Source organism: Loxodonta africana, chromosome 2 (assembly GCF_030014295.1).
Source record: "Loxodonta africana isolate mLoxAfr1 chromosome 2, mLoxAfr1.hap2, whole genome shotgun sequence".
NCBI classification, from domain to species: domain Eukaryota; kingdom Metazoa; phylum Chordata; class Mammalia; order Proboscidea; family Elephantidae; genus Loxodonta; species Loxodonta africana.
Genome location: NC_087343.1, coordinates 206032755 through 206104843, shown reverse-complemented (window position 1 = coordinate 206104843; position 72089 = coordinate 206032755). Strand labels below are relative to the sequence as shown.

The 72089-nt window shown below is 38.7% G+C and overlaps 2 protein-coding genes and 1 pseudogene across 2 annotated transcripts; 1 reads left to right on the top strand and 2 right to left on the bottom strand.

The window, feature by feature from the left end:
- Positions 1–3403: 3403 nt before the first annotated feature.
- LOC100672686 (olfactory receptor 2W3) lies at positions 3404–4831 on the bottom strand. Its single transcript, XM_003404976.4, has one exon. The coding sequence runs from the start codon at positions 4469–4471 to the stop codon at positions 3524–3526; it is 948 nt and encodes a 315-aa protein (XP_003405024.1). The 5' UTR covers positions 4472–4831; the 3' UTR covers positions 3404–3523.
- Positions 4832–18145: 13314 nt separating this feature from the next.
- On the bottom strand, positions 18146–36228 carry TRIM58 (tripartite motif containing 58). Its single transcript, XM_003404975.3, has 6 exons — positions 35743–36228; positions 33357–33452; positions 29885–30115; positions 27072–27094; positions 26868–26968; positions 18146–20130 (listed from the first exon to the last, which is right to left on the bottom strand). Exons 1-6 carry the CDS (start codon positions 36163–36165, stop codon positions 19544–19546), a joined length of 1461 nt encoding a protein of 486 aa, XP_003405023.1. The 5' UTR covers positions 36166–36228; the 3' UTR covers positions 18146–19543.
- A 16512-nt stretch (positions 36229–52740) lies between these two features.
- On the top strand, positions 52741–56321 carry LOC111751674 (olfactory receptor 11L1-like; annotated as a pseudogene).
- The last annotated feature ends 15768 nt before the right edge of the window (positions 56322–72089 follow it).

Genomic DNA, 72089 nt, shown 5'->3' with positions numbered 1-72089 from the left:
CACTTCTTTGTAAATTGAAGGAAAAAGGTAGATACATAAAATACATCTAGTCTGGTAGAGTGTTAATTGAATTCTTCTCTCCCAACTTCCACCCACACTCCATAACAACCAGTATTTTTTTGTTTGTTTTGTTTTTTTCTTTTTGCATTTGCAATTCATCTTAACATCCTTTTACTCCCTACATTCACTGCGACCCCAAGCGTGCAGAATAGAACTGCACTGGGTCACCATGAATTAGAATGGACTCAATGGCCGCAAACAACTGCAACAACTCCATATCCATCCATGGTGGTTTAAATTTTCTTTTACTCCAGTTATATTATCTGACTTGTTCCTTCATATCATAAGAGTAATACAAATTCTTTTTAACAAGTGCTAATTTTTATATCTGTATGAGTCATAATTTCAGTTTCGAAAATTATCTTATAATCATGTACATGGAATCGATGGCAATAATAGAAGAGGGAGCTGTAGTAGTTATAGCAAAAAAATATAGTTGCATAGACAGGAGCATCAATGGAGATTTTAAAAAGGAGAGAAAAAAAGATAAATGGCTGACAGAGAAAGAAAATGTAGTGGCTATTCAAGGAAAACACATAAAGGAAATTCTAGAGGAAGAGAGCATCTGGAAGAAAGGATATGGAAGTCACCATGAGATGGTCCTCAAGCAATGATTAGAATAGAAAAGCATTCACATAAAAGAGAAGACAATTCTATTCTGTTTCATCTTACCTTTTGACTCAATTTTAATTGTTTAACATATTTAAGGTGGTGTACGAAAAATGGATATGAAAGACAAAATGTGCCCCGCAATTAAGGAGATGATTTTGTGCCCTACTACTAACATAAGGTTGGTGGGTCCAACCTACCCAGTGGTGCTGTAGAAGAAAAGCCTGGCAATCTGCTTTCCTAAAGATTAAAGCCAAGAAAACCCTGTGGAGCAGTTGTACTCTGTAACGTACGGGATCGCCATGAGCTGGAATCAACTTGATATCAACAGGTTGTTTTGTTTTTAATAGACAGAACATTCTTTAATAAGGAATGTCCCAAAGAAAAAGAATGGGCCTGAGGAGTTACAGAACAGGTAAACAAGGGAGTCATCCGCAAGTCTTATAGGAGTCCTGAGGGGGAGTGGAGAGGGTTTATCTCAGTCATATGGTGAAGGATGGCTTTTTTCTTGCAATTAGCTGTTCCTAGAATACAAAATGGGGGAGGATTTATTAGCTGCCAAGATTTTTTTGGAGCATAGGGCAGTGGCATAGTGGTTAAGTGCTATGGCTGCTAACCAAAGAGTCAGCAGTTCAAATCCACCAGGTGCTCCTTGGAAACTCTATGGGGCATTTCTACTCTGTCCTATAGGGTCTCTATGAGTTGGAATTGACTCGACGGCACTGGGTTTGTTTTTTTCTTCTTAGGGCTCAGGTAAAGTCAATATTTTCCTGGTTTAGACAAAGGGAGTCAAGTCTCTTACACAATTCCAGAACAATAATCTTTATTGGTGACAGGGAAGAGGATGATCCAGAGAAAAAACTATAAAAATCAGTCACAACTCTGCAAACATATAACTGTCATACCTCAGAGTTAGGCAAGCCTTCTTCCCTTTGGGACATTTTTCCAGAGGCAAGGAACACTGGCAACTTCACATCCTGGGGGCTGTACCATGGTATCTACTGTGGAAGTCCCATGAGTTCTCTCCAAGTGGAGGACTGGTTGGAAGAAGTCCTGGGAGCACTTTCCAGCCTAGTATGATCCTTTATATAATCTCCCCTTAGATGGCTCTCAGTACTAGGAGCCATTTTGGAATTTAATAACTCAGGAGGAAAGCATAACTGCAACATAGTTACTGTATTTTTACACAAATAATGTCCATTATGCGTTTTATTTTTGGCCAGCCTCACAAACCCCTCACACATCATTTTCCTAGGCACCCTATTTGTGTTGTATGTGTGGGTACATTATTTATGCAGGCGTGTTATTTGAGGAAAATACAGTAACTCTTATTCACCATTAGCCCACCTACATTATTACTTCGTTAAAAGAGCAATTTTTAATGTTAAGACCAAAGTCTGACTTGAGCACAAGAGTCTTTCTTCCAGCAGGCTCTATGTCTACAAGGACCCCTACGGGACTGGCGCCCTTTGCGCCACTATTTTCCCAGAAGAGGTATAGGGATAAAAGGGTTAGGAAGGCAGGGAAAGAATACAGGACATGGGGGAAAGAAGAGACTGTGAGGTCAAGGGAACTGAGAACAGATGCGACAGCAGGGGAATGAGTACCATCTCCTCAGCCAGGCTCTTCATTCCCTCCTGCCATTATTTTCCCTTGGTTTTTGAGTGCTATCTCAGCTTTTTGCAGAATCCGCTTGCCCTCTGGATGCCCTTAAAATGTGGTCTGAGGACCAGCAGCAAGGGCATCCACTGGGAGCTTTGTAGAAATGCAGAATCTCCACCAAAGAGGGAATGAATCAGAATCTGTATTTTAACAAATTCCCTAGATAATTTGTTTGCATCAGAAGTAGAAACAGCCTGTGTTACATAAATACCAGGAGTTACACAGACTTTTTAGCCCCAAAGTGTCTTTGATACAGCTTGTCAAATGGCTGAAGATTTTTAATCTTTTAATATTTATTTAGCAAAAAACAGCAGGAGTTAGGAATCAGAATTTAGAGTTAATTTCTGGTCCAATGCACCTTGAGGAAAGGATTTAACCTCCAAACCTTATGTCCCAAGTGGGTAAAGTGAGAATAATGATAATCATGCTGACCTGAGACGGGTACTGAGAAAAGTAGATAAATCACAAACACAGGGCACATAGCAGAAACTTAATAAACATGAGGTCCTTCTCCCTAAAAAAATAAAACATACCTGAGAAATAATCATAATTTTGTATTTAAATGATCCATATATCATTATTATAAGTTAACTTCTTGGTTTATCCAGAATCTGAGAAAAGTGTATAAGGAAAATTTCAAATGTTGGTGGTGAATGGTAGGAAACAAACACACACACACACACACACACAAAAGATTTGATGAAAGGCTTTGGGTGAGAAGGCAGGAAGCAGAAAACACCAAACTTTGGTGAACTTTGATGTTGGGTGGCTGCCAGCTAAGGGAGACAGTTAGTCCATGCCGAGGTCAGTGATGGTAGGGTAATTGTGATTATTCTGACAAAACACCCAGAATACTGTGAAATGAATAAAAAACAAGCAATAAAACAAAGTCTCTGATTAAGAAACTTGTTTCCTACTTGGCACTCCGGTATACGTTGGTGGAAACTCACATTTGTAACTATTCTTTCTTTGCTCTTTGGACTTCTTTATTAATTATCTAGGGAGTGTTATGGGATGATAATGTGTTGTGCAGTTCACACATGGAGATTTACTATTTCTGAACTGTCTTTAGAGGTCCAAGAAAAGGCAAATGAGGGGAGTCACAGACCAAGACCAGGTCCGGTACTTCCAGGTACCATCAACTGCCCTCAGTGGAGAAGACAATCAGGGCTTGGTGTGCAGGCAGATGTTGTTACCCCTTTCCTACCTCTCTATTACCCAGTAGCAGCCTCCTCAGTGCCCCTTTCACCTCTTTGTTTCTGAGGGTGTAGATCAGTGGGTTCAGGAGCGGGGTGACAATGTTGTAGAAGAGGGTGAGGAATTTGCCCTGGTCTTGGGAGGATTTATTTCCTGGTTGCATATACATGTAAATGATGTTTCCATAGAAAAGTGAGACCACAGTGAGATGGGAGCCACAAGTGTTAAAGACCTTTTGCCTCCCTGATGCTGACTGAATTTGTAGCACAGCCCTCACTATGTAGCCATACGAGATCAGGATAAAAACCAAAGGTGAAAGCACTATGCCCACCGCCAGGACAAAGACAGTGCCTTCGATGGCCACGGTATTGATGCAAGCCATCCGGATTAGGGCTGGCATCTCACACAGAAAGTGGTCCACATGACGGCGCCCACAGCGGGGTAAGTGCAGGGTCACTGGAGACATGACTAAGGAGTTGGCTACCCCACAGCCCCAGGCTACCAACACCAAGCCCAGGCAGAGCCGCGGATTCATGATCACCATGTAGTATAGGGGCTTGCAGATGGCAACAAATCTGTCATACGCCATGACAGCCAGAAGCAGGCACTCTACACCACCCAGACCCAGGAATAGAAAGAGCTGGATGGCACAACCAGTGTAGCTGATGGTCTTGTCACATCCATTAAGGTTGTAGAGCAACTGGGGGATGGAGCTGGTGGTGAAACTGAGGTCCAGGAAGGAGAGGTGGGTGAGAAAGAAGTACATGGGGGTGTGGAGGTGAGGGTCCAGCTGAGACACCAGGATGATGGTGGTGTTGCCCACAAGGGTCAGGAGATAGGCAATCAAGATGACCACAAAAAGGGTTCTCTCTAGATGGGGACGGTCAGAAAACCCCAAAAGGATGAAATGGCTTTGGGAGCTGTCATTGGTGCCATCCATCATCTCTACTGTACCTGAAGACAAAAATGATAATAATAATAGTAGTAACAAAAACGATAACAATGACAGCCAACATTAAGGGAGCATTTGCTTTGAGCAAGGCAGACTTCTACATTTTTTACATTGATTTATTCATTTAACCGTAGCAACAATAGCATGGAACCAGCACTATTATTATCCTCAACTTACAAAGGAATGCTGAAGTATATGAATAAGTAAATTGCCATATCCAGGGAGGTTCAGGTGCAGAGCTGATATCTGAACCCAGGAAACCTGGTTTAGCATTGTCATTCTAACCACTAGTGGGATTGCCTCTAATTTCAAGAAAGTAAAATGTAAGTTCTGTCTTGGCAAACCGTTTATTCTCCAAGATACCCAAGTTCTTAAGCTCATACTAAAACCTCAGAAACCCAAAATGGAGCCCCCAAATAATCAATTAGTTAGAAACAATAAAACTTGCCATAGAGCTAATTCTGACTCATGGCGACCCTATATGTGTCAGAGTAGAACTTCACTCCATAGGGTTTTCAATGGCTGAGACTTTGCAGATGTAAATCACCAGGTCTTTATTCCAAGATGCCTCTGGATAGATTCGAACTGCCAAACATTTGGTTAGTAATTAACCAATTAGGCCACCTAGGGAATCCTAATCAATTAATAGTTTGTTGGAAATATCCATTATATGCAGTTTTGATTCCAAAGACATGTTTCACCACATTTAAAGCAAACCATATTTGAAGAGATAAGCTACAAATCTTAGAGACAAATATAAAGGAATAGAGTAAAACATCTTGGTCTGCAGCCTCAAACTTCTACCAATCCGTTGTCCAGTCAACACTAAACAATCGTGAAATCTTTGAAAGTTTATTTACCTTTTCATAGTTTTCTCATCTAATCAGGCCTGTCTTACTTTTTTTACAGATATGTTTTGAGATTTTTTGTTTGTTTGTTTTTGTTTTTAATATGAAAGATCTTTGTTAAGTAAGAAAAAAAGTTGCTATATAGTTTAAGTAAAGCTGTCAGGCCATACAAACAAGGAGTGGGAAAGTAAACCCATGAGACTAGGAAAAGCACTTCTGAAGGGGGTTTAAAAAAAAAGTCTAATGACAGGAAACTAGCCCTAACAAACATTCAAACGTATTTAGAAAATATAATCGAAACGTAGTTTGATAACTGTCTAGTCATTTATGGGGGAAAAAAGAAAAAAGAGTGGACCTTTACTTCATTACTTATACCAAAACCAATTATAAATTAAACATTTAAATATTGAAAAGAACACAACTACTATAAAAAAGCATGATGGGATTTTTGTGTTTTTGTTTGTTTTGTTCTGTTTTACCTCTGAAGATTTTGGATTTAGGTAGAACTCACTAGAAGAATTGCAATTCTCAAAAACCCATGAAGGATTTTTCTTAGTAGGCAATGAGTTTATGTTAATGGTGGAAGAGTGTTTTGAAAACCAATAGTAATAATGGTTGCACAACTTGAAAAAGGAAATCAATGTTACTGAATTGTACATGTAGAGACTGTTGAGAAGGTGTATGTTTTGGCATGTATATTTTCACCACAATAAAATTTAAAAAGCTATGAAGCAAAATACAAGAAAAAAAATCGATGGCATATTTAAAAAGAATTTGCATTCAAAGAAGCATTACTAACAAAGCCTAAAGATTGATAATAATAGAACATCAGTACCACAATTGAAAGGCTGCATTTACTAGTTTTTTTTTAATCAGTATAAAAACAAAGAAAAATAGGTAATAAGTTGAAGAGGCAGTTAACAGAAATACAAATGATTTAAAAAAAAAAGTGACATAAATACTGGAAATATTCTTACTGATGATTAAGAAAATAAAAATACATAAATATAAGTATATTCAATTCTTAGCTAAGTATTGAAATTCTTAATAACATACAGGACTAGGGGAAAAGAGCACATTCTCATGAACTCTTGTGGAAGTTTACTCTGGAATAGTATCTTGGAGAGACCATAAAAAAATAAAAGATCAATATTTAAAATACACATATTACCTTGCCATTGCATATGTTGTATTAACAAAAGAAATACCACCCGAAATAAAATTTAAAATTTTGACCCATTATTTCCACATCTAGAAATATGCCCTGCATTTACTGCCTCCCCCTACCCCCCACAGTACCTGACATCCTAAAGAACCTTCATTATGTCATTGTTTATAATAGAAAGTACTTAGAAACAATGCCTATGCTTATAGTTACAGAAATGGTTTAACAGCCACACCTTTATGAACTGGATTCCTATTGTTAAAAGAGAGAAACTGAGCAACAGGAATGGAAAGGTTCCTCTGAATGCACTGGAACATTCACAAATGTAATGAACCCAAGAACATATAAAAAGAAATAATGTGGAGACACAGTGACCCCAAATATAAGCAGATTCCCCTTTGTGACAAAGGAATCTATTAACCATAAACTAGCTCAGGGTTTATCTTGTGCAAAGAATTTAATTTAAGGCAAATTTCCTTACTTCCTGAGATAGAACCCTTGGGATTCCCTATCTTTATTCTTTTAAGCTCTACTAGCCCAAAGGTTAGAGATTCAAACACACCCAGAAGTACCAGGGAAGACAGGTCTGGGGATCTTCTTCCAAAATGTAACAGCCTTGAAAACCCTGAGGAAACTACTCAAGGTGACTAACAGCAACACTATTTTAAAACCTCCAGACTGCAACTGAGGATTTGTGCAAATGAATGGAGCCACAGAAATTGCCCAGTAACCTGAACTCATCTGATCTCAGAAAGAGGGGCATGATTTCAGTCAGTCGTGTTGAGACTAGCTACTGGTTAATTTTTTTTTTGTTTCCTCTTTTCCTTAAAAGCCTTGTTTTACCTAGTCTCCACTGAGCCACTAGTTTTTTTTTTAGAAGCAAAATTACCTCTCTGTATGCATACAGAGAAAACCCTGGTGGCGTAGTGCTACGCCTGCTAACCAAAGGGTTGGCAGTTCAAATCCGCCAGGTGCTTCTTGGAAACTCTATGGGCAGTTCTGTTCTGTCCTATAGGGTCGCTATGAGTCGGAATCAACTTGCAGGCACTGGGTTTGGTTTTGTTTTTTTTATGCATACAGAATAACTGCTCGAATAAACCCTACATAATTTGGTGTACTGATTATTTTTAACAGTACTAAACGGAATCGACTTGACGGCACTGGGTTTAGTTTTTTTTTTTTTTTGGTAAATAGGAATAAGTGTATGTATGTGACTTCACCTACTACAGCCACTGTAAATATTTTATATTAATTTCAAACAAGCAGAAAGCAAAATGTAATATATAGTGAGAATACATATAAGGTGACACCATTTTTTGTAAAAAAAAAAAACTATATACATATATATAAACTATTTTTTATATAGACATATATGTATGTAGATTTTTAAAACTATTTATATATATATATAGAAACGATATCTGGAAGTATGCACTGGAATCTTTCAAAAGGCTCACTTCTAGAGAATGAGATGGAGTTTAGGGGAGACTTTCAGTTTTATGTATTCCCTTCTTTATAAAATACAATAATCAATAACATGAATTAGTCTTTAAATTAAAAAAGAATAAATATATGTATGTAAATATAATGTAATATAATATAGTAATAATATAATATTTGGAAACCCTGGTGGTGTAGTGGTTAAGTTAGGAAATTTCTCTAGAAATTATTTTCTTAAGATGATTTAAATACTCTATTAACTTCAGCACTCTTCTTTCCTTTTCGGCGATCATTGCTGCATCCCCCTTTACTTATTTTTTATTAAGAAGTGTGAAAAAAAAAGAAGGAATTGTGACCCTAGTACTCCCCAGCATGTTTTCTCCTTTTTCAAAACGGGCAACTGAGAAAAAGACAAAATTAAGGCCATGATGAACCTATAGGTTTTTCTCCTTCTTCTGACTGCCCCCTCCTTCACATACTTCTGGTAAAGACTTTGTTTTGATCTAATGTTAATGACTTTGTTCTTTGTTTGAACGTGATAAAAATAACTTTGTTTTGTTCTGTCTGACCACCTGTAGGGGACAATCCCCACAGGAAAACCAGAGTCCAGGTATCTGATATGTATGTATGTAGCCTAATAAAGAAATGTCTGGCAGGTATCTTTTGTCACTATCCTGTAATGAAAAACTCCTCTTGAGAGCATACCTCCAGCCAGGCCAGGCACAAAGACACTTTTAAGATTCTATATAAGCTCTAATGTAAAATTGCCCTTTGGAACTCCATAGAGACAGCCTGTGTTGCTGCTGGGTCCCCGGTGATGCATGCATCTCCTTAATAAACTTTCTCGCTCTGACTTGGAGTATGTTTCATTGGCTCGACTGCTCCAGGGCACGAACCCTAATCAGGTAACAGAATAAAGGCAGGAAGGCAGAAAATCAGGAAGGCAGGAAGGGAAAAAGACCGAAACAAATTCCCAATCACCATGGTAACCCCGGGGTTTTGAAACAAACTGTCCCACCATTTCAGGTTCGTGAATTTGAACATATATGAAATGAGAGAAAACTAAGAGTGAACAGCTGAAAATAAGGCTGAATTCGGTGAAAGGGCATGAATTTTATTTTCAGGTTAAATTGGGTTCAAATCTCCTGAATCTTAGTGTTTTTTAGCTGCATTTTGAAGGGGGAGGGGTAAGAATGATCTCCTCATCTGAATGTGACAATTTTAAGGGAATGTTGATGCTAATGCCTCACCCCAAGTCAGATCTCAATCAAAATAATTTTCTCTCCTCTTACAACAAGTGGAGCTCTCGTATTGCCACCTTGGTCCTGGGAGGATGACACCCATAAGCCCTATATGCTGGCAAAAGTCTCCCTCCATGGAAGAAACTTATCGCTCACATGAAATACAGAAATACCTTCACTTTCTGAATGGAGTTGAAAAGATGCAGATACTTTCTCCCTAAACTCAAACTTACGGAAAGAGTAAATGAATTGTCTTTTCTCTGTGTGGAGGTCCTTTTGAGAATTATGGTCCAGCATTTACAGTACCCCAATAATTATCAGTTTACTTTTTATAAACACCCACTACAGCCACTGTAAATATCTTTATATTTAACTTTACATGTATACTTGCATGAGGGAAGCTTTACTGCAGTTTCTTTTAAATTTGTGGCCACCTTCCCAAGTTCCTATCCGCCTGATATCTAGCTTTTTATTTTACTTTACCTGGGTGAGGTTCAGTGGTAGAATTCTTGCCTTCCATTCTGGACACCTGGATTGGACTCATGGGCAGTGTAGTTCACGTGCAGCCACTACCCATATGAGAGCGGAGCTTTAGTGTTGCTATGATGCTGAACAGGTTTCCAAAATGGAAATGCCACCCTAGGATGAAGGCCTAGCAATCCACTTTTGAAAATCAGCCAATGAAAACCCTATGGAACACAAAGATCTGATCTTATTGTGCTTGAATCCAGGGCTGACTCAAGGGCAGCTAACAACAACAAATGATTAGCACAGAATAGGAGCTCAACAAAAAAATCAGCAATTAATTGATTAATTAATGTGACAGTTTACTTCTTTCTTATCTAGTGATAAAAGTTGAATTTATCAGAGCCCTTTGTTAAAGAAATTTCCCATACTTTTTTGCTCTGGATAGCAGTAGGGCTTACTGCAAGTAAGTAACCAAAACTTAAGGGTGTACCTTTTTGGAATAACTTTAGTTACCCTTCCTTATCTCCACCTCTCCTTGATCCCAGGTCTCCAAGGATCCAGGTAGCTTTATCATAAAAAAAAATAAAAGCATTCTGAGCAAACTGGCACTAATTGCAACCTCAGTACGTCACTTACCCAAACCCCCTGAGCTCCTTTTAAAAAGCTCCCAGTGTAGGTTGCAGGAAAATTGGAGCATAGACACAGTTCTGATGTCTCCCTCCCCACTGCACTGGTCTCCTCCCATTTTAGTGCTTTTTCCTTCCTTCCCTTATTATTTTCCCCTCCCTTGTAATTTCCGTTTGAATGAAAGTCTTTCTTGCTATGTTTTAACATTGTCCAGTATAATTTTTTCTTTGACAGTTTGGGAAGCATTTCCTCCTCATGATTCTTACTAAACACCAAACTGCAGAGAACAAAGTTCTCCCAATAATAAATCAGGGTTTTTTCTTCAGGAGAAATGGCACATGAAAAGGTCAAAAAATCAATTCAATGACTGATGACCTACAGTTTTTCAGACATGTTATTGAATGAAAAGGCAGAGAATACAAAGGGGACTTTTATATTGTAAAATATTTGTGTGTTTGTGTATTTGCAACTACGTGTGTGTCTACAGTGGCTCACAAGGCAAACCATATATTCTCAGTGTAGGCTCTGATTGAACAGTATGGGCATTATCACCCCCAGGTGCACAGTTCAGTACTCAAATCATAAGTCACTGACATGTTCTATTTCAGTTCCTGGAATGGGTAATGATGGGGGATTTAGATGATTACATATTTTAGTTAATTTCCAAAGCATTTTTAATCCTGGAAACTAAAAAGTCTTAAATTTTATAAAAAATGCAGCTGTAATGGCAGGATGATAGGAAACGGGATCTATGTTTTCAAAGTAAATGTTGGGTCCAGATTTTCCCAGTCACCAGATGATGGTTTCCCAACTCTCCCCATCTGAGGCTGATGAAGATACCCTTCCCAATGGTAATTATTTTTACAAAATGAAACTCACATCTTAGATTTCATTTTCTATTCTTTAAAATTGTTTCAGATATAGTAGAAGCTTCAGGAAACATCTTAAACCCTCATTGCCCTCAAGTTGAATGTCAACCCATATTGACCCTTACTTAGTAAGAAAATAAATCCATTTGGATGATCCAGAGACTCCTTTTAAAATAATATTAATGGAAATCCTACACTTTGTGGTACACACATAAAATCTGAGTTCAGTCATTAAAATCTGCATATGGTATTTCCCATTTTTATGATGTTTATTCTATTTTCTTTTTGGAGTTTAACATCATGCATGTTGTGGTTAGGTGCCATCTAGTGGTTTTGACTTACAGTGATCCTATGTACAACAGAAGAAAACACTGCCCAGTCCTGTTTCATTGTCACAATAGTTGCTATGTTTAAGCCCATTGTTGAAGACACTGTGTCAATCCATATCATTGAGGGTCTTCCTCTTTTTTACTGACCCTTAACTTTACCAAGGATAATGTCCTTCTCCAGGGACTGGTCCCTCCTGATGATATGTCCAAAGTACATGAGATGAAATCTTGCCATCCTCACTTCTAAGGAGCATTCTGGCTGTACTCCTTCCAAGACAAAATTGTTCTTCTGGGAGTCCAAGGTGTATTCAATATTCTTTGCCAACACTGTAATTCAAAGGCATCAATTCTTGTTTGATCTTCCTTATTCATTGTCCATCTTTCACATGCATATGAGGTGATCAAAAATACCATGGCTTGGTTCAGGCCCACCTTAGTCTTCAAGGTGACATCTGTGCTTTTTAATACTTTAAAGAGGTCTTTTGCACTTGGGAAGAGGAAGAGACTGGGGGTAGTGACATTCCTCAATAAGACGGTCCCTACATAGTTAAACTTTAAGCCAAGGAAATGATCTTTACAGGGGTCTTTGATTTGATAAAGTCCTTAACTTGATAAAGTCCCTAACTTGGTAAGATTCCTAACGTGGTAACTAAAACTTAAGCCAAGGAAATAGTTTTCATAGGGGTCCTGTCTTGGCTTTTAAATGTTAACAGACAGATAAGAGACAAAAAGGGTATGAAACTCTAAAAAAACGACTATCGAGTCACTCAGATTCTTTCTCTACCTGAGTAGCCCGCTTGATGCTTCCTAGTTAAGTGTACTTTTACTACCAACCCTCTGCTCGCTTGGCACTATTTCTCTCAGTGTTTGAATTCTTTCCTACACCGAAGACAAGAACCGAGGTCATTCTCTGGTAACATAACCTCATTTCACATTGGTAAATTTATTACTTTCTTATGTTTGAATAACATGAGTTGGCATGAGTGTGTTTGTGTGCACGTGTGTGCCTGTCATAATCTATACATTTTTCATCAGTCATCAACAAGGATGATGTTCCTCACTTTCTATTTTTCTGTTCCTTCAAGGAACTCAACAAGGATTTTTTAATTGAACAAACCAACTGACACATGGTGAACTCTGAATTGAGCATATAAATCCAGAAAGTGACTTACCATTTATACTTGCATGCTAAGAGGTACCATCAATGTCAGGAGGCAAAGGTGCAGATCTAGCTGGAAGACCTTAGTCACTAAGCTAATGTAATGTCTTCTCCCCTCCTGGGTATACACAGGCACTCCAGCTAGCAGTAGTTCCAGGTGTGTAGAGACTGGAGGTACCTCTCTCCAGCTTAGCCCACTCTTTTATAAACTCAGTATTTGTGCAGAGGGAGTTTGTGATAAGGACAGAAGGGATGCAGCTCTCTGGAGGAAAGATTGGGAAGGGGCCTTGAGGGCAGTCTGGGCTCATCAACAGCCCCAGGCCCCAGGGAACTCCTGAACTTCCCAAAGTGGTCATTAACATGTACACTGAGGCTTGCAGTAGGAATGCTTTACTCAAACTCTCCAATCTCCTGTCAGGTGCAGACAGAAAATGAGGACCATGAGAATTTGTCCCTTGATATAGAAAGTGTTTACTGCCTCATGTAAGTAAAATCAGGGGAAATCAAATTATTGTTGTACTTTTTTAAGAACATAAACAGTGATGACACATTTACTCCTGCAACTCCAATACTCCCCAGCATGTTTTCTCTTTTTTCAGAATGGGTGACTGAGAGCTTGACATAACTCTTCAAGTTTTCCTCCTTCCTCTGCCTGCTTCCTCCTTCACATACCTTTGCTAAAGACTTTGTTTTGACGTAACATTAATGATTTTGTCCTCTGTTTTAATCTGATGCAAATAACTTTGTTTTGTTCTGTCTGACCACCTGTGACTTACACCCCCACAGGAAAATCAGAGCCCAGGTATATGATATGTAACTCTTTAGTCTGATAAAGAGTCATTTGTCACTATCTTATAATAAATAACTCCTCTGGCCAGCCATCTGCAGACTACAAAGACACTTCTAACCCTTGTGACACTTCTAACCCTTGTGACACTTCTAACCCTTGTGACACTTCTAAGCCCTAACGTGAAATTGCTCTTTGGGACTGCACAGAGACAGCGTGTGATGCTGCCGGGTCCTCGGTGATGTCTACATCTCCTTAATAAACTTTCTCACTCTTTCTGACTTGGAGTGTGTTTCACAGCTTGGCTGTGCCAGGGCAGGGACCCTAATTGGGTAACACTCCCTTCCCGTGTTCCCAAGCATTATTATGTGGTTAGAAAACAGCTGAGGCTTAATCAGTCCCATTCTACTTGGAACAGGATCATGCAGGATCATGGGTTTTTTTTAGATTTACTGAAAATAGAGCATAAATAATTTTACATCTTTCTACTAATAGTTTTGTATATGAAAGGGAAAGAATGCATTGTCCTAAGTAGTGTAAAAATTCCACAGGTATATCGATTAATAGAAAGTTTTATTATTAAATGAAGGAACTATTTTGTTGTATTTCTTTTGTGTTTGAAAGGAGTATGACAGCATACATAGATTTATACTTTCATTGCAAAAACTAACTAGGGGGTATTAAGCAATTATGAACTCCGTGATCAATTTGATCATCAATATTCGATTATGTTATTAATATACTTGTAAGCGCAAAAATGGCATGACATGGCTGAAATTTTGTAAACAAAGTAAATAAATAAATAAAAATGGAGTCCCTATAATCAGCAAGGCAATATCAGAGAAAACTCAGACTATTTTGAGTAAATTGACTAAGAAATTTATCAAGATGGTTTCTCGGGTAGCTTTGGGTAGATCACAGAATCGGAGAGTAAAGAACATATTCTATATAGGTGAACATGTTTTAGATTTGTAGAATACATATTCTACGCATGTGCAGGCCATCTTCTTCCTTTCCTCCTCTCTGAATAACAGAAAAGAGGATCCAGGACCCAGTATGCATACAGAAAATGTGTGTAGAAGGCATAGGGTGCTTGGAGAGAAGAAGGGTTTAATAAACCCCAGTGTTCCTCACTTTTTGGTCCTTTGGAACCCTAGGAGTCTAAATCATCACTTTATATTTGCTCAATTCTTTCTTCGTGCTAATGAGGCTATTTTATTTCCCACTCACCACCATTCCGATGTATCACCTTTCTTTCAGTTTGTAAAAAACAGCTTGAAGGCGGTGTCTGATCTCCTCTAACTTCATAAGGCGGAAGGAGCGTCAGGATCAACAGCACGAGGCTGAGTCCTATGAGGCGGAGGTCAGACATGTTTCCTTTCTCTGGCATCTTTACCAAATATGACATTAATCCTCTCTCCCAGGGCACTTTTACTTCTCTGAGGGTTTGATAGTTCATTGCAAACGGCCACACGGAACTCACAGACCATACTTACAATTATGGGGTTAATTAGGGAAGTAACAGGTTACAATTCAGGCTCAGAAACACACAGGAAACAGTTCTTCAGATTATTTATGGCTTATTTTCAGTTTCTTCAAGACAGCCTCTTTTCAGCTGTGCTCACAGGGAAACCTCTCTCTTGCCTTATGTCTCTGCTCTGCTCAGGCAAGTGTTTACAAAGCTCTTTTAGTCCGTGCCAATACATGCCCAGAGGCACCCCATTCTGCTAGCAAGTCTCGGCCCCAAAATACTCAGCTTTCTTGCTTCGTGTGGTCTGTGTGCTGTGTGGTCTCCTACCAGTCTCTTCTGCTGCCATTTCTCTGCCACTGTTTCTAGCTGTCTTCAGGGTTACAGCTCACTCTCTGTCTCCTGGGTCCAGGAGCTTCTCAGTGCAGTGATCCTGGGTCCAAAGGATATGCTCTCTGATCCTGACAGTTCTTCCTTGGTGGTAGTGGAATTCTCTCTTTTTGGCCTCTGGGATATCCTCATTCCAAGCCCAGAAGAATAGCAAAACTGACCAATCCCCTTGTTAGGGTTCCTTATACCTTATGGTTCCACCCAAACATTTGGTGGGAGTTACAAGACCATGGTAAGAAGGACCATACAAAAGCATTCCATCACACTGTACAGTTTTCTCAAGTCAGAGGTTTTACAACCTGCCAGAATAATTACTTTACTCAATTGATTCATTTAATATACCAATTATTTAGGCTGAAAAAAATCGTATTAGTTGTTTGAAAAATCATTGAGTCATCTGCAAAAATATAGACATTACTGTGGAGAGTTAAGGAAACCCTGGTGGTGTAGTGGTTAAGTGCTACAGCTGGTAACCAAAAGGTCAGCAGTTCAAATCCACCAGACTCTCCTTGGAAACACAATGGGGTAGTTCTACTCTGTCCTATAGGGTTGCTATGAGTTGGAATCAACTTGAAGGCAATGAGTTTTTTTGTGTTTTTTTGGTGGAAAGTTATAGCTTAGGAAAAAACTACAGCCTAATGTTGGGGTTTGATGTTTTAATCAATTTTTACTGGGAAGAAAGAAATTTGGCAAATTGTGATGGTGTGCTTAAGGACCTGTCAGAAAGGAAATGGAAAATCATAATGATTTGGGTTGGAAAAAAGTCCAATGTATAAAAACAGATGGATGTGCAATAACAGGGCAACAGATGGGGCCTCATGTATGTAGAGAAGGTGTTTCTGCTATACAGTTCAGATGAAGAGAGGCGCATAAAATAAAGCATGGAAGAGTTGATTAAAATGAAAAGTTCTTAGCTCTTATAACTTTATAGAAATTTCCCTAAATTCCTAAAGAGTTAGAGAGTTTAGGAAACCAAGACTATAGGAAACTCAATAGGACAGCTCCTGGCTTGTCAAATTATTGTGTCATTAGACTCTATCATCTCTACGAACTTAGCTTTCTATTCAAAATATCCCCATACCTAAAAATTAATTTTACTCATTTAGCACTTGACACTAAATTTTATTGGTTGTGGTTGCTTACTTAATAAAAACAATAATACTGTAATATTTTACAATTCTCAAAACACTTTCAGGTATATCATTTAATTCTGGCCTCCAGATACTCAAACATTTATTCATTCAACAAATGGGCACTAAGTAACAGCTATGTACAAACAGGTTTTAGATGCTTGGTATATGTCAGTGGACAAATAGACAAAGATTCCTGCCTTCATGGTGGTTTCATTCTATTAAGAAAAGCAAAAAACCTAATAAATAAGAAAACTACATATTAGAAGTTGATAAGTACTATACAGAAAATAATAACCACTTCCAAGCCCTGGTGAAGAGAATTCGGAGGATGGACTCTGAGGACTCAGTGCCATCTAAATATGTAGTCCTCACTGGGAAGCTGGAATTTGAGCAGGCTTAAGGGATGGAAGGGAAAGAGTTAAGTGGAGACCTGAAAGAAGGGAATTCCCTCAGTGGACATAGCTAGAAGAACAACACTGAAGTGTTCGCAGAAGTAAATGTGGGGAGAGCAGAATGAATAGAGAAGTATGCGGAGGCAGATGGAATCAGAGAAGGGACTGGGGGCCAGATCCTCTAGCACTGTAGAGTTCATTGTGAAGATTTTGGCTTTAACACTAAGTTGAATGGAAAGTCACTGCAGGGTGTTGCACATCGGACTTGCTTATTAAAAGTATTAGCCCAGCTGCTGTGCTGAGATTGGATGGAGCAGGGATAGGAGTACAGCTGGGAGTGCTGTTAGGAAACTAATGTAGTAATCCAATAACTGTGGCTATAGCAATGAAATGGTTAGGACCAGCTGAACTTGGGACATATTTTTAAAGTAGAGCCAGCAGTGTTTGCTGATAGACTGGATATGAGCTGATGAAATTGTGAGAGAAGTCAATCACATTTATGGCCTAAACAATTGAAAGGATGGAGCTGTCACCATTGAGAGGGAGACACTTGTGTCTTTTGGCTTATTTTTGGTTTTGTTTGGAGGGATCTCAGGAAAGTTCAGGGTTAAGTTACAAGGGTATTGAGTTTAAAATGCCCATAATGAAGTCAAGCAGACAGCTGACTATATAAATCTGGTGTTCAAGAGGTTAGAGGAAAAATGTAATGAGAATATCAGGCGGCAGGTTTGGATTTAGAGGATTTTGCTGGTAATGTATCAGAATTCCAGTGAGAACAGTAGAAGGCTTTTAGGAGATGGGAAGGAGGGAAAGAGAAGGTGTCATAATAGGAGGTGCACAAAGCTTTGTGAAGCTTATAATCTACGGGATGAAGAAAGGCTTAGGTTCAGTCAGTGACTGACATAAACCATGATAAAATGCATAATGAGTTGACAGAATTTAAGGGAGAGAGAGATCCAGCTGTTAGGTTAGGTGGTACATTGTGGACATCCTGGGACTTCCTGTTCACCTCATGAACAGTAGGCATGTGTGGGCAGCCTCAGTGCCATGCCACCAGGGGAGGTGTGCTCTTAGACCAGTGACTATTTCTTCTCCTGATCTCTGAGGGAAGGGCCCTATCTCTCTGAGAATGCTCTTGGTCATGACTACTGGTAATGAAGCAGTCACCTTCCAGCAAACCAGCCCCTTACATTGAGTTGTCCGCCCTCATTTTATACCTAATTATGGAAGAGGTGAGCTGAGGCTCAGCACATGAACATGTGTCATACCTAGATCGTGGGTAGAAGAGGCATAATGCATGCATGGCCTGTGAAATATGAACAAGAGGAATATAACAATATGTTATTTTACTTCTGTTTCCAAATAAGAAACTGATGCAGAGAGAGGGATTCCTTGCTTAAAATGATGCAGTTAAAAAGCTTAGGGGAAAAAAAATTTAAGTTAATAATATGACTGAAAGGAAAATGAAAGATGTCAAAGACATCTCCCTGGAAGTAAAAAGAAAGCCCTGAACTTCATTGTAGAGTGAAACAGGAGGAAGGATTAAAGTTTTCTGACACATTATGATTATCAAGATATTCTCTGATTTTGCCGGTAATTAAAATTTGTTTCACAGCTAAGACAGTTGGAGTCCTTAATTACTTATTGGACACAGACAGAGAGATGATAGAAAAGTTAAGCTTCAACAACTTTAAGACAACTTGTTAGGAAGTTACAGAATATAATTTAAGAATAAAGCAAATCATTTCATCATCATCACCATCTTTGTAAACATTAAAATAGAAAAAGTAACTTTTAAGTTATATCTTTCATGACCTTAAATATTTACCACAATACTCTGAGGCCATTCATTGTTCCAAGCATAGGAACTTCAACTAGTAGAATTAAAAAGAGAGACAGAGATTATTTTTTTGAGGTTACATACGAGTAAATTGAACGAGTCAAAAGAACTCAGATATACTGAATCAAAATTCTGAGAAATTTCAATAATAAAAATATATCTAATGTTAAACAAACAAGTTGCAATCCCGGATAGGTATGTTCTGGGACTCAGTGATATTCGGTTCAGAGGAAAGAATTCCATAATTCTCAAAAATTGGTCCCAGAATAAAAAATAATTGAATATAGTGATAGGAAGCTTTAATTTGTAAAGAAGTAAAGCTGAATATATTAATCAAAAAGAAAATGGAATATTAAACAATGAGAGAAATAAAAAAGTAAGGAATAGGAAAAAGTAAGAGAGAGAGGGAGAGGAGAATGAGAATGATTAAGAGGCAAAGGAGAAGAAACAGATATATTACGAATCTGAAGCTGGAACAACAGAGTGAAAAATTGGAACCAAGATGCATGTCGGACTACTCCAAACCAGTTTACAAACTTCCATTTTTAATCCTTAATATACGAAAGACATGGAGTAAAAGGATTGAAAGAATGCAAAATTACGATGAATGTATAGAAATCTTTAATACAATGCCCATTAATTTTAAGAAAGACTTACGAAGAAATTCTGTGGAGCCATCTGGAAAAAGAGGTTGATGAAATTGCACCATATTTAAAATTATTATACTCCACAATGCACCTCCAAATGCAAATACATATTTCCTCTCTTATCCCTAAGGGAAAATTTCTATAGCAGCAGTGATTAAAATGCTAACCTAAATGGAGGCATCTGTTGACCCTTAGTGTATCTACATCCTCTACTCCACAACAGCCTCGCTAGGCATGGGATGTATCTTGGGAACAGAGTTTTAGAAATTATCGTCTCTAAAATCAGCAGAGTCAACATGACCACTGGATGCCCAGTTCTCTGATTCCACTTCTGTGACAGGCGGCAAAATAAGAGGATTCATATCACAGACAAAAAAATAAGGTCGGAGGACACCAGAGAACAGTTGGTTGAATGTGTAGATGTGAGACCAATTTGTCACGTTGTAAAAGGAGATTTCACCGGCTTCATAGTCCAAGAAAATCCCGATGCGGTGAGGCCGTTCCATTTGGAGGACGGGAACAGATGGAGAGGCAAGGACCATATACTCATTCCCTTTCAGCAGCCACATCGCCCAGATCCCATTCTCGGGAGATGGTGTGGTTTCCCCCTTTCTTGGCACTGTGTCTTGACAGACACCTAACCCCCACTCTGCTCTTTTTCCCACCACGACCTCCCAGTAATGTCTCCCTGATGAGAAATTCTGCAAACCCAGGATACAGGGCCACGTGTCAAAGCGCTCGGGGTTGTTAGGGACATCTCTCCACAGTTCTCCGTCCTGCACACTGCGAAGGTCAGCAGTCAAGAGGAGGCTAGGATGAGCTGTGGCAGGATCCAGCTTTACATCAACTGTGGAAAGAATTTTGTGGAACATAAGAAAGAACAGGAAAAATTGGTAAAACCTTAGGAAGCTGTGACAAGGTTACCTAGTTTTTCTACATTTTCTTTCTAATGACTCCTAAAGAAAGTAAAATGATTATTTTACCCTGTAGGTCCCTAAGCATATTCTTCATTACATTCTGGTGTATACCACTGTGATCTCTGCATTTCCCATCATCCAAGACTCATTCTGGCCCCGATAAAAAGTTAATGATTCTGAAGATGGGAGAAACCTAGTGCATGACCACTTAACAGTGCTTCCATCCTATATCCAAAGCACTGGGTAAACTTGGGATTGAGAGGGTGTTCCCCAGTTAAAATAAACTCCCTACATCCCTTGGAGACTCTTTTTTTTTTTTTTTTCTAAAACATACAGTAAAATCTCATTAATGCAAGATCCATTACATTTGAAGTTAAGAACCTGTGCTAGGGAGAATTCTAAAATGTCTTCATGACTTTTATAACCCTGGTGTTACTCAACTGACTTACATAATATGAGAAAATGGAGGTTAGCTGGGTGAACCTAACCTAATAACAGGAGCCCATTAAAATCAGGAAGTTTTCTCTGGTTGGTGGACTGGTGGCAAAATGGAAAGTCAGAGAGATTTGGATTCTATGCATGGTTGCTGGGTTTCAAGATGGGAGGGGCCATGGGAAAAGGAATAGACATGACCTCTAGGAGCTGAGAGTGGCCCCCAACTGACAAACAGCAAGGAAATAGGGATCTCATCCTACAACTAGAAGGAATTGCCTCCTGCCAATAACCTGAGAGAGCTTAGAAGTGAATTCTTCCCTAGAACCTTCAGATAAGAGCCCACACTAGTTCACACCTTGATTTTGCAGAAAACCCAGTCAATCCTGCCTGGATTTCTGATCTACAGAACTGGGAGCTACAAATGGGTGTGGTTTTAAGTAGCTAATTTTGTGATGATTTCTTACACAACAATAGAAAAATAAAATAGTTACTATGAAGTCCCTGTAAAAGTTATGTGGTATTTTACTTGTATACATAATAAATACACCTATTGATGTAGACATATATGTAATCTCTTCGGTGAATAAAAGAAGATGTAAAATATTCAGAGTTGTCTGTTGGTTAAATGTATTCAAGTGTAGCAAATTTCATTCATGTAGTTTTATTTTTACACCATAATAATAAACGCTACTACTACAATTATTTTAATTTGTCCCTAAACCATTACTAATTATTTTTTTATTGATACACAAACCCGAGTGGGTGATATAACTAGGCTTTGTGTGTATATTGTCTCTGTTAATCCTTATAACCATCCCCAAGAAGGTTATTATCACCTCACATTATAGATGAGAAGAGTTAGATTCAGAATTTAGGTGATTCTTTCAAACTCTAGAAGTAGAAAAATTCAGGCATTGAAGTCTAGGCCTCCATGGAGCTGTGGGAGGCCTGTTTAACATGCATATGTCTTTATACATCTTTCCTCTATTCCCCTTACTAAAGTCCCTGAAATGGTTTTTGATAAATACTCATCATGAAAAAACCTTGTCCCCAAACAAAATTGCTCCTGTTTATGTTACCAGAGGCCTCCATTGATGAATGGTCAGTTATCAGGGTTCACCTTAAATGACTTCTCTGTAGCACTTTACACTGTTGAGATTCCCTTCTTCAGAAAAAACTTGCTTCTCTTTTCTAAGGACACTGGCCACCATGCTTTCCCTTTCACTTTAGTTACTGCTTCATTTTGGCCTCTGTGATGGTTAAGATTGTGTGTCAGCTTGGCTGTTCCTTGATTCTCAGTTTTTTATTTGTGATCACTCCCATGATGGGATCTTCTGTGAGCAGCCAATCAGTTGAAATGGAGTTTCCTTGCGCATGTGGCCTGCAAGAAAATATAAGCAGACACTCTGGCTTTTTGCTCACTCTGGATCCTGCGGCTGCCTTCTGTTAATCTGACCTCACTTCTTGGGACTAGAGCTATCAGCTTCTCTGTCGATCTTGGGGTTCGTCAATTTTCACAGCCTGTGAGTGGGAGCCCTGCTCTCCGACCTACTAATCTTGAGTTCCCTAGCTCCTGTGGTTACATGAACCAAGAGAAACCCTATCCTGATCCATGGGCTTGGGACGTTGTAGCCTCTGAAATCACGTTAGCCGTTTCCTTGCTTTACTGGTTTTGCTTCTCTAGAAAACCCGGCCTAAGACATTTGGTACTAAGAGTGGGGTGATGCTCTAACAGATACTTAAAATGTGGAAGTGGTTTTGAAACTGTGAATGGATAGAAGGCCAGCAGCAGCAGATGACTGGCAGCAACAGTGGACCAGCAGCAGCAGAGAAGCAGCAGTGGCAGAGGATGGACCATAGCAAAGAAGTGGCAGCAGCAGAGAACCAGCATCAGAACCAGAAGACCAGCTCAAGATGGCACTGGAGCCAGCCCACAGAGTGAGAGAGCTCAGCATCTGTGAGCAGGAGGCTCCCTGGCAGAGTGGGGTGACTCTGGGCACTTATTGCTGGATCTAGGCTTGCCCACCAATGGAGCAAGAGAGCTGAGCGTCTTCCAGTTGAAGTTTACTGGTGGAGTGGGGTGCCTCCAAGCACTTTTTGGTGGGGCTACAGAGCTTTGGAACACTTGCCCCAGTAAGACAGATGTGAGCATGAGGCCCAAGGGGCTGAGAGACCAAAGAACCAAGAAGGAGAAGGTGAAGAGACAAGGAACACAGGAAGCTGAACTGCCTCAGTCTCAAAAGTTATGGCCACAACCTCTGGGATTTCAAAGGGTGGAGCCATGGTCTCTGGTGTTTCTAAGGGTGGAGTTGCCACTCAGGTGGACTAGGAGAATGGTGCACCTAAAGCTGAGGGAGCAGAGTTGCTGTCCCAGTTGGCCTGGGAGGTAGAGCTGAAGCCCAGAGCTGAGGGGCCTCCATTCAGGATCTGGAACGTGTGGCCAATACCTAGAGACTGGGGGGTAGGACCATTGTGTAAATGGTCTCAGAGAACACAGGATTATTTTCAGTCTTGAGGGCTAGTGTAATGTGTTCTGCTGATTTGCTTGGTGCCTCTTATGCCATCTTTCCCTTCAATCTCTCCCATTTGTAATATAAATGTCTACCTATTCGTTGTTCCACCATTGCAATTTGAAAGCAGATAACTCCTATTCTAGATTTCACAAATGAAGATGAATTTTTGGATTTTGGACTTGCAGTTTATTTAAGACTTTTGCTATGATATGATGTGGTGAATATGTTTTTACATGTGGCAAGGACATGAAATTTTGAGGGCCAAAAGGTGGAATGTCATGGATTAAAATGTGACCCCCAAAATATCTGTCAACTTGGCTAGGTCATGATTCCCAGTATCATATACTTGTCTACCGTTTTGTCATCTGATGTGATTTCCCTATCATCACTATGATATAATGAGGTGGATTAGTGGCAGTTATATTCATGAGATCTATAAGATTAGATAGTTTTAAGCCAATATCTTTTGAGACATAAAACAGAGAAGTGAGCAGAGAGACGTGGGAAACTCATACCACCAAGAAAGCAGTGCTGGGAGCACAGCATGTCCTTTGGACCTGACGTTCCTGTGCAGAGAAGCTCCTAGGCCAAGGGAAGATTGATGACACGGACCTTCCTCCAGAGCTGACAGAGAAGCATTCCCCTGGAGCTGACTCCCTCAATTTGAACTTGTAGACTACCAGACTGTGAGAGAATAAATTTCTCTTCGTTTAAGCTATCCACTGTGATAGTTAAGATTCTGTGTCAGCTTGGCTGGGCCATGATTCTTAGTGTTTATATGTGATCATGATGGGATCTTCTGTGAATAGCCAATCAGTTGCAAGGGAGTTTTCTTGGGCATGTGGCCTGTATCCAAATATAAGCAGATATTCTGGCTTTTTGATCACTCTGGATCCTGTGGCTGCCTCCTGCTCATGTGACCTCCAGTTCTTGGAACTTGAACTATCAGCTTATCTGCCGATCTTGGGATTCGTTGATCTTCACAGCCTATGAGCAGGAGCTCTGCTCTCTGACCAGCCAATTTTGGGTTCACTAGCCCCTGTGGTTACATGAATCAGGAGGAGCCCTATCCTGACCCACGGACTTGGGACTCTATAGCCTCTAAAATCACGTGAGTTGTTTCCTTGATATAAATCTCTCTCTATATATATTTATATGTTTTCCTGGTTTTGTTTCTCTAGAGAACCCAGCCTAAGACAGCCTCCTTTGCTGTTTTCTCTTTTTTCTTCTCTATCACTAACATGGAAACCCTGGTGGCATAGTGGTTAAGTGCTACGGCTGCTAGCCAAAGGGTCAGCAGTTCAAACATGCCAGGTGCTCCTTGGAAACTCTATGGGGCAGTTCTACTCTGTCCTGTAGGGTCGCTATGAGTCGGAATCGACTTGACGGCCCTGGGTTTGATTTGGTTTTGGTATCACTAACTTTGGAGAACTCAGTGGTCTGGGAGTTGGATCTCTTCTTTTTCGCTCAGCTCATTCCCCATGCTGACTCCAAATGCATAGATCTTTCTCCTGAAACTACCTGTCTGTAAATCCATCTGCCTACTTGTCATCAACATTTGGATATTTAACAACTATCACAACATCAGCTTGTCCAAAAGCAAACTCCTCTTCTTCTGCCTCACCCATAGCTTTACCCACCCATGTTAATGGCAACTTCATCAAGCCAGTTCTTGAGATTCAAAACCTTGGAGTCATTTGTGACTTTTCTCTTTCTCTGACACCTCATATTTAACAACAAATCCTGTGAACTCTGTTTTTAAAATAAACTGCTAATCTGTTTGTCACCACCTCCAGTTCTACCACCCTGGTCTAAGCCACAATCATCTTTCATCGAATTACCACAAAAAGCCTCCTAACTGTATTCTTCATTCAATCTTTGCCTATCTTAATTCATTCTCAACACAACACACAGTGTGATCCCTTTAAAACATTAGTCCAATCATGTTATTCCTCCGTTTGATTATACCCTGTTTTGCTCAGAGATAAAACACTGTGGTTACAGGGCCTGATTACAGGGCCCTGCACCACCAGACCCTTCCTTGACCTCTTCAACTGTCCCTGTGTTGCAGCCACCCTGGCCTCCTCATTGTCCCTGGAGCATACTTGGAATGATTCCTTCTCAGGCCTTGGCACTTGCTTCAACTGTGTAGAATGCTCTTCTCCAGAACAGATATTGGCTGAGTTATCACCTATTGAGTGAGGTCTTCCTCGATCACTCAATTTAGAATGAGACAGCCCACCACCAAAACTTCTGGGTCCCCTTACCTTTTGCTTTTTTCCCTCAGTGTTTTGTATTGTTTTCTCACATGCTGTGTTTGTTTATTATTAATTTACATAATATTTGAAACATGAAGTTAAGAGTTTCTGGGATTTTTTTTTCCAATTGTGTTTAGAAGAATGGCTGGTATAAAACAGAAGATATTAGTTGAATTAATTAACTGCTTAATCAATTAATTCAGTAAAGATAAGTAGAAATATGAGCATACTTAGTGTAAGAATGCTTTAATTACCTGTATCAAATTCTAGGGTTGCTATATATTTGTTAGAGCATGGATTAAATCATTAACAGTATTGCTAAGATGAACTTTCACATTATAGAACAAAATTGTTTCTCTGTAAGTGATACTGCCACTATCTAGCAACAGGCTGTTTTCATTAAGTGACATAATTAGATTAAAAAAAAAATAGATTGGCTGTATATTGCTTTACCAAAAAACCCCACTGCCATTGAGTCAATTCCAACTCACAGTGACCCTACAGGACAGAGTAGGACTGCCCCATAGAGTTTCCAAGGAGTGTCTGCTGGATTCGAACTGCTGACCTTTTGGTTAGCAGCCATAGCTCTTAGCCACTACGCCACTAGGGTTTCCATACTGCTTTAAGGACAATGTAATCAAACTGAACCACTTAATTTATGACATTGCAGTTAGTTCTAGGCAGAAAACCAACGGCTAAGTATTTTGTCTGGCTAATTCAAACAACTTATCAAATTGACAGGCAGTAAAATAAATCTTTTTTTTTTTAATAAACCAAAACTCTTGTTCATTTATATTTTGCAATGTTATGGATTTTGATGATTAGACACTTGGAGGATACTGATGATTTTTATGTCTTCAAATATGCATTTTTTTTATTTAATATTCCAAACAATTCTCATATTGTTTTTATAAACCAGAAAATGGAGATTTATTGGAACTAATGTTCCTAATGTCACAGCTAATGAGACATGAAAGCATGCTTTCCAATCCATTGTTCTAACTAAATGTAGCCTATATGGATGTCCGTGACAATGGCAGTCCTTAGGACTGTTCACAAATATCCTAATTCTTATCCCTCTGGGTACGTGATTCACTTCCCCATCCTTCTTTATAGTTTGGAATGGCCATGTGACTCACTGTGGCCAATGACATCTTCATGGAAGGGATGCACACCACTCCAGTGCTGATGCTGATGCTGATGCCTTTAAAAGGCAGCACGCGCTTCATTCTATCCTTGCCCTTTTCCACAGACACCACCAAAACGATCGAGGTGGAGCCAGCCTGGGTGCCAGAGTGAGATGATGTGTCCATGTATAAACAGATGACATGATCTCAAAATAAAATTTTGGTGATTTTAGCCACTACAATTTTGAGCTGTTTGTTACTGTAGCCTGATTGATACAGAAACAAACTGCTCTAACAGCCAATCCCCTGGGCACTATATAGTTTTCCAGCATACCTTGGAACTTCCTTAGCATTTCCCTCATCCCAGGGATGTGACACATTGTCCTCAGCTCCATGGGGATGGTCTCTGGTTCCAACTGTGTGACGGCATTACTTCTGAGGAGAGTACAGAGTCGGTAGAGCCCAGTGATGTCTTGGGTCACCCACCAACCTCCTCAGCCTCTCTCAACCCCTTCACTGGCCTATAAAGTAAACATACCTGCTCAAGGCTTCTCTCACACCCTGAAAGTGAAAGACAAAGACAAGCAGGCACCAATTAGACCTTTGAAGTGCTTTTGTTTTTTAATTGTGGTGAAATATATAAAACAAAACATTTGCCATTACAACCATTTTTATGTGCACAATTCAGTGACATTAATTACAATCACAGGGTTATGCAACCATCACCACTAACATTTTCATTTTTCTTTATTAGCCGTAACAGAAACTCGCTACCCCTTAAGCAATGAACCCCCATCCCCCCTTCCTCCTGCTCTTGGAAACCACTAGTAAACTTTGGTTTCTATGCATTTGACTATTCTAGATACTTCATATAAGTGAGATGATACAATATTCGTGGTTTTGTGTCTGACTTATTTCACTCGGCATAATGTTTTGAAGTTATATCCCTGTTGTAGCATATATTAGAGCTTAATTTTTCTTTATGGCTAAATAATATTCCCTGGTATGGATATAACACATTTTATTCATCCATTCTTCTGTTGATGGAAACCTTTTGGCTATGGTGTTGTTACTGCCTTTTGGTTATGGTGTATAATGCTGCAATGAATATGGTGTGCAAGTATCTATTTGAATCCCTACCTTCAATTCTTTCGAGCATACATCTGGGAGTGGAACTGCTGGGTCATATGGTATTTCTATAATTAACTTTTAGAGGAGCAGCTACACTCTTTTCCTTTGAACTGGTTTTTGCAGTCAGTTTGGGGACACTCAACATGACAGTCTCTTTGGAAACGCTTAACTAGTAAGACAGAACTATAGGGTGACAATGAATTTTTTATTATTAAAAATAGGCTCTCAATTTTCTCATGAGTTTAGAAAAATGGATCATTTCCTTTCTATTAGCATAGACCCAGACCACACAAATCTAGATTAATTCCTATTGCATCTAAGCAGTTAATATATTTTAATTGAAAATTTGTATATTTTAATAAGTGCACATAATAATATTCTATACCTAATTCAGAAGGAATAAGGATAAAAAATATATACTAAATATTTGCAGAATTTATTTGAGGAAGATATAGTGGAAGGTATAGGCATAAAATGTTATATCTCGATGTTTCTGTAAGAGAACCTCAAACCCCAAAAACCTTTGAACCAACACATCATAAACTATGGATTTCTTCATGAATCAGTTAAGAAAATAGATTAAAAAGGAAGCCATTTTATCTTAGATTATTCAATAAAGCTCTTGTGGCACATTAAAAAAAATAAATAAACACCATTCAGACAATTTATGACAGCCATAAAGGCAAGGGAAATAATTAGCCTTACCCTTTACGGGAAGGGCAGGCCTTTGTCTTGGCCATTGGGAATAAAATGTAACTTATTGGCACTGAGAAGAAAGAGGAATCAGACGATAAATTTAAATACAAATCATTTGAAATATAAATATAAATCATTTGAGAAAATGGTCTTTCCAAGATTTGTGTTATTATTTTAAACATTTATTGCCAGTAAATACTTGCTTTAAATAAGTTGTCATTTGAAATACGGGGAGCTAAGGTGATGAATGCTGTTATTGAAAATGTCTAAATTCCTGTGTTTATTTACTGTGTGACAGTTAGAAAATTAATTTCTGGCACCTACCTTGCTCATAAAAAAATAGGCACAGCAATAATCTAATAATAAAATAGTTGCATAAACTTTATTATATAAGCTATTTTGAAGACAGTGAGATAAATTAAAGAAAAATGCTTTGTAAATTCATTCGTTAATTGATTCCCCACTCTGTTCCATGTACTGTTTAGTTGCTGTCCTTATAATATACAGATGAAACATGATTATTGATATGAAGGTACTTTCAGTGTCAAGAGCTGTCAGACAAGGTAACGTCTGCGGTTCAGTTGCTAAATGAGAATATGAGTTACTTAGTTCATAATTTACTGAGTGAGCCTGCAGAAGTGAAATAGAAAGAAGCATGCCCAGATGAATTTAGTTGCAGTTGGTTCAGTCATGATAACCATATCCATCAACAACTATGGCTTTCACAAATCACTTGGGATTTAATGTCTTCATGGAGGAATAAAAGTAAGTATTTCCTTCTCCCTGTTATTTGTGTGTCTGTTCAACAATGCTGGATAGACTGCGAGCAAGGTGAAGGGGAGACCAGTTAATCCCTCCCACTGTGCCTGATAGGGGAATGTATCAGTGCAGATTATCCAATAGGCAAGGTAAGCATGGTGCTTATCTTGCTTACCAAATCATCTGTAGTGAAAATTTTCACATTTTTTCACCACATCAAAGTTTCTGCTTCTAGGTATGGCTGACATTTACCCCTCTTCCAACCCCACAGCAACTAGCTACAGAATCAAAGCATCTTTTCAAATTTAAAATCACCGACAGGGGCGAAAACCCACATCTTTGATGCGGTGAAAAACATGAAAAATTGTTCACTGCTAATTAGTAAAAGTAAGCACAAATAAGCTCATGCTACTTTGCTTATAAAGTAATCTACCCCTTGGCATGTGATATGGGCCAAGATATTAGCATTTATCTTACATTGTAACATGACAATTTCTGGTGACACAATTTAAACATTATTCAAACTTTTGGATATTCACACTGAACTCTGTTACCAAAGGAGCCTTGGTGGCTGAGTGGTGAAGAGCTTGGTTGCTAACCAAAAGCTAGGCAGTTTGAATCCTCCACCCACTCCTTGGAAACCCTATGGGGCAGTTCTATGGGATCACTATGAATCGGAATCGACTTGACAGCAATGGGTTTTTTTTGGACACCACCTCTTGACCTATAGATCTCATGTGTGCGCTCCCTCCCAACTGGCCTCACCTCCAGCAGACCCAAGGCTGGACGCTGACACCTCTCCTCCAGTTCCTCAGCCAGCTCCTTCAGGGCCTTGCTGTGCTGGGCCAGTCTGTTCTTGCTCTCCCGCAGTCTCTGCATGGTTGCTCGCTCTTCTTCCTCCAAACGCCTCAGCTGTAGTTGTTCCTCCTGGGCCAGAAAGTCACGATGCTTCTCAAACTCCAACCTGAAGCGCTGTCTCCGCACTTCCACTTTTTCCTGGAGTAACATAGTGAGTGGGTCAGATCATCAGCAATCCGGGCTTCTGTGACACTGAACAAGGGAACCGTCTCTGAGTCTCCTGTCATTGTGTAAGGAACTGTTGAGCTGGAAGACACTGGAATCTGCTCACAGCTGTCAACTGATTAGCTGCATTCTAACAACATGCAGGAACCAGAGGCCATTCTTTTGAGAAATGGCCCAATAGAGTTTGGGAACCCAGAGTTTGAGAAGGACTGCTGGATTCGGGTTCTCACAATAGGCTTGGGGGCAAGGCTCTTAAACAAGCTTCGATTCTGTATGTAAAGTGTGGGAAAAGGATGGGCAGGAATTAGAGCTAAATATCCATTAAACTATTGAGCCCAGTGACTAGCATAGAGTGTTCGTATAATAAAAGTTGCTATTTACAATTAGAACGGGCACTAGACTGAGAAATATGCAAAAGCATCTGAAAAATGAAAAGAGATAAGAAAGACATATTTGTAAAAGTGACTAAGAAAAGGCTTAGAGATTAGAAAACACGAACCCTACTTCAAAATATAGTTAAGTGTAAAGGCAAAGGCTCTGCCCCAGGTTAGAAGGAACCAAATGGTCTCCTGGCCACTTACTGCAAAGTGAACTGCAGGGAATTAATGCTGATTTCTAGCTGATTTTTAATCTCACATCTAAAGTTTATGAATAATAAACCTAAGGAACATAACATGCCTGCAGGGTGATAACATCTGAATTTTATTCTCTTGAGATTAGTATGTGGAAAACTAGCTTTAAACTGAATATGAAAGGGAAATTATTCTCCACAGTCTGTCTAAATCTCAATTGCTTGTTGTGCTATGTGGAAGCTAAACACAAAATATGGAAACTGAGACAACATGGAGACTTATTCCAAGCCCGGAGAACATGGCCAAAGCTTGGTTTCATAGGGTAAAAGTTTAAGATAATATGTAACTTAGAAGTTCTATTAGACATATGTGTCACTAACATTTCCGGTTTCTTGAGCCTTACATTCTAGACAAGCAGGGACCTAGCCATCTGGGAACTGCATCAGCAGGTGCTGAGCCCTTACAGACTTACGTCTTTGTCTTCTGAGCCATTGGAGAGGAGTAGGGTTATATTTGGGACACAAGGAATGGTGTGGTGGGAAGATGTTTGGTTGTAATTCATCTTTCTTTCACAACAACCTTTTGAGTTCTACAATCATATGTACGGATATAGAAAGGAGAAGGGTTTTATTAGAATTTAGAATTCATTTTTATCAAGACTGTGACTTCAATACCACCCAGCATGTTTTCTCCTTTTTCAAAAAGGGCAACTGAGAGTTTAATATAACTAAGGCCATGATAAACCTATAAGTCGTTCTTCCTCTGCCTGCCTCCTCACATACCTCTGTTAATGACTTTGTTTTGACCAAATGTTAATGACTTTGTTCTTTGTTTTAAACTGATGCAAATAATCTTTTGTTCTGGCGGAACTACCTGTGGCATACAAACCCCACAGGAAAGTTGGATTCCAGGTTTCAGATATGTATGTCTTTAGCCTAATAAAGAAATGTCTGGCAGGGGATTACAAAGAGACCTGTAACCCTTGTAAGATTCTGTATAAACTCTAATGTAAAACTGCTCTTTGGGACTCCATAGAGACAGCCTGTGTTATTGCTGGGTCCCTGGTGATGTATGCATCTCCTTGATAAACTTTCTCACTCTTTCTAACTTGGAGTATGTTTTGTTGGCTCGACTGCTCCAGGGCACGGACCCTGATCAGGTAAAGAGACCCATACTTGTTACATTTGGCTCATGTAGATATGTTCTCAATGGTAAAGATTACTCGAGTGTAATTAATTGGCTTATACAGGAATCTTAACCTCATCTTTACTTTAAAATAATAAATGGAGTGTTTAAAAAATACAGGAACCCAGATCTTGGATACGGAGATTCCGATTTAGTAAATCTGTCCTGAGGCCAAGATTGAAAACAGTTAATTTACAAAAGGACAAAAACTTGTCAGTGTTTAAGTTTACATATACTGAACATAAAAGCAATGGAAAAAAAGAAGACTTATCCCGGAAGAAACCTGTAACAAAAATAGTCCTGATGAAAATAACTGTGTGAGGATATAGTATAAGACAAAATTTTAAAAGGAAAGAGGATGAAAAATTAGAGAAATGTAGAAAATTATCAGAGAAGAAGGGGCATTTGGAGAAGGAGAAAGATCAAATATTCTATATAATCTACATATATAGTCAGTATTCTGTTATAAATTCTATAAACATACAAACTATATATTGTTTCTAGAAATACACACACACACACACACACATATATACATACCAAAACCAAACCAGTTGCCATCAAGCAGATCCTGACTCAGGGTGATCAAATGTGTCAGAGTAGAACTATGCTCCATAGGCTTCAAAGGCTGATTTTTCAGAAGTAGGTCACCAGGCCTTTCTTCCTAGGTGCCTCTGGGTGTACTCAGACTTGCAGCCTTTCAGTTAGCAGCCAAGCATGTTAATATACATATTTTCAACCTCAGCACTATTGACATTTTAGACTTGAGGGAGTGTCTTGTACATTGCAGGGTGTTTAGAATCCCTAGACTCTACCTAAACCCTAGTTATGACAACCAAAAATATTTCCAGGGGGCGGGGGTAAAATCACCCTTAGTTAAACTGTAGGGTTGCTATGAGTCATAAGTGACTCAACGGCAACAGGTCTGGTTGGCTTTTTAAGCTACACTGTGTGTGTGCACGTGCTACTAATGCGCGGAAGAGAAAAAAGAGTTGACAAGGGCGTAGAAAATAGGAAATGTGTATCTGCATGGCATGTTGCTAGGAAAAGTTCATATTATTCACCTGTATGTATGATGGTCACTATTAGCTCTATATTATCTGTCATAATGTTGTAAAATATTCATGATTTCATATTCCAATAAATATTTTCTAAACCAATCGTGACAGTATGAGACCCTGTTTTAGGTGTTAGGGTTACAACAGTGAATTTTACAGTAAGATCCAAACCAGTAAAGTTATCTATTTATAATTTGGATTGTGTTATGCCAATAGAGATAAAAAGAAGAGCACAGGTGCACAATGTAATTTGAGGGGACTAGGGCAAACCTGTATGACACTAAGATGTTTTTCTTGAACAACTACATAGATGGAACAATAGCTTTGGACAGGAGAAGACTAAGGAAGAATGGCATTCTTCACGTCAGTAAGACTCCTGGAGCCCCAATATCCCCTTACCTTCCAAATGACGGTCTTCTTACCCACGCTGGCCTCCTGAGTCAAGGCCTCCTCCATCTCTTTCCTCACAACCCCCAGGGCTGTTTGGAGCTTTACCTGTGTGGAAGAGATGCCAAAATCTTTACAGATGCCCTAATTTCGTTATGTAATGTCAGCTAGACATTGCTGGAAATAAAAAGGTCAGTTAAAGTAGTACCCAGAAAGCACGTAAAAATACCTGACATTAATAATTAAACATACATATATTTAAAAATTATAATACCAGGATATAACCAAAGAAATAATTACAAGTATGTTCATTCTAACATTATTTAAAATACCTAAAATGCATTTAACAAAATGCTAAATATGGGAGTGGGTGAAAAAATACTTTTCATCAACAGGACTGAATTAAAATAAGGTGCTGCAGAAGATTCAGTGACATGAAATGCCTACAACTGTAACATCAATTAAAATACATATATTGAATGTAATTGGCATGATTGTGATGCAGTGGTTAAAGTGCTGAGCTGCTAACCTAAAGGCCAGTGGTTCAAACCCACCAGCCACTCTGTGGGAGAAAGATGTGGCAGACTGCTTCCATAAAGATTTAAAGTGTGTGAAACCCTATGGGGCAGTTCTACTCTGTCCTATAGTGTCACTATAAGTTGGAATTGACTTGATGAAACTTTTTTTTTTCTTGGTGGGGAAAAAGAACTTGTAATGAGCATAAAAAATAAAGATAGAAGTCTGTGAAAATGTTTAATAGAAGAAATGTCCCTTGGTGCTAAGTTGAAGAATAACATTATTCCATATATCTCTCCTTAGATTTCAACTTCTCAAAAATATTTATTACTTTATAATAAGAAAAGAGTTTTGTATTTTTGGGGGGAGGCAGAAACAATCATGTTACTTAATATTTTTAAAAAAGAAAAATAAATACTGTTGGTAAATATTTCAAACGGTAAAAAAAATAATATAATGGAACCTAAATCTACTTTCACCCCTAGGATCTCTGCTCAAGGTAAACACATTTGTTTACAGAAGACACTCACAAAGATACACACAATCACACATTTTTAATGGGAAAAAACAAACAAACAAACAAACAAAAACACCTCTATCTTCCAAATCATTCAGTATGTCCTACACACAAACTGCTTATAAAAGGAGGCTGGTTGACGCTGTACATAATGATGCACATAAAATAACAGTAGAATTCATATAGACATTTAGCAAGATGGTGAAAGTGGCATTTTCTTTGGTGTCTGGTAGGAATAAAGCACTTTGACACTTGTGAATGGAGAAAAACCCCCTTGAATACCAGAAATTTTGCGTAAAAGCAGGTATGGTGTGTTTGGGACCAACAGTGATTAGGCTAGTTTTGCTGGAAAATAGGGTTGGTAAGGACGAAAACTGTGGAAGTGTAACTTAGGGCCTTAGGACACTCTTCAGAGTTTATCAATATTTATTTAGTATTAAAAAAAAAACTCATTACTGTGAAGTCAATTCTGACTCATAGCCAGGGATGGATTATCCAGTAAGCAAGGTAAGCACATGTTTAGGGTGTCAACAAAACAGGGGCACGAGTTGTTCAAAGCAAGGACCCATGGATGCCAGCCAAGAAGACAGAACACAAGGAAAAGCGAGGGTGCAGTGGAAAGGAAGGAGCAGGACACTAAGCAATAGATACCAGCTCTAGTGCAAGAGAATGTGCTGCCAGAAATAAAGTTCGCACAGTCACAAGGTTGCCGGCTTGCAAGATTGTTTATACATGTGTATATACAACACATATAACCTGTTCCAAGGCATGAATAAACAGAGGAGTGGGCACCACAGATTATCAGTATTTAGGGCCCTCACATGACTTAATCCAGCCCTGCTCATAGTGACCCTATAGGACTCAGCCCAACACAAAATTAAATGGGGGAGTGGGGTCTTCATGGAGGAGGTGGGCAGCCTCAAAGGATGGGTGGGTTTGAGCTCCTGAGGAAGGGTCCCAAAAGTGGAATGCCTTGGGCAAAGGCAAGAAGGCCCTTACCTGAGTGCGAGTTGGCAGGGTATTGGGAGGAGAAAGCAGAGGAGACCTGGGTGCTAGCTATCATTTGGATGTGTGTTTAGGCAGTCACACCTCTGGCTTTGCCTGCTCCTCTGTCAAAGCAGCATATGCCGATTCCTAAACGTCCTCTGGAAACCCTGGTGGCATCGTGGTTAAGTGCTATGGCTGCGAACCAAAGAGCCGGCAGTTCGAATCCACCAGGCGATCCTTGGAAACTATGGGGCAGTTCTACTCTGTCCTATAGGGTCGCTATGAGTCGGAATAGATTCGAGGGCAGTGGGTTTGGTTTTCGGTTTGGGTTAAAGGGCCTCTCCAAGTGCCTGGCTCTCAGGACACAGCGGCTCTCACCTGGTAGCCCCTGGCGGCCTCCTGCAGGGGCACCGTGAGGTGACTTCTGTGTTCAGGGGTGGTGTCACAGATCCAGCACAGCGCCGCCTGATCCTCCTCACAGAACCGGCTTAGCTCTTCGCCATGGCGCAGGCAGAGGCGCACGCCGGAAGGCCCCGCGCCCAGCCCCAGCTGTCGCACACTCTCCACCAGGCTCGCAAGCTGCCGGTTGGGTCGGAAGTTCTCTGGCCTGAAGGGACCCCGACACTGGGGACAGGCATAGACGCCGCCCTGGGCGCTATCGGACTTCTCACAGAACTCGGAGATGCACCTGAAGCAGAAGCTGTGGCCACAGTTGACACTGACTGGTTCCTGCAGGAAGTCCAGGCACACTGGGCACCTGGCCTCTTCCCGCAGACGCTCCCCCAGAGGGCCTGAGGCCATTCTGCCAGGCAGAGCCTGGCCTTGCTGATAGCAGCGCTGCCTTCCGAGGCTGCCAGCACTATCTCCCTTCGTGGTCTGGCACCAAAGGGAGGCACCCCAGAGACCAGGAGAAGCAGGCACATGATGAGTTTTATCCACTTGTTTGTGTTCAAGGGTCCAAATAAGCCACTCCCGGTGAAAAGTTACAACTGGGACGCCCTCGTTGTTGTTGTTGTTGTTAGGTGCCCTTGAGTCGGTTCCAACTCATAGCGACCCTGTAGGACAGAGTAGAACTGCCCCATAGGGTTTCCAAGGAGCGGTGGTGAATTTGAACTGCCGACCTTTTGGTTAGCAGCCAGCTCTCTAACCACTATGCCACTAGCGCTCCCTACACCCTCAACCACAAATACGAAATTAACATTCTCGCAGCCTTCACTATGGAGACGAGTATTTCTAACTGGAATCCCTTATCTAAATATATATATACCATATATATATACGGCCTTAATAGAGACCTGAAATCTCTGATTTTTACTGCCAGTGGAATTGGAGATTTGCTCTTCTCTTCCCTTCCATTATTTATTGAACTACCCCAGGACCTTACACAGCATAATCAGTTTGTGTTTTCTTTTTTAAATCTTTATTTTTTCCATCTCCAATTAATTAGCTCATGATAAAGAAATGAGATGCTGAAATGAAACATGTATGTGTATAATACATATTTGTACAATAATAATAAGACTAAACCCAAGGAATAATTTGGGGAAATTTAAAAAATACTTGGCCAACATAATGAATACACTTAAGTTGTGATTTTTGGAAAGGACATCATGGAGGTCTCAAAGCTGTACACCACACCATTATTTAAAAGAATAATTTAAACATAGGTCTACCTGTGTGATGTGGGAAGCTGAGACAGATATATAACAAACAACTTGTTGCCATCGAGTTGATTCCAACTCATAGCGACCCTATAGGACAGAGTAGAACTGCCCCAAACGGTTTCCAAGGAGCACCTGATGGTTTCAAACTATCAACCTTTTGGTTAGCAGCCATGGCTGTTAATCACTGTGCCACCAGGGTTTCAGAGACAGATACAGAGGTACAAAATGATTTGATAGAGAGGATGTGATTCCCCCTCCCCCCTAGAAAAGAAAAGAAAACAAAAACTAAAAAACAGTTGACATCAAGTCAGTTAGGGTCTTCTAGCTGTAACAATAATTTTTCCAATAGCCATTGACAGCTCTGACTCATGGCAATTCCTTGTGTGTCATAACAGAACTGTGCTCATAGGGTTTTCAGTGGTTGATCTTTTGGAAGTAGATTGCCAGACCTTTCTTCCCAGGAGCCCCTGAGTTGACTCAAATAGCTTTTGGTTTGCAGTCAAGCACATAACTGATTGTGCCACCCAGGGACTCCATGGTCCCCAAAGATCAGGCCAAATCAGGATGGCTATAGTGAGGCCATCAAGGTCATCAAGTAGGGAAGTCCAAGGGAGTGTTATCTGAGCAAAATGTAACTTCAGAATTGGTGAGTTTAAAGCGGTGTGAGGACATGCCTACGGCAGTTCATTCAATCCATCTGTGTTACCCACGAAGTCTTAGACGCTGAACCAGGTCAAAAGACATATGGCCTCATCCCTCAAGGAGCCCTTCGATCAGTTGGAAGAGGTTGACTTGGAATCATACAAATGTATAATAACAAACAACTGGGAGACGGAAACCCCTTGGTGCTGCATGAATATAACCGAGTACCCTAAATTAGTTTATGGAGCAAGGGACATGCCCTCCGTGGTCAATGAGCTAATATCTGAAGGATTAGTACAAGTTGGCAAGCAGGAAGGGGATTTCTGGCAAGGCTGTTCAGCCAGAGCACAGAATTCATAGACTGGACTGTGGCAGGAAGGAGCAGGATAGACCCAGATGACTCAGAGAATGACAGGCAAGCTAGCACGCAGGGCCAGAGGAGTGGCAGCAGATAAAGTTGCAGAAAGAGGTGGGGCCTCATGACTCAGGCCCCACAAGTCTCTGAATTTGTGAGTCCTTATGGTGTATTTAGCTACGGCTACTTTTTTTACTAACCGAAAGGTCGACAGTTCAAATCCACCAGGCACTCCTTGGAAACCGTATGGGACAGTTCTACTCTGTCCTGTAGGGTCACTATGAGTCATAATAGGCTCTACAGCAACGGGTTAGGGTTTTTTTTTTTGGTCATTTTAAAGACTGAGGTCTTGACCCAGAGCTTTGGAAGTATGCAGGGGTGTAACCAAACCAAACCAAACCCATTGCCATCGAGTCCATTCCGACTCATAGCGACCACATAGGGGTGCCTGGTGGATTTGAACTGCCCATTTTATGGTTAGTAGCCATAGTTCTTAACCACTGAGCATCTGCCTAAAGGTTAGGTGAAAAAATAAAATGGGTAGATTCTGTGAGAGCAAAGAGATGAACAAACCACCAGAGATATGACGTTAGAAAGAAAGCAAAAAGAAGTGGGCCTAGCAATAGGAAAGCAGAACCTGGCTTCAGACTGAGGCTGTCCACTAACTAGCAAGAGGCTTTAGACAAGCTATTTCACTCATTTGTGTTAGTGTCACTCATAGAGGGGCTGTTCAGAGAATCGAGGGAGGAAATAGGTATTACATGCTTAATATAAGACTTGGCATGTAGTAAACACAGTTACAGAAAAGCAAGGAAGAAATAAAAAAATGAATGGAAGTAGGATAAGTAGACAGAATATAAACTCTATCAGGACAGGGAGCATTGTCTATTTTGTTCAATACTTTGAACAATACCTGGTGCATATAGATACACAAAAACTAGTTGAATAAATAAAAAAATGGATGAATGAATAAAACCAGTACAATTTATCACAAGAGGCTGATGGAAGAGAAAGTTTCAAAGGCAACCATATTCAATTATTTCAAATTTGGCATCCGTATTTTTCTATGTTCTATATATATGACCTCGCTTTATCTCCCCATCACTTACAGAAGCCAGAGCATATTTTTACTTTACAGGTATTCTACTTGAGACACACTAAAGCAATGTGTTTGCTCAAATTTATGGGTAAATTGTCAACATAGCTAAGTCGAATGCAGAGCAGTGGCTTTGAGGAGGGCAGTGGAGTGGGTGAGCTGACATCAGATCACAACTTTTTCCTCCTTGGACCCAGAGTTGTTGAGCTTAAAGCTTCATTTTGTATCTGGCATCAGGAGGGTAGGAATGAGGTTTTTACTACCGGCCTTAAAAAAATGAAGTTCCTTTACAGCACATCCATAAACATACAAAGAGAAGTTAATTATAACTAGATGTCACTGCATTTACAAACGGGTTATGTACAGTACCTAGTAGAAAATTTCTTGTTTTAAAGGGGTGCTAACTTAAATTTTTATTTGCTCATGGCCTTTCTGTCGGGATGAATAAAACACCTTTTGATACTGATAGAATCCAATTTTGATGCATCTCCTTTCCTTAATTTTTAACCTAAATCCATCCTTTGATGCATTTAACCAAAATACTAAACCCATTGCTGTCGAGTTGATTCAAACTCATAGTGACCCTATATTTCCAAATCTGTTATCTATGCCTCCTAGCCCAAACTCCTCACCTAATAATCCTTTCTATTTGGCTCTTGCTTTCTCTGATGTCCTATCAATCAGCTGAACTCCGGGAATCTTCCATCATCTTACCATTTCTCCCTGTTCTCTTCTCTAACTTTGGTATCATGGCTTTGGGATCCTGAAACCATTTCTTCAGGGCATAAATGTTTTCTTTCCTCCTTGAGCCCTTCTCAACAAGTCCCTCAGCTCTCTGTGTCTTCATACTTTTCCTCAGCTCTGGGGATTCACATTTTCCCCGGCCTCATAGCTCAGGCCATTCCACAACACAAAAAAAGCAAAAGTTAAAAAAAAAAAAATAAGTCAGATCAAACCTCAGGATCAGCAGCCACTGACTCAGCACTTCCCTCTCTGCTTGTGCTTTTTAGGACTTCCGTTAGTTTCCGTTTAAGCAATTACACCCTGCATTTTTATTTTTCCTTTTTCTCCAGAACTGTTGATAGATTCATTGAGCTAAAGTCTCTGTGAACACACAGCCTCAGATTTTTAACCCGGTTAAGGGGTGCCCACATCCAGCCGCACCTCTGTTTTTATAATGCAGGAAGGTTCAGTGGAAGGGATTCAGAAGAAAAGTTTAAACAGAGATGGTTAAGGTTTCAGCAGACACAATTCCTAATAATTATGAAGGAGAATGAAGAGGTCTATAGAGATTGGTCCCGCAAAAGAAATGCTGGGCTTTGGCCTGCTGCCCAGTACCTGTGCATTTTTATTTTATTTTTATTATTATGCTTTAGGTGAAAGTTCACAGCTCAAGTTAATCTCTCATTCACGAATTTATACACATATTATTTTGTGACATTTGTTTCAGTCCCCACAATGTGACAGCTCCCTCCCCATTTCCACCCTGGGTTCCATGTGTCCATTCATCCTCTTCCTGTCCTTTCCTGCCTTCTCATCCTGCTTTTGGACAAGAGTTGCCCATTTGGTCTCATTTCTGATTAAATTAAATACCTGTGCATTTTAACAACCAAATCTGTTGGAGCTGAGTTCGTTCTGACTCCTGGCGACCCCATGTGTGTAGAGTAGAACAGCTTCGTATGATTTTCAAGCAGATCACCAGTCCTTTCTTCTGAGATAACTATGGGTGGGTTCTAACCACTAATCTTTCTGTTAGTAGTCAAGCTATTAGCTCTTTGCACCATCCAGGGAATCTAACAAAGGTATATTTATATAGCCAGTGGGTGGTGCAAATTATAAATTTACTAGGCTGCTAATTGAAAGGTTGGTGGTTCAAGTCTACCCAGAGGTACCTGGGAAGAAAGCCCTGTTTTTACTTCTAAAAAATCAGTCATTATGAAGCACGCATGGAGAAGCCAAGAATCAGAATCAACTCAATGGCAACTGGTTTGATTTTTCATTTTACATTTATATAGAAATGGTATATTTAAAGAGTGATTTAAGCGTTTTTTACACAATTTGACCTATTCAAAAGCAAGAATGTATTCTTCAATCCTTTTGTTCCAAAGTCCCTTCACTCCGAGCCTGCAGAGACTAAGAGCTCAGTGTAGCTTCCAGAAAAACGCCCATATTGAAATTTACAATCACTCTTTGAAGGAGGTGAGGCAAAACTCTATCTGTGTTGTAGAGATGAGAAATGTAAGACTTGAGAAAGTACAGTTAATAAAAACAAATTTTGTCTTACACTTCTGGACTTAGTGTTCAATGATACTTGAGGTGTGTTATACAGGCTGGCACAGGCATCTATTATCAACAAACAGGAGCCCAGCACCGTAGGAGAGGCTCAAAATACAGAGCAAGTTAAGAGAAAGAGTCTGGAGCTAAGGGCTAGCTTCAGGGAAGAACTAGCACGTGGACAAGATAATAAGACAGAGCAGATGAATATCATCAGATACACCCATAGTACAACAAAGTTGAGATACCACATGTGGGCAAGGGGAGAGAGGGATCTGAGAAGGTTCATAAAGGAAATTCTACTTGAATTCAAAGGAAGACTGGAATTGCAAACCTTATCTCTGTCATTCTAATGGAATCCAAACATGCAGACAGCATATGCAAAGTCCAGGGGAGGAAGAACAGACATAGTGTGTCTTGGAGCTTACCGTAGTTTCATGGGGTTCCTGCTTACATTGTGATTAGGGAAAGACTAGATGATTCATTTTGCTTGCTATATAAGAGTTTAGATTTTTATTCATACGAAGTGGGTACCACTGATAGATTTTCAGTAAGTATAATCACTTGATATGATACCCAGGCCCTATTATTCTCTTCTCCAGGGGTTGTAGCATTGCAGTCCCATGTGTTGCTGTGAATCAGAGGCTTTGTGTATCCTCAGGAACACTCTAGTGCAGCCGGGGTTAATGGAATAGCAACATTGTGTGGGTTTCTACCATTTTTAAAGCCAGTCAAGCTCAAACTGCATTTGCATAGATCACATTATTCCATGTGATAAGTGTAGAAATCTGTGCACTATGCTTCCCCTGCCAGTCCTCCAAGCAAGGCCTCAAAAGGTTCTCTGATGTGTTTGTAGTGATATCTCAAACCCTATTCTTCTCACTTTCCATGCAGAAGACCTGGTTGGATTCCAGGCCAATGCACCTCATGTGGAGCCACAACTCAACTGACAGTTGAAGCTTGTGTGTTGCAGTGATGTTGAACCCGTTTGAGTGAAGCTTCTAGACTAAGATAGACTAGGAAGAAAATCTGTCTATCTACTTCTGAAAAATCAGCCAATGAAAATCCTATAAATTACAATGATTTGATCCCATTGTGCACGGGGTCATCATGAATCAAGGAACAATTCAAGAGCAGCTAAGAACAAGAACATTATGTCTCTATTTCATGCATAAGAGACAAATATAGAAGCATTATTTCCAGGTATATATTTTTCACAAATGCACAATGAACAGCCTAGTATGAGATTCCAAAATATTGTTTTGAATCAGTGTAACACAAAAATACATTTTGGCACTTAGTACCTACATGATACAGCCATGCTAACAATGTCTGTGAATTCAAAGGTCTTCTAAGAATGTATTACTATAACACAAGAAGGAAAAATAATAAACATCATGAAAGAGGATGATTTTTTTCTTCTTTCTATATTATTTTATAGAGAGAAAGGACATATTTACTGCATTTATTGGTTGGCCGGGTGTGGGGAGAGGCAGATCTGAAAAGAATTGTTGATGGTATTTGAAGGGGATTTCCCAATACTGGAAACAGCACAAGGCAATGCACATAATGAAAGATTGTAAAGTTAGACCTTACTTTATTTCAGAAATGAATAAACTTCCCAAAATTTTAAGTAAGCTTTTGTCAGGGCTGGGCTTTTTTTTTTTTTTTTTTAAATAATTTTTATTTTGCTTTAAGTGAAAGTTTACAAATCAAGTCAGTCTGTCACGTATAAACTCATATACACCTTACTACATAATCCCATTTACTTTCCCCCTAATGAGTCAGCCCACTCCCTTCTTCCAGTCTCTCCTTTCGTGACGGATTTGCCAGTTTCTAACCCTCTCTACCCTCCCATCTCCCCTCCGGACAGGAGATGCCAATACAGTCTCAAGTGTCCACCTGATACAAGTAGCTCAGTCTTCCTCAGCATCTCTCTCCAGCCCATTGTCCAGTCCCTTCCATGTCTGATGAGTAGTCTTCGGGAATGGTTCCTGTCCTGGGCCAACAGAAGGTTTGGAGACCATGACTGCTGGGATCCTTCTAGTCTCAGTCAGACCATTAAGTCTGGTCTTTTTATGAGAATTTGGGGTCTGCATCCCACTGTTCTCCTGCTCCCTCAGGAAGGGCTGGGCTTTTTAAAAGAGAGTAAAATTTGTCTGAAAAAGAGTTTTCTCTAAATGAATATTGTGGTGATAAGCATGACTAAGAAAGTCGATGGAGTGCAATAAATGGTCCTTAAGACTCCCTGCATCAGCCCAAGATGCTATATCCAGAACCTTCTCCCTGCCACACTGCTGGAAAACTTCCCTCACAAACCTTACAGCCCTCTGATTCACCATGCCACTCCTGTAGCAACAGTTCTCTTGAATGCAGGTATTTGAAGCTTGATTCTGAAGTAGGCAGTCATGAAAGAGTTATTAAGGGTTATTAACCGTCCCATAATAGTTGTTTTTCAAAAAAGTCTACCCTTGTTACAGTTTCACTACAACTTTTACAGCACTTCACCATGATTGGTCAAATCACCAGGTTTCTTATCTTCTCCTGGCAGGAGGCCGAGGCACAGGCACACTGACTCTGAATCTACCGTGCAATATAAACTTCCTAGGTTTTTTTTTTAGGGTGGCAGTAGTGAGCCATTGCTATTTTTTCAGGGCTGTGCACAGTATTTTTAGAGTCATGAACAAAAGCCCATTCACTGAAATTATGTGGACTGCACCTACATCAAAAGACTGAAGATCCTCCCCTCACTGTTCATGCATATGTATGTCACTCCCTATAAAAGGAACAAATCTGCCCCGGTTCAGGGAGCTGACAGACTTTGGTCATGAGATCCTGCCTGTCTCCCAGTTTGCAAACTGTGAATAAACCTTTCTGTTCTTCCAACCCTGTGTCTGGCCAATGTCAATTCAGTAGTCTGCTTGACAAGAACCTATTAGTTGATGGCTTCAATGCCACCGATACAACACCGGCAATCCCCATACTTGGCCTTAAAGCAGTGCATTATGATGAAAGACAATGGGTTTAAACTTGAAATAGACCTGAAATCAAACACTTGTGTTCTGGCCTACCCCTTGTGCAACACTGGTGAATAATGTAAACCTCTCTGCCTATGCACTCATTAATGAAAGGGGTCATTTTTATAAAGCTTATGTGTAATATTTTGTGCAGAGTGCCTGGCAAATCCAAGCCCCTCATTCACCAATCATGTAATACACCAGGGAGAAAGAAAAGGAAGTATAAATCTTGTGGCACATATTCTGTTCAATTGTCTGTAGGGACTAATTGTTCTGGAGTTTCCTTATCTCCATTGTGTGTTCCAAGTGGAAATGCTCAGAAGTTAAGACTTTCTCCCTAATTATGTGCCAGGAGGTTTATTCAGATAACAATAAATTATCCTCTTAATTTCAAGATGATTTTGTCTTTTAAGAATAATTGATTTCTAGATTGGCTTGCTATCTTCTGTGGCTGGTTGTTTTAATTAATTCACAGCTTTATTTAGTTTCTTGGTTTGAGAGAGTGGTCCTAAATTATAAACAATCATCTTGTCAAAGTCTGCCCTTGGTCATTAAGGACTTCTAAAAAACACAATGCCATCTGTCACTTTACTGAAAAGATAATGCAAAGCAAGCTTCATACACATAATGGCCCGTCACACCATAAAAATACACACTCAATCATCAAGTAGTGAGACAATGTTTGGATAATCCTCATTCTCACTTTATAATAAAACTAAATTAAAAATAAAATCTTTGAAAATAATTCTTAAAATCATTTAGATTGCTATAACTAGAAATTTTGGGCTCTTGCCTCTATTAATACATCAAGACCCTAGCAGGGGTAAGCAATGCTATGACATTAGAATGGATTCTGAATTTCTATTCTTAGGTTTTCTGAAATTTAAAGTCACTTTGTACCATGATTTCAGTGAGATCAAAATGCTGTATAGGAATAGATCTCATGATTGTTTATCTATCACCTCTCTTATTGTTGTGGTGGTTGTTAGTTGCTGTCCAGTCAAGTCTGACTTATGGCAATCCCAAGTGTGCAGCGTAGAACTAAGCTCCATAGGGTTTTCTTGGCTATAATCTTTACAGAAGCATTTTCTTCTGCAAGGCCACTAGGTGGATTTGAACTGAAAATCTTTTTGTTACTAGCAGAGCACAACTGTTTGGAACACTTAGGAACCTAAGAATGGATTTTGAAAGAGATTGTGGCTCTTCTTTGGACATCAGGGCCTATGACTACTGCATCCTGGGAAATTCCCTCCTCTTTTTCTCTGTCAGGTCTTTGAACCGGTTCATTCTGGTTTGAACTGCTGCTGAGAATTTGTACTTCCACCCCAGGCATACTGAATCAGAATCTACATTTTAACAAGATATCTGGGGTGGAAATGCAAATACTCAGCAGTGGGTGGAACTAGATTGAACCAGTTTGAAGCCCTGGTCTCTACATAGAAGCAGTATCTACACTGAAAGAGCTGAAATTAGATTTTGTCAAAAAGTTATGCCTATTTTATGAGTAAATTAAAAAATAATTTAGGTTCATAAAATCATAAAATTAAAGTTCAAAAAACCAAGGATGTATATACTATCTATCAAATACTCATTTTCTAGTATCTAAGTGATCCAGTGCCTGAACAACTTCTAACATGAAATTTAGGAAGTCCTTCCTTTTATTGAACCAAAATGTATTTTCCTAGTGCTCAGTCTATCATGGTATCTCTAATTTTGTGGTCAAACAGAGCAATTTTATTCCCTCTTATAAATTCACCCATGTTTATCTTCTCTTGGTTTTCTGTGAATAGAATTAAATACTTCCACTCCTTTTCAGCATTTCTCCCTTGGTGTAATTCTAAAACCTCACAACATTCTCCTTTGAGCATACACTGTCTAATCCAGGAGGCTTTTAAAGCACAACTTTTGAGAGAGAGGGCAGTATGAATAAAGCAGATCTGTCCTCATGCTGACCGTGTGAGATTTCTCTCAATGTAAATATGCCATTGCTTCACCTTTGTTATCTGTGAACAGGTGTTCATGGTAAGGCAGAGCTCCATCTGTGCCTAGAGAATCAGGAAAGGGTTGCATTTATAAACATGGCCTCTATATTCATACTTTAGGTAAATCCATGGCTCTGTTGTGACTCTTTTTCTGGGTGACCTTGAAGGAATCACTTACTTTCTAGGTTCCAGGCTTCTTACTTCTAAATTGATACCCAACAGATAGAACTATTGTGAAGCTTAAATAAAACAAAGGTGTAAAGCATTTACACAGTGACTCAAACTAGATAAATGCTCAAGAAATGGTGACTATATTATTATAATTATTATTTTTGTTTTGTTCTTTATAAAGAAGTTAGGCTATTATTACAATAAAACATCATCACTTCTCTTAAATTGGAATGATTTTTGGCAACATTTTGATTAGCTTTAAAATTGCCACAAATTATTTGGATTTTTCACACAGTTCATAATCTACTGTGGTATATAACCACAGAATTTCAAATTTACTCTGTGCACTAATACATGAATTAATATACTTACGGAGAAAACTTAAAAATAACTTTCCTGGGAAATGGCTGCTAATCAAAAGGTTGGCAGTTTGAATCCACCAGGTGCTCCTTGAAAACCATATAGGGCACTTGTACTCTGTCCTATAAGGTCGCTGTGAGTTGGAATCGACTAGGCGGCAACAGGTTTGGCTTTTTGGTTAGGGAAATCTAAAAAGATAATTTTAAAATAGAATTTCTAGATAAAAATTTAAATATTTAAAAACATCAGTAAATTCATGGTTTTAGTGTGATACACATAAATGAGTATTTTTAATTCAACAATACAATTTTTAATTAATATGGAAAAAATCATAGTCAAAAATAATTTAATGTTTGAAATAAAAAATGAATGACAAGATTCTTGCTGCACTATGAAATAAACTACATAGTAAATGGCCATAATTGAACATTCCTTAAAATATATCCTGTACCATCAGAAGCTATGGAAGCCCTGATGGCATAGTGGTTAAGTGCTACCGCTGCTAACTAAAAGGTTGGCAATCCACCAGGTGCTCTTTGGAAATTCTATGGGGCAGCTCTACCCTGTTCTATAAGGTCGCTAGGAGTCGGAATCGACTAGATGGCACTGGATTTGGTTTTTTTTTTTTTTTTTTCATCAGAAAGTATAGTATACATGAGAAATATACAGCTATTGGGGGAAGGGGAGTATGAGGGAAAGATGACTTAATGGGAAAACGACACAGAACAAGCTTTCAAAAATTAAGCTTTTATAGTAAATAAATAATGGAAGCTATTAACCAAAGGTCAGTGGTTCAAACCTACCAGCCACTGTAAGGGAGAAAGAGTTGGCAGTCTGTTTCCATAAAGATTAGAGCCTTGGAAACTCTATGGGGCAGTTCTACTCTGTCCTATAGGGTGGCTATGAGTTGGAATCATCTAAAGGCAACTGGCTTTGGTTTGGTAACGGGTACTCAAGGGTTTATTTTATTAATACCACGTGAAATATACAAATGTATACTTGTTGTTGTTGTTAGGCGCTGTCGAGTCAGTTCCAACTCGTAGCAACCCTATGTACAACAGAAGGAATCACTGCCTGGTCCTGTGCCTTCCTCACAATCATTGTTATGCTTGAGCCTATTGTTGATGCCACAGTCAACCCATCTTGCAGAGGGTCTTACTCTTTTTCTCTGGCTCTTTACTTTACCAAGCGTGAAGTCCTTCTCCAGGGACTGATTCCTCCTGTAACATGTCCAAAGTATGTGAAGGTTATAGTCTGATGGGCTAAGCTGATATTATTTATCATTTATTGATGCTTTATTTAACTAATACACACTTTCTTCCAAAATTCTTGCTTCTAAGGAGCATCGTGGTTGTACTTCTTCCAAGACAGTTTTGTTCATTCTTCTGGCAGTCCAGGGTATATTCAATATTCGTCGCCAGCACCACAATTCAAAGATGTCAATTCTTCAGTCTTCCTTATTCAACATCCAGCTTTCCTATGCATATGAGGCGATTCAAAACACCATGGCTTGGGTCAGGCACACCTTAGTCTTCAAGGTGACATCTTTGCTTTTCAACACTATGTGATCTATGAACTGTAACTGACATATTTCATGAAATATGTTTTTAATAATTAAATGCACACCTCACTTTTAAAGAGGATATTAATCCACTTATTTTCTGACATCTTTTTCTTGGAACAGAGAAAGACTTCTTACCCTGTCACAACACAGCTGAATGTTAGTAGTGGGAGGCTAATCTCCACTCCCCTCAACCCTCGAGAAATAATAAGGTATTAGTCAAGCTAAAAATGATTTATTTATTCAAAATTTCATGGCATGAGAAAATTTCTACCATAGAAACTAATTGTAAGCAGCAGGATATAAGCTATGCTCACGGTAATAACCTGATAGCACTACCACATATGTGGGACACAGAGAAAACGTTTTTGGAAGGAAATGTGTCAGGTGCCTAGCTCTGGAAGACAGTACTAAGGATATTTAAAAAGGTGTATTTTTATTTGTCTTTTCCTTTGCCAAGTTTTAAAAAAAATATATGCGTGAGTCATACTATTTTGGACAAAAATGTATGTTAGTTAGATAAAAACCAAGACAACTCACTACCATTGAGATAATCCCGACACACAGTGACCCTATAGGACAGAGTAGAACTGCCCCGTAGAGTTTCCAAGGAGCACCTGGTGGATTCGAACTTCTGACCTTTTGCTTAGCAGCTGTAGCACTTAACCACTACACCACCAGGGTTTCCTAGTTAATGCTTTATTTATATATTTATAGTTAAATAAAGCATCAATAAATGATAAATAATATCAGCCTACCCCATCAGACTATAACCTTCATGTGATCTACAGATATAATAAATCAGTCAATGTGTGATTCACTGGGATATCCCAATGCATGGAAGAACCCCGGCACATGCACTAAATACATGTTTATTAAATAAATAAATGATTAAAAACAGAAAAAAGTACAAATTTGGTTTCATTTTTATTCATTATTTAGTCAATGTTTTCTTTTAGACAAAAAGACACAAGTTTAAGTAGAAAAATTAGTTAATCTTAATAAGAAAGAATTTGATATATGTAGTTTTTTTTTTTTTTTCCCAATGCTGCTATATTTCAGATGTGTTGTAAACTTTTTCTTTTCCAGCTTACCTTTTAAAGCTCAAACCAAGCCTGTCAGACTAATACAAATACTGCATTTTCTTTGTTAGAGTTACACTTAGAGTTAACATGGGTATGGAGTGTTTAATTTACTACAGATGATTTTAATAATAAATTGTTTCTTTTTGACACACCTGTAATTAAAAGATGATTGTGAAATGCTTCTAAACTATCTGCCATTCAACTGAAAGCAGCTGCAATCCATTCAGTCAGCAGAATAGTTCACTAACTTATTGTTGGCCTGCTGGATTTTTTAGAAATACTCTTTTGTTTAATTAAATTTTTAGTTCAGCATCATTAGGACCTATCCTAATTAGAGAAAAAAAAATCCACTTCAAATAGGGTTTAAGAGTTATGTCCATCTTTTTTCCTGGGTGTTTTTCACCCAGAAGCCTCAGTGGATAAAGTTGAATCTCAGGAGCTAAGTTTATTAACGTGCTAGGCAAATTACAGAAGAATATCTGAGGAGCAGGATTCTGGGAAAGGCCAAGAAATATTATTGAAAGGAGAAGTCGGCTTTTCCCAGCATCAAACACCAGAATAAACCAAAAACCAAACCCAGTGCCGACAAGTCGATTCTGACTCACAGCGACCCTACAGGACAGAGTAGAACTGCCCCACAGAGTTTCCAAGGAGCACCTGGCGGATTCAAACTGCCAGCCCTTTGGTTAGCAGCTGAGCATGTAACCACTACGCCACCAGGGTTTCCAACACCAGCATAAGATGTCCAATTTCCTATCATCCAAAGGAAGTACAGTCTTAATTTGGGTCAGAGGCTGGTGATGCAGGTTCTGGAGCAGGTAAGATTTTGGGCTGTCAGTACCGGGGTCTGAAGGGCTATGGTCAGCTGTGCTCAGCCTGTTCCAGCCCCAAGGCTGTAGGAAGACCTCCACCTCCAGTGTTTCAGAGCATTGCCCCACCTGTGCAGGCTGAGACCCAGAAAACAGGTAGGTGAGGTTCATGCAGACAAACACGTATTTTTACAGCAGGAAATAAACATGTTGTGTGTTATAGTGTCAAATGCCATTAAGTTTTATTTGGGTTTTGGTGGGGGTGGTAGCTAGATTCTAAAATTACACAGTCCTCAAAAAATTAGTACTCATTATCAAGGCAATTTTATTTAGCCTTTCCAGACACTCTACCTATATAGAAACAGAGTAAATACACTGCTGTAAATTGGCTAGATTATGAAACTACAGTGACTGGAAAGTAACCAAGGAAGAGACCTTGAGAAGACAAAAGGCCATTTGGTTTCCTCCAGGCAATATTGCTTATAATAGCAATAACCGTATTGATTATATTTATTTTCATATAATTTCAACAAAAGTTACAAAATTAGATCTGTGGTTAGACTGGTTGTCCTTGTATTGGTACATGAAGCCAACTCAACATTTTGGGAGACAGATTTTTTAGTTTAATAGAATCAGTAAGAGCTAGTGAGGAACTCACTATTGAAAGTATTTAAGCAAAGAATGGTGAAGAACAAGATTCTGTTTCCTTGGTCATTTGCATGTGTATTGTGGGAAGGGCTTTAGTTGACTAGCAAATTTGGCTAAATGTCCTGTAAGCACCTTCGATAGTGATTCATCACCATTTTCTTTCATTGTTGTCTCCCAAATGAAGCCCCCATTTTTACCATTAAAAAAAAAAAAAGTATTGCTCATTGTAAAATAAGCATCATGCTAATATACCAAGGCACAAAGGGACCACTGGCATTGTTATGTTACTGAGCGAACTTGTGAGCATTGCTATGATTCATGAACTCCTCCATCATATCTCCCTCTTTCTGAACAAATTAATCTGTGAGTAATAATCTTAATTGTTCATTCAGTGGTTTCAAGCTAGAATTTTTGGAATAACCTGCCCTCAAGCCAAGATATATACAACCAGTTTTACTTTGAATTAATGGCATAAGCTCTAGTAATGACAGTGGAATAGTCAGTGAAAGCATCACTGAGAAGAAGATATTTGAGTAAATACAATGAGATGTGAGCATGTGGAAATGTTCAAAGAGACTATCTCAGAGAACTGTAGGTGTTAAGTTTGAAAGAGGGCAAGTCCTGGATGGTTTGAAAGGGGGCAAGTCCTGGATGGTTTGAAAGGACGTCAAGGGAGCCAGAGTGCTAGGAGCAGAATGGGCAAGGAGTAAAGTAGTGAAAGAGGTTAGAAAAGCATTTGGAGGAGAGATCTAGTAGGGCCCTGCAGGCCTTCAGAATTTTGGCCATCCCTGTGTAAGCTGAGAACTGCTATGGGCTTTGAACCAAAGAGTGATACACTATCTCTTATGTCTTAAAATTTTCATTCTGGCTGCTTTATTGAGAATTTACTGACAAAGGGCACGGAGGAGGCAGAGAGGCCTGTGAGAAAACTATAGGAACAATCCAGGTTACAGATAATGACACTTTTTGGAGGTGAAAGCCATGTTGGTGGTGAACTGATTGGATTCCGAATATATTTTCAAGAGAGAGCCACCCAGTTTTGCTAAAAGATCTTATGTGAGGTCTGAGAGAAATAGGAGTCAAGCTCAAGGTTTGTGGCCTGAGCAAGTGGGAGGAAGGAGTGACCATTTATGAGATGGGGATGACTTCAAAAAGCCTGGCTTGTGGGTATGACAGGAATAATGGTGCTGATTTAGGCATGCAAGTGTACATTTTAAAAAAGGCAGTTGTCTACACGAGGCTTATATTCAGGCTTGATGAATAAATTCGGGAATGTTGACAGCTAAGTAATGACATTTGAAGTTAAGAGAATGGATGAAATTATGTAGGAAGTGAGGGTAGATTGAGAAGTACTAAGCTCCAAGGTTATAATGTTGGCAGGTTAGCAGATGTGGAGATGCTAGAAAAAGAAATGAATAAAATGTAAAAAATCCGGGGCTATAAAAGGAGAACTCAAAGAGCATGTAGTAGTAGATGTCAAGTGACAAAAACCTGTCCAGGAAGAGAGAGAAATCACCTGTGCATTGCTGCTGAAAGATGGAGATGATTAGGACTGGTGGAGAATGATTGGCTTTATAACACGGAGGCACAGGGAAACAGAGCAGAGACAAGGGAAAACCATCCTTGCAGTGGATTCAGGCAAATGGGAAAAATAGGGGCACATGGGAGAGAAATTGCCTTTAAGGTAGGAATTTGTAAGAGTGAGCAGACAAATGTGTTACCGTAAATCACGGATTCGAGCCACCTGCCTCAAAGCCAATACTGAGACAGGAGGAGGTAAGCAGAAAGAGGGCTTTATTGAACACCAGTATCCAAGAGACAGGGGGGGTTAAATTCCTCCCAAATTCTGTCTACCCTAAAGGGCTGATGGGAGGGTTTTATATGGGGAAGGTCAGGGTTACCTAATCTTTTGAGGATGTAGTCCACAGATGGTCTTACATATCACAAAACAACTACAAGAAACCCTTGAACTAAAGATATGCATGTCAGCCATCTGGACTCTAATCAGTATGGTTGTTTAACAGGCTGAAAAAAAACTCACCTACATAAGAATCTCTCGGCTAGTGGAACTGTTCTGCCAAGTCCACTCTGGCTGAGATAGGGAGCAAGAAAGAAAGTTTCAGATTAAAAATGTCAGGCAGCCTTTCTGCCATTTTGCAGACTGAAGGCCACTTATCAAGAGAACAAAAAAAAAAAAAAGAGAGACCAAGGCCACAGGAGCTGAGAGAGCTCCACACCCCTTTGGAAGAGACCATTGCAGCTGGTGCAATAAAAACATGTACAGAGATTACTTAGACCATCATTATGGCATTAGTTATGTCAAGCTTTCAATCACCCATTTTGAATAGGAGAAAACATGTAGGGTATTAAGGTGTTTGTTATGTTTAAGAGTGGAACAGGCTGCTCAGCTATATCTTGAACAGAGCCTGTGCCATTTTCCAAAGACTAGAGATTAATCACAGCTTATATAGCTATACTAAAGCAAATGAGGAAATATATTCTCTCTACTTTAGCATTAAAACACTAAAGAAAATGCATTTTCTCTGCTTAAAATGCAGGAAGCATTTGGAGACCAGAGTAGCATCAAGCTGTTTTCTTATTGTTTTGTCTTTTTAAAGGGAAGTAAAAACCAACATGTGCACATACTGAGGAAATGATCAAGCAGAGAGGGGGCCTGTGTTGATCAGGGAGTAAGACACTACAATAGCAATGCCTAAAATATCTTCCAGTACCAGGGAAGGTGCGGCACCTAGTGCGCATTGGAGGGTTTTGCCTTAGACCGGGTTGAGAGTTTATTCAGGAGAAAATTTAGGAAGCAGAGTGTTGTTGCTAATTGCTATCGAGCCCACTAGACTGTTGAGTGGGCTCTGACTCATGGGAACGTTATGTATAATAGAATGAGATGTTACCCAGTCCTGCGCCATCTTCATAATTGTTGGTACGTTTGAGTCCATTGTTGTGGCTATTGTGTCAATCCATCTCATGGAGGGTTTCCCTTGTTTTTTTGCAGATCCTCCACTTTAGCAAGCAGAGTGCATAGGAGCAAATGGTGGTCAAATGGGGGAATTTAGTTACCTGAGCTTGCTGACATTCCCACTGGAGGACTTCAGTACTTTCAGTAAAATAGTGCTTTTGCTAAGAGTGCAGGTAGACAAGGAAGTGCTGGAAGTTAGTAAATGAGAGATCACGTATGAAATAGTCATTGAAAAGAATGGGAAAGTGAATAGAAGAGACACATGTAGAATGATTACTCTGTAGCATTGCGGATGACCTCAAGTTTATTGGTCATGAATCTTAAAGTTGGGAACATTATGTATTTTTTTTTTCCCCTAGCCCCCTCAATTGGATGGATGTATATACATGGCAGATGGGATTTTGACTTTGCCAGAACTGTATTTGACTAGTGAATTAAATGAAACCAAAGAAGGGGTGATATGTTGAATTTATGTAGAAAGGAGTGATTATGGTGGTGGGCCATGATATCTATCAGGATAAGGACATCTTTGGAGTGAGGAGTAGGTTAACTTATGGCTAACAAAAGGCTTCTTTCTCTCGCTCACATACACACCAACACGGATTGATGGAAGAATGAATAAACTTTTTCAAGATGTCAGTAGGAGGTATGCTTTGTCTTCTTTTTCAGAAAAAGGACACATATGAGAAAAGGAAAGTACAGTCAACGTTCATTATTTTCCAATTCTGTGTTCCTGAATTCACCTAATTGCTAAAAATACTGCTTTCTCTGTCATTAACAGAGCAACCTTAGCTGCTGAGGTCTAATGAGGCTTGTTCTGTTTGTTGTAGCTAATTAGATTTGCAGGAATGCAGCAGAACTTAACTACTCTACATACTGAGAATCTTAAAGAAGCAAATTGTATATTTGATTTTATATGTGACTAAGTTTTTGAAAAGTTTTGTTGTTAATTTCTGTGTTTTGTTTTAATCAAAGTCCTTTTTTTTGCCTATGTCTTTAGATCCTAGGCTTTTTCTAGGTTTCAGAGAACCTCAACTCATGGAACTCACTGACTTTCCTTCCAACATTTAATATCTACATTCAGTTGCAAAATGTGTTCTTATAAAAAGAAAGATGCAATTAAGTTTAACAAGGAAGTATCAGGATCTTTGTCCCTCTAAAAAGCTACACCATAAAATCTATTAAAAAACATCTCTGAAGTTCCAAATATTGAAAAGAGTTAATAAATATTTTTATGCTTTTTAGACTGTGCTTTTTCCAAAATGTTTTTCCTCCACAGGCAATGAGCCCTAGAATATATCCATTGCCACTGAGTTTCAGCTGCTAGAATTCCCAAACCTTCTTGAATGGCAGACCTTGCTCTTTGCCATTTTCCTGATCATTTACTTCCTTAGAATCATGGGAGATGTTATCATCACAGTGGTGAGCCAGGATCAGCAACTGCACCTAACTATGTATATGTTCCCCAAGCGCCTCTCTTTTCCAGAGATCTGGTATACCTCTACCATTGTACTGCTTCTCCTAGCCAACTTACTCTCCCGGGGCCAAGTCATCTCCTTCTCTGCTTGTATGGCCCAGCTCTATTTCTTTGTCTTCTTTGGGGCTACTGAATGCTTTTTTCTGGCCATGATGGCCTATGACTGAAATCTGGCCATTTGTAGCCCACTCCACTACCCCTTCTTGAAGAGTCCTGAGATCTGTGCCAAGCTGGTGGCCATATCCTGGTTGACAGGGGTTGGCACAGGCTTTCTGCCTTCCCTGATGATTTCCAAGTTGAAATTCTGTGGACCCAGCCAGATCAATCATTTCTTCTGTCACCTCCCTCCCCTCATGCAGCTGTCGTGCTCTAGAATTTATATTACTAAGTTGTTAATCTTAGTCCTGTCAGTTGCTGTGCTGTGCATTTGTTTTCTTCTTACGCTTGTGTCCTACATTTTCATTGTGTCTTCCATATTGAGAATTCCTTCAGCCTCTGGCTGGCCGAAGACCTTTTCCACGTGTTGATCCCATCTGGCTGTTGTCACTATCTACTATGGGACCATGATCTCCATGTATGTCTATCCCAATGCCCGCTTGTCACCAGTAATCAACAAGATTATTTCTGTCTTCTACATTGTTGTCACCCCACTACTGAACCCTGTTATCTACGGCTTGAGGAATAAAGACTTCAATGAGGCTATTAGAAAAGTCATGAGAAGAAAGTGTGGCATATATGCAGTAAGAGTGAAAGGAAGTGTCTTTATTAGGTAAGAAAAGATGCTCAGAAGACACAGGGGATGAAGCACTGGGACAATCAGTGGCAGATTCATAACCTTCAAACCTGAATCTCATCTTCAGTACCACATTAATTTTCCAAAAGTCACAACAAAAAGCTTCCTCATGGTTCCTTGCCAACAACTGCTCAGAAAGATTAATTGCCTTTACCAAATCATTTTGGGGGCAATTGGGCCTTTAGATACATACTTTCATCTTTTGAAGGAAATCCGATTGTACAATGCAATGCTTCTGGATTATATACACATAACTTGCAGATTCTACTACCGAATTTCCCGTATATTCATATAGCCATAAAAATTATACATCCTTAAGTAGTTTTTTTTTTTTTTAAGTAGTTTTAGGATAGTAGCCTTGTAGACCCAACTCCTGGTGCTTTTGGTGCTCCTTATATGTGTGTGGAATGAATGGATGAAGAAAAGAAGAAACTATTTGAAATATATGTTGACCTAAATTTTCTCCTAGGGATGAGAAATTACAAAGAAGGATTTTTGATGTGCCAAACATTTATCTACAGTAACTTAAACTTTTTAATGTTTTCTTATATAATGATATGCTAGGAAGGAAGGAAGGAAAATTCAAATTATTATATGTTATTATGACCTCTGGAGGGCAAAGGAAGTACAATAAAAAACTGAAATAGCTTTTATGTTTTCTTTAGTTCGGCCAATACCTAACAAGACATCTACTAATCCTGTCCACTATTTTATCATTAATTCCACAAATATTCTTAATTCCCTGTTATATTCCAGGTCCTGTGCTACAGTATATGTTGCTCTAGGATGCATGGATAAAAATTGCCCAAGGAAAGTTCCACCTTAATGGAGCCTCTAGTCCAGAAAGGGGTGAAATATGTAATGAACTATGAAGTGAATAAGTAACATTTCTATTGTGATGATTGCTATGAAAAAATAAATTGAAAGCTGGTGCATGAACATAGGACAGTAAGGTCTAATTCAACATGGAGGGTTAGAAAACATTTATGTGTTTAAGTAGTGCTTTAACTTACACTCCAAGGATGAGGGGAATAGAATGAAATGAGTGTCCCAGGCAGAGATCTTGGCATGAATGTCAGGAGAGGAGCCTGGGGAGCAAGAAGAAGGAGGTGAAATGGGAGAGTAAGGCAGGGGCTAATCTGTATAGATCGTTAAATCTGTTATGGAATGAATTGTGTCCCCCCAAAATAAATGTTGGTGCCCTGACCCATATATGTAATCTTGTTTGGGAATAAGGTAATTTCTTATGCTATTGAGACCATATGTGGTGGGTAGGGTATGGCTTAAACCTAATCAATTTTGAGATTTAAAAGGAGCAGATTAGGCACAGAAAAGAGTAAGCAAAAACAGGGGAAAGATAGATGCCATGTGAAGATCACCAAAGAATCAAGGAATACCAATGCTGGGACTAGAGAAGGATTTTTCCCCAGAGTGGACAAAGACAGCAACTTCCTCTGAAACTGGTACACTGAATTCAGACTTCTAGCCTCCTGAACAGTGAGAAAATAAATTTCCGTTCTTTAAAACCAGCCATTTGTAGTATTTCTGTTACACCAGCACCAAGAAACTAAGACAAAAGCCCTGTAGAATTTTTGCATTTTACACTAAGAAAAATGTTTGATTTTTGAAGAGTACTAATTAGAAAATGGCATAATACATTTTGCATTTACATATTGCATTGTTGATAGATTTTCTCAAAGGACACAGGATGATCACAGGGGTTTATTATGAAGAAGTCATAAGAAAATTGAAAACTGAATTGGTGAAAAAAAGACCAGAAAAGTTGTGCTGAGTAATTTTTTTCCATCACAATGCACCTGCTCATTCTTCAAGGGTAGAAAGGGCTGTCATCCAATGAGAATTTCATTGTGAAACCTTACCCTACCCACCCTACAGCCCTTATCTTACCCTTTCAAACTTCTTTTTGTTCCCCAAACTCAAAGAAAATTTAAAAGAAATATGATTTGATATGGTGTAAATTGAAGAGCACAGAATTCTTCCTGGGAGGGTTAGAGATGGAAACACTGCCTTCAGAAGTCTATAGACCTAGATGAAGGATATGTTGAGAAACAATAGCTTCACATTTTCATATTTTTGTTTAATAAAGTTTTCTATGATTTTGAAGTGATACTTTTTGACTTACCCTCGTATTTTCCTCTCATCACATGTCAATGGGCTTTTTTATACTTCTTCACATCTTCAAGTTCCCTCTTAATCTTGGGCCCTGGTCTGTGAGGACCATTGTTATTCCTTCTCTGAACCATCTGATTCAAACGTTAGGTAGAGAAAGAAGCTTTGGCATCTGCAATAGGGGAAAGTGGGTGATTGGAGAGTTTACCTCATTGGTATGGAATATTAAAAAGAATTAAACATCTTATCCTACAATGGCTAATCTTTGAATAGTATATTGATTGTGCCTCATGTATAATCAGACTTACATTATCTTACAAAAAGATTTTTAGCTTTTTTCCAATGTGTTAAACTTGAGAGGTGCTTGGACTTTGCCTAAATCAAAAAACACAAAAAAAGCTGAGGTTGAGTCAATTTCAACACGTAACAACCCTATAGAACTGCCCCATAGGGTTTCCAAGATTGTAAATCTTTAAGGAAGCAGATTTCCACATTTTTCTCCCACAGAGCAGCTGGTAGATTCAAATCACTGACCTTTCAGTTAGCAGATGAGCTCTGTAACTACTGTACTATCTGGGCCCCTTGGACTTTGCCTAGAGGGAAAAAAAAAAATTATTGATCTACATCTGAGAGGCTTCAAGAAATGATGCCAAATCGCGATTTGAATATATAGCTCATCCTTATCCCGTAGCTCAGAGAAATGACTTTGTCTAGATTTATAAATGTAGAATTTTTTAACATATAGATGCTATTTTTAAATACAATTTCACAAATAAGGAAAGAGTACAAACTAACAAAGCAAGAAGGATAGAACACTGAGGAATTTTAAAACAAAGCTTAAGTGAAGGGAGAGATACTTCAAAAAATAAGAAGGGACAACAGAGAGGTGAGAAGCCATTTATGTGATGTGTGTACAGGGAGTGTCCTTGGAAAAAAGAAGTAGTCAGCATGGCCAAGAACTTATTAAATATGGAGCATGAGGATTTTTAAAAATATCTCATTCAAGAATTTATACACATACTGTTTTGTGACATTGGTTGCAATCCCCATGATATCACATCACATTCCCCCTTTCCACTCTGGGTTCCCTGTGTCTATTTGTCCAGTTTCTGTCCCTGCCTTGCCTTCTTATCCTGCTTTTGGACAGGAGCTGCCCATTTGGCCTCGTATATTTGATTCAACTAAGAACCATGTTCCTCACATGCATTATTTTTTGTTTTATAAAAAATCTAATGTCTAATCTTTGTGTGAAGAGTGAGCTTCGTGAATGATTTCAGTTCTGGGTTAACAGAGCGTCTGGGGGGCCATAGTTTCAGTGGTTCCTCCAGTCTCTGTTAGACCCTTAAGTCTGGTCTTTTTATGTGAATTTGAATTCTGTCCTACACTTTTTTCCTGCTCTGTCCCCTGCTCTGTCCGAGACCATTGTGTTCCCTGTCAGGGCGGTCATTGGTTGTATCTGGGCATCTTCTAGTTCTTCAGGTCTCAGGCTGATGGAGTCCCTGGTTCATTTTGTCCTTTAGTCAAAAGAGCTAGTATTTTCCTTGTATCTTTGGTTTTCTTCATTCTCCTTTGCTCTGAGTGGGATCAGACCAATAGATGTATCTTAGATGGTAGCTCACATGCTTTTAAGACCCACTTCATCAAAGTGGGAAGTAGAACCTTTTCTTTATAAACTATATTATGCCAATTGACCTAGATGTCCCCCGAAACTATGGTCTCCGTGCACCAGCCCCATCATCTCTGCCCCTCAAAGTGTTTGGATGTGTCTAAGAAACTTCTTGGCTTTTGCTTTGGCCCAGTTTTGCTGACTTCCCCTGTATTGTATGCTGTCCTTCCCTTCACTGAAGTTGACACTTTTCTACTATCTAGTTAGTGATTTCCTCTCCCTCTCCCTCCCCACCCTTGCAACCATCAAAGAATGCTTCTTTTCTGTGTGTAAACATTTTCTTGAGTTCTTATAATAGTGGTTTCATATAATATTCCTCCTTTTGTGATAGACTTATTTCACTCAGCATAATGCCCTCCAGATTCATCCATGTTGTGAGATGTTTTGCAGATTTGTCATTGTTCTTTATCATTGCATAGTATTCCATTGTCTGTGAACCATGATTTATTTATCCATTCATCTGTTGATGGTCATTTAGGTTGTTTCCATTTTTTTTGTTATTGTGAATAGTGTTGCAATGAACATGGGTGTGCATATGTCTATTGGTGTGATGGCTTTTATTTCTCTAGGGTATATTCCTAGGAATGAGATTGCTGGATTGTATGGTATTTCTAGTTTTTTAAGAAAGTGCCATATCGGTTTCCAAAATGGTTGTACCATTTTATATTCCCATCAGCAGTGCATAATTGTTCCAGTAATGGAGAAGGACATCATGCTTGGTAAAGTAGAGGGTCAGTAAAAAAGAGGAAGACCCTCAAAGAGATGGATTGACACAGTAGCTGCAACAGTGGGCTTGAACATAGCAAGGATTGTGAGGATGGCTCAGGCCTGGACTGTGTTTCTTTCTACTGCACATATGGTGGCTATGAGTCAGAACAAACTCGGTGGTAGCTAGAGATGGTCATTTGAGTTTTTGCCACATTTATATTGTTCTTTTATTTCTTATGCAATTGCCCACTTTACATACCAAGATGAACATTTGCTGCACCAATTACTTATCTGTTAAATGTGATGCAAATAGTCTCTCCTAGTCTCACTTGTGTTTTGAATTTGTTTATGGTGTTCTTAATCATGTTGTTGTTGTTATTGTTGTCAGCTGCTTTCAAGTTGGTCCCAACTCATTATGACCCCATGCACAATGAAACAAAACACTGCCAGGTCCTGCCCCATCCACATGATCACTTGTGGATCAAACCATTGTGATCCATAGGGTTTTCAATGGCTGATTTTCAGATGTAGATTGTCAGACCATTCTTTCTAGTCCATCTTCATCTGGAAGCTCCACTGAAACCTGTTAACCTATTCAGCATCATAGCAAAATAGAAGCCTCCACTACCAGACACTGGCTGCACGTGAGGTGCACTGGCCAGGAATGGACCAGGATCTCCAGCATAGCAGGTGAAAAATTCTACCGCTGAATGACCAATGTCTCAAAAAAAAAAAAAAAAAAGTTGCCATTGAGTAGACTCTGACTCTCAGAGACCCCATGTATGTCATCGTCATCATGAGAAACATTAATTTTTATGTACCAAATCCTTCATATTTGGTTCTTTATAAATTCTGGGATTCATTTTCTGATTAAGAAGGAATTCTGCAAAATTAATTTAGATTTAGTTTCTTGCTTTCATTATTTTATTTATTACATTATATTTTGCACCAAAGTGGGCTTTATTTCCCACTTGTTGGATATTTTTCAAATGTAAACACAGAGACTAAATTAACAGTTAAAGCTATCTAAAGATAACTGGCTAATTATAAGATTTACTATAAAGAAATTTATAGTGATCAAGGCAGTGTGGCATTGGCATAAGTATAGGTATATTGATTGTGGAACAGAATAGAGTCAAAAATAGACTGACACATATATGGGCAACTAAGTCTTGACAAAGATGTCAAGATAATTCAGTGGAAAAAGGATAGTCTTTAAAAAAAGGTATGTTGGTACAATTGAGTATCCATATTTAAAAAAAAAAAGAGGAAGAACCTCTGTTTATATTACACCATTTACAAAAATTAACTACAAATATAAATGAAAGTCTTAATGTTATAAAACCTATATTAAAAAGCATAAGAAAAAATCTTTGAGACCTTAGATTAGGCAAACACTTTTTGACAGATGTAAAGAGCATGAACCACAAAGGAAAAATATGACAAATTTGGCTTAATTAAAAGTAAAATTTCTTCTTGAAGCATGATTCTATTAAGACAGTGAAAAGACAAGTCACAGACTGGGAGAAGATATTTGAAAATACATATCAGAATAAGTATATAACAAGAATATGTAAAGAATTTTTTTTTTTTTTTGTGGTAAAGAATGTCTGCAATTCAATTATAAGATGAACAACCCAATGAAAAAAATGACTAAAAGGGTTAAAAACAATTTACCAAAGAAGATATTAAGACGGAAAATATGCTTTCCAGCATTAACTATTAGGGAAATGCAAACTAAAAACACAAAGAGATACCACCATTAGAATGGCCGAAATTAAAAGAAAATGTTAATCCATCTTGTGTTAATGGAGAAGGTGAGAAAAAAAAAAAAAAGCAACTGGAAATCTCATGAACTGTTGGTGGGAATGCAAAATGATGAACATACTTACAGTTACATAGTGAACACTTATAGTTACCGCACAACTCAGCAGTCCCACTCCTACATTTTCATTCAAGAGAAATAAAAACCTATGCCCACACAAAGATCTGTACCCAAATGTACATGACAACTTTATTCATAATAACCAATACCTGGAAATAAGGTTGTTATGAGTCGGAATCAACTCGATGGCAGTGGGTTTGTTTTTTGTTTTTTTTTGTAAATAACCCAAAACTTATTAGTTGATGAAAAGAATAATAAAATTGTAATATATCTATTAAATGGTATACCACTCAGCAAAGGACAAAGTATCAATACACGCAACCACATGGAGCTAATCTCAAAATGGCATGTGAGTTTGTCATACAGTGGTGGTTTGGGTATTGCTATGATTCTGGAAGCTATGCCACTGCTATTTCAAATACCAGCAAGGTCACCTATGGAGGTCAGATTTCAGTGAGGTTTCCAGTCTAAGACTAGAAAGAAAGGCTTGGCAATTTATGTCCAAAATTATCCAGTGTAAACCATGTGATTCATAACAGAATATTGCCCAGCACACTTCCTTTGGATACTCATCAGGAGGAATCAATTGGTAGAGGAAGACTTCATGGTCAGTGACTTAAAGGGTCAATGAACGTGAGGAAGACCCTCAGTGAGATGAATTGATCCAATGGCCCTAACCAGGCACTTGAATATGACAGTGATGGTGAGGATGACATTGGACCAGGCAATGTTTTGTTCTGCTGTACATAGGTTTCCATGAGTTGGAGTCAGCTCAAAGGCAGTTATCTATACACTTCTCTCTCTCTCTCTGAAAGATGACAGTCCCCACAGGGCACATACTATATGATTCTTTTTATATGATTTTCTGGAAAAAGCAAAACTACAGAATCAGGTGTCAGATCAGGGCCCGGGAGTGATGGGGGAAATTTTCGACACGCTGGAAATATTCTGCGTAGAGATTTTGGTTGTGGTTACATAAGGTAGTGTTGTACTAATTTGTCAAAACTTTTAGGAATATAAACTAAAAAGGTTGAATTTTACTGTGTAAACTACAACCAATAAACCTGACTTGAATAAGCTCTATATTTCTTATTGAATTTACATTACAGTTTTAAAGAATGATAGCTTTTGTTCTTCTAGTGAGATAACCATGATTCTGTATTCATGATAAATATTCCTTTGCTTAAGGCATTCAACTGTGTGGCTCATAACAAATTATGGATAACATTGCAAAGAACGGAAATTCCAGAACACTTAATTGTGCTCATGAGGAACCTTTGCATGGATCAAGAGGCAGTTGTTCGGACAGAACAAGGGGATACTGATTGGTTTAAAGTCAGGAAAGGTGTGCGTCAGGTTCGTATTCTTTCACCCTACCAATTTAATCTGTATGCTGAACAAATAATACGAGAAGCTGGAGTATATGAAGAAGAATGAGGCATCAGGATTGGAGGAGGACTCATTAACAACCTGCGTTATGCAGATGACACAACCTTGCTTCCTGAAAGTGAAGAGGCCTTGAAGCACTTACTAATGAAGACCAAAGACCACAGCCTTCAGTATAGATTACACCTCAACTTAAAGAAAACAAAAATCCTTGCAACTGGACCAATAAGCAACATCATGATAAACAGAGAAAAGATTGAAGTTGTCAAGGATTTCATTTTACTTGGATCCACAATCAACTGCCATGGAAGCAGCAGTCAAGAAATCAAAAGACACATTGCATTGGGCAAATCTGCTGCAAAGGACATCTTCAAAGTGTTGAAGAGCAAAGATGTTACCCTGGAGACTAAGGTGTGCCTGACCCAAGCCATGGTATTTTCAATCACATCATATACATGGGAAAGCTGGACAATGAATAAGGAAGGCTGAAGAAGAGTTGACACCTTTGAATTGTGGTGTTGGTGAAGAATATTGAATATACCATGGACTGCCAAAAGAACAAACAAATTTGTCTTGGAAGAAGAACAATCAGAATGTTCCTTAGAACCAAGGATGGCAAGACTGAGTCTTACATACTTTGGACATGTTGTCAGGAGGGGTCAGTCTCTGGAGAAGGACATCATGCTTGATAAAGAACAGAGTCAGCAGAAAAGAGGGACACCCTAGGTGAGATGGATTGACACAGTGGTTGCAACAATGAGCTCAAGCATAACAATGATTTTAAGGATGGTGCTGGACCCGGCAGTGTTTTGTTCTGTGGTACACAGGGTTGCTGTGAGTCGGAATCAACTCAACGGTACCTAACAAAAACAAGACAATAACAACTAATTATTTGAATACTTTTCCCATTTACCTGGACGGTACTTACCTAATTCAATATCCAGTTCATGCCCTACAGCTGTGGAAGTTAGAGGAAGATGTATAAATTACGACAAGAAAGCTTAGTAGTTTTGAAACTTAAAACATGAAATGTACATTTTTCCATTTCCATCATTATTCTAAGATACTATCATTCTTCATCACTCACTAGAAATTTCAGTGAATTTAGAGTTTCAAGATTCAATGTTGTAAATTCTCCAATACCAGTTTCTGAAAGAAGAGGTTGATGGAGTAGAATAGATTATTTTAAAAATGAGAAATCAAAATTTAGAGTGTATGTTTTATTGTTCCACCTGAAATATGAAGTTAGATGGAAAAATCTATAAAATCCATTATTGACTGATTTATTTTTTCATTATTGATACACACTGGGTAATAATAAACAAATGTTCATAGTGTATCATTTATACAAGTGATAAAGTGTAACTATAGAAAGCAAATATTCAAACAGATAAAAAATATTTCTTATACTTTGATAGTGTTACACAAAAATTTAAATGAAAGGTAAACTTATTGCTAATTGGGTTTATATGTCAAATTAGGGACATGCTGATGGGCTTAGATCAGATTTTACTTTCTGTCACGACCAATAAGAGAAACATAGTCAGTAAGAGAATACCACTCAAGATGAAAGATTTCCAGTAGAAGTTTGAAGGAACTAGTGTAGTAACTACATTTTGAAATGAAAAGGAATGAAATTTAAAGTAGGCAAAAAATATATATATTTTTTTGAGTAACGATCATAAGATCATAATTCCAGAGACTCAGAATGTTACTTCTAATTTAAACTGAGTTGTCAAAACAGACCAAAATTTATGTTCCCTCCAAGTATTTAGCAATGTATTAAATTTGTATTTGATTAGAACCTACAAAATTTGATGATTAAACTCACAACTGTCATACAAAAGCACACATATATGCATGTACACACACTCACACACAGACACAGAAATGTGCATACATGCACAAAACTGCCCTCTTTCTAAACTAGATAGGAACAACTTAGTAGGTATATAATTTATTTATTTTTTTTAACCAGTCAGATTATTTCAAATAGTTAAACTGATTGTGTTTAAAGACCCACACTCATATTTAAAAGCTTAAAAATGCCGTCTCCATTTGTGTGAGAATCCAAAAGAAAGCAAAAAACAAACCCATTGCCGTTGAGACAATTCCAACTCATAGCGACCCTATAGGACAGTGTAGAACTGCCCCATACGGTTTCCAAGGAGCACCTGGTGGATTCTAACTGCCGACCTTTTGGTTAGCACCTGTAGCTCTTAACCACTATGCTACCAGGGTTTCCATGTGTGAGAATAGGTTGAACCAAAATGAAGGAACTTCTTTCCTTAACATGATCTCATTAAGACTGCTGGGAGGACTATGCTGTCATTACATCTTCTCACATTTTCTCATAATTAATTCTTAGGGAAACTGACTTCCCTCCTCATAGTGAATTCCTAATTGTACCTACTAGGCCATTCGCATGGTTTCCAATAACAGGTTTGTTATAAACTTGCTAACAAGTTTGTTATTGGATATGTGTATATATATGTATATACATATATAGTCATATGATGATACGATCACTTCGATGATGAGATTTGATATAATGTGATCACCCTCATGATGGAATCTGTTGTGACTAGCCAATCAATTGAAGGGGAGTTTCCTTGGGGGTATGGCCTGCATCCAATGTAGATGGACTTTCTGGTAAGGCTCCCAGGCTTTTGTTTGCTCTGGATCTTGGAGCTGACTTACGTTCGCCTGACATCCGATTCTCGAGGCTTGAGCTAGCAGCTTACCTGCCGTCTTATCTGCTGATCTTGGGATTCATCAGTCTTTGCAGCCTGCAAGCAAGAACCTTGCTGTCTGATCTGCTGATCTTGGGTTCACCAGTCCCTATGGCTTCGTGAATCAGGAGAAGCCACCAGCCTGACCCATGGATTTGGAAAGTTCCAGCCTCTACAACCATGTGAGCCATTTCCTTGATATAAATCTCCATATATACTCTTTACTGGTTTTGCTTCTCTAGAGAACCCACCCTAAGATACTTCACACACAATAGCTTCCCTTTTTACACTCCTTCCAACCCCTGGTAACCACTAATAAAAGTTGTTTTTTATACCTTTATCTATTCCTGTTATTTCATGTACATGAGAGCATACAATATATTTGTCCTTTTCTGACTTATTTCACTTTGCGTAATGTTTTCAAGGTTTGTTCATGTTGTAGGACAATCAAGACTTCATTTCTTTTTATGGCTGAATATCACAAAAGTTTTTAGCAGATGTTATGTTTCAAAGAAATAACAAATATACTTTGAATATATTATATGAGTCTGGAATAGTAACAAAAAATGGGGACCCCTAGAAAATAATCAAAGTTCATATTGTCTGGGAGTTTTCATTTAGACATAGCTTTAAACGTTGCACATGGGATTAAAATGAATGAGTGGGTGTTGGTGAGAAGTTTGTAAGGCCTTTCTGAAAAAATGACTTTTAATCAAAGCTGTTGTTCTTAGGTGCCATCAAGTTGATTTTGACTCATAGTAACCCCATGTGACTGAATAATACTGCTCCATAAGGTTTTCTAGGCTGTAATCTTCATGGGAGCAGACCTCTAGGTCTTTCTCCCATGGAGCTGCTGGGTGATTTCTAATCACTGTTACCTTTAAATTAGCATTCTAACACAGGGTTCCTTTTTAATCTAGGTTAGTATTAATTGATATTTTGTGATAATATTTAAAAATAATTTCACTAAACAGCTTGTTAATTTTAAACAGTAGCAGAAAGAAAACATTGGTTTTTGTGCATAAATGTTGGTTTTAAATTTATTTGAATGCTTCCATAATCTCACATAATGTTCTTTCATTGCTTCATGATTATAAATCTTGAGAGAAATATTCATTAGAACCATAGAAAGATTCATTTGCAATGAACCTAATTTAGTCTAGTCCTCAATTCTAAGGTAAATAAAATGAGGCCCAAACGTTTAATAAGAATTTGGAATTGCGTTAGGCTTTTATTTAGAACTTTTGATTCCACACACAGTATTTCCCTACAAACCATTGCCTCAGGATGTTTAGGTGACTGGAGTAGTAATTATGACTGCAGACTATGGTGCCATTTGTAAGATGGCAGCTCTTTGGATCACAATAGTGATAACACAGATTTCATGAAAAGCCATCAAAATAAAAAAAGCCACTGCTAAATTAACACACAATTTAGGGTACAGAAAACCATTCACATGAATGCTTGTACAAGTTGCAATGGAGATTTAGGTTTGCAGGTATATGACAAATCAGAGATCACTACACTAAGGGGATTTGTTTCTTTTGTGGTTGTTGTTCTCATATGGCATCCTGTATCAGAATATCATAGAATTTTGAGCAGGAAAAGATCCTGATTCTTGGATATTTTGATATTATGTCTTTTTGAGAAACATGAGAGTACTTTCACACAGGAAGGAGCTGCATTCATGGGCTTGGACATATGTAGATACCCAGTTTGCTAGAGGTATTAACTTCCTTGGATTTCACATTTCCCAACTTCCTTGCTTTTGATGGAAAAGTTTCCACTTCTACAGGAAAACAAATTTCCAACCAAAATTAGCAAAGACAGTCTAAAAAGTTGTCTAGATAGTGAAATTGCTTCACTTTTTTCTTTCCATAGCATTGTAAAATTCAGCACAAAACACCTTCTTTCTTACTGGCATTGGGAAAACGATAGCATCTAACGTGTATTAAGGAAAACCTGGTGGCTTAGTGGTTAAGTGCTATGACTGCTAACCAAAATGTTGGCAGTTCAAATCCACAGGCACTCCTTGGAAACTCTGTGAGGCAGTTCTACTCTGTCCTATAGGATTGCTATAAGTCAGAATCGACTCAACAGCAACAGGTTTTAATGTGCATTAAGGCTTTGCTGCTGGAATCGACTCAATGGCAATTTTTTTTTGGGGGGGGAGTATGCCAGGTATATGGTTCCAGAAAAGTGGTCCTAGATTTGAAATATTTTCCCCTAGAAGCATCCACCTATTCTGAAAGAGAGAATGGAGACTCTGAGATTCTGAGAAGGCATTTCAGCAGGCTTAAAGAACTTAGGAATCAGACATTGGCATTTATTAATTTATAATGGTGGGTTGGGACCAAAAAAGCTAAATGTAAGCATAAACCAGAAATATACTTGATGATCTAGGGATGAAGGCAAGGTTTTGAAAGATCTTAATCCAATTAGGTTACCAGGAATAGGTAATGCCCAAGCTACCTTAAAGAAGCAAGCGTACCTCCTCTCAGAGTATAACACTATGTTATGTCAAATTGTCCCTTAATATTTCATGTACAATACCCAGCAAATGTACTTGCAAATCCAGCCATACGGAGAAAAAAAAAGTGGTAAAAAACAAGATTAAAAGAGATAATTGAAATAAACCTATGAGATATTTTATGCAAATAAAAACCAAAGGAGAGCTAGTAGGGTTGTGCTAATATCAGACAAGATAGATATTAAGTCAAAAATTGCTACAAGAGACAAAGAAGAACATTATATATTGATAAAAGACTCAGTTCATCAATGAGATATGATAATAAACTCATATGAGCAAAATAGCAGATCCCCTACATATATAAGCAAATATTGACACACTTGAAGGGAGAACTAGACCAGTTTACAATAATACTTGGAGACCTTGTTTCCAAATTTTCAATAATGAATAGAACATCTGGACACAAGATCAATAAGAAAAACCAACTAAATAATCAATAGTTGATTTGAAAACAACGCTATAAACCAACAAGACCTAAAAAACATTTATGGAACACTCTACCCATCGACAAGAGAACACACAATTTTTTCAATTGCACATGGAACAATTTTCAGGGTAGATCATATGTTAGGCCTGAAAACAAAGTCCATAAAATTTAAAAAGATTGAAATTATACAAAACCTCATTTTTACCACAATGTAATAACATTAGAAATTAATATCATAAGAAAAACTGTAAAATTCACAAAAATGTGAAATTAAACAACACATTCTTAAATAACCAGTAGATCAAATAAGAAGTTAAAAAGAAAATTACAAAATACTTTGAAGTGAACACCAAAATATAAGATACAAAAACTTATGTGATACAGCAAAGGTGCCAAGAGGGATATTTACAACTACAAATGCCGACATTAAAAAAGAAGGAATATCTCAAATCAGTAACTTGAATTTACAGTTTAAGGAACTAGAAAAGAAGAGAGAGGAACTAAAAAAGCAAGCAGAAAGGAGGAAATAATAAAGATGAGTGCACATAAACAGAGTAGAAAATAGAAATCAACTGAGAAAAACAAAAGTTGGCTCTTTGAAAAATTGATAAAACTTCAGCTAGAATAAGAAAAAAAGAGAAAAGACTCAAATCAGAACTCAAAATGTAGCCGTTACTACTAACCTTATGGAAATTAAAAAAAAAAAAAAGATTATAAGAAAGTAAGGAGCCCTGGTTGCACAATGGTTAAGCACTTGGTTGCTAATTAAAGGTTGGCAGTTTCAGCACAATCAGTGGCTGTGCGGGAAAAGGACCTGGAGATCTGTCCCTATAAAGATTACCACCTAGACACACTATAGGGCAGTTCCACTCTGTCACAGGGAGTTGGTATGAGTCAAAATTGACTTGATGGTATCCAACAACAGCAATGAACTGTTTTTCTGTTGCACAGCAACAAATTAGACAATGTAGATGAAATGGACAGATTCATAGAAACACACAAACAACTGAAACTGACTTAAGAAGAAATAGAAAATTTTAAGACACTTATAGGAAGAGATTGAATCAGTAATCAAAAGCTTCCCATCAATGAAAAGTTCGGGACCAGATGCTTCATTGGTGAATTCTACCAAATATTTAAGGAAGAATTAACATCAATCCTTCTCAAACTCTTCCAAAAAACAGAAGAAGAAGAACACTTCCTAACTCATTCTATGAGGCCACTATCATCCCGATACCAAAGCCAAGCAAAGACATCACAAGAAAAGAAAACTACAGACCATTACCCCTTATGAATAAAAATGTAACAGTCTGAATCCAGCAGCATAGTAAAAGGATGATAAACTCTGACGATTGGTATATATGTCAGTATGAAGCCACCTGACCCTATGCTTTTTACTTCAAACAATGTAATATACCACATTAATAAAATGAAGAAAAAATATGATAATTTCAATTGATGCAGAAAAAGCATTTGATAAAATCTAATACTCTTGTATCATAAAAACTATGACTAGAAGGAAACTAAATCAACATGATAAAAAGCATTTACGAAAAACCAACACCTAACTATATAATCAGTGGCAAAAGATTGAAAGCTTTCCCTCTAAGATCTGTGACAGGACAAGAATGCCTTTTTTTAGCAGTTATATTCAATATTGTTCTGGAAGTTCCATAGAGGTCTGGGTTGCCCAGGCTGTGGACAAAGCCAACTCAAATCAATATTTCTGTTCTTGTGTGCCAGTTTTATGCATTTCAATATTTAATACAGGTATTCTAAGGTGAGTATAAATGCATACATTTTACCTCATCCTTCTGTGAATCAGCTCTTCACTGAAACACTCTATGGGGCAGGTTACCAAGGAAAGGAAACCTCTCAGGCTGTGAATTTTATGTCTCTATCTCTACTTCATATGCAGTTTGGTAAACTTACTCTGCCTGGTCTCAATTCTCGCTATGAAATAAAGCACCTTTGTGTTATTACTTGAGAAGCTCTCAGTCTTACATCCTATCCAGCAAATGGAGCTCTGGGTTGTTTTTGATCAGCCTTCTAGTTGACATAAAACTTATGGATATTTGCCTCCTTAGGTTTATCACTTTTGCCTCTCAGCATCCATTTTTATCATTTATCTGTCTTTTATGTCTAAATACAAGGGAAATCTAACATTCAATCCTATCACTGTGGTGTGATATCAAACTAGTCAGATACACTCCAGAAGCCTTAATTATACCCTTAGCCAACATCAATGTACTTCATTTGAGTACTGATGAAAAAAGAAAATCTTAATCTATGGCACAGAAGTTACTTTCTGAAATAGATTATGACTTCTTGTGGATTATCCTTGTCTGCCACC

Coding starts and splice junctions, on each gene's coding strand:
- LOC100672686 (XM_003404976.4), bottom strand. CDS start 4,471: ATGATGGATGGCACCAATGACAGCTCCCAAAGCCATTTCATCCTTTTG.
- TRIM58 (XM_003404975.3), bottom strand. CDS start 36,165: ATGGCCTCAGGCCCTCTGGGGGAGCGTCTGCGGGAAGAGGCCAGGTGC. Junction 33,453..35,742: donor AGGCCGCCAGGGGCTACCAG/GTGAGAGCCGCT, acceptor TCTTCCACACAG/GTAAAGCTCCAAACAGCCCT. Junction 30,116..33,356: donor AGAAGACCGTCATTTGGAAG/GTAAGGGGATAT, acceptor ATGTTACTCCAG/GAAAAAGTGGAAGTGCGGAG.